The sequence below is a fragment of the Aulostomus chinensis genome, chromosome 7, assembly GCF_037954235.1.
Source record: "Aulostomus chinensis isolate RoL2024-O1b breed Wild chromosome 7, RoL_Achi_v1.0, whole genome shotgun sequence".
In the NCBI taxonomy this organism is placed as follows: Eukaryota; Metazoa; Chordata; class Actinopteri; order Syngnathiformes; family Aulostomidae; genus Aulostomus; species Aulostomus chinensis.
In genome coordinates, this window is record NC_141326.1 from 15,207,755 (window position 1) to 15,279,843 (window position 72,089).

Genomic DNA, 72,089 nt, shown 5'->3' on the forward strand with positions numbered 1-72,089 from the left:
ATAGGGATAAACCAGTATTACATCTTAATTTGGTAGTCAGACTCCATAAAACACAAACATTATAGCCATTGTTTGAGACATCCCTTAACATTATGCAATCCCTAGCTTGTCGCCCAAACCTTAAAGGAACATGTCAACTTTTTGGGGTGTACACTTGTTGTCAATCAATTTTAGAGCCAGTCAAGCACATACAGTAAATGCCCCTCTCTCCACTCTTTGTAAGTTACGGAGCTGCAGAACTTCACTGCTGATTACTAATTAGTTTGGCAGCAATGAGCGCTAGAGGTGATATACTGAAAAAAAAAAAAAAGTCTCAAAAAGTCATCAAATATGCCATTCTGTAACACAAGCTATGCCTTCAATATGAGGACAAGGGTTGTGCTGCTATTTTGGAGTCAGATACATACCAGGAAGTACTCTAGACTGAGTGTAGTGATTTGACACAGCGCCTCAAAAGCCAGTATGTAACTTATGACTACAAGAGTGACTTCCCACTTTGTTAGAGAGGATGAGGAGGATTACTGATAGAAAAACATTAAGATCCTTATCCTGATCTATCTGAATATACACATATGAAATCTACAACAAATATTAAGCAAAACCTTTGTTGCTTGAGCAAAAACTGTTTTGGGGACAAGTGTATTTGACTTTGTAGATGGTATGCACACTGCACCCTACCACTAGCCTTTATTACAGCTAAGCTAACGAGTACTCAGCCATATAGCGATGGTGTGGAGCTCTAATGGACACAAAGAGGAGGGAAGGGTCTTCATTTGGCTCTAAAAATTCGGGTCGCTATAGTTCCCAAAAACTTTGCATGTTCCTTTAATGATTATGAGTCCAACCTCTGCCATAACAGATGAGATCAGATGGCTGCAGGATGGTTCTCTCGCCCACAAGGTGGAAGGCACACCACAACATTTTTACTTATGCAGGTGTGGGCACTGAAGGATGATACTTTTTTTTTTTGGTGCCCGCTGTATTGGTACCAACAAGCTCCAAATGTGTTCAAATGAATCGGCGCCAACTTGCCGTACTAAACCTCATCAGGTTGCGCTACGACCTCTCATGTTATTTCTCTAAGGGTGGGGTGAGTGCTGTCGCACGCGCACACACACACACACACACACACACACACACACACACACGCCACAGCAGACAACAGTCAGCGGTCAGGGTGAGTTGATAAAACTGCACTCCTTATGCAATAAAGCCTTAATAGTAAAAAGTCAACAGCAAATATCAAACCACCTGTTCATATTTCTACCTGCTTTGCCTGCTGTCATGTTTACCCAGTATCATGTGTGATTGATAAGCAAACAGCGAATTGAAACATGGCTGATCAATACTCGTACCTCAATATTTCATGAAAATTACTGTAAATATGATTGTCACCATCTATTTGGCTAAAATCCATTCAAGCAGCTTGACAGTGCCTAATTCATAACCTGATAGTTAAATGGAATTCCATTTTGTTTAATTTAATTCATCTGTAATCAATCACAGTATTTGAACTATCCTGCTGAAAAAGATACTTAGAAAATAAATTGATTATATCTTCCATATGATTTACCTCCCTGAGATCACGCCCCAGCTGTCGAGGCAGAGAGGGCCAGTCGGCAAGGCTAGCAGCAAGCATGCTACCCGCAGTCAGCTTTATATCTGCAAACTATCCCAAAATTCCCTCATAGCTCAGAAGTCTCATGCCGTGATTAAACATGAGATTTTCCATAGATCGTTTTAGGAGAAACCAAAATCTCATTTAGCTAGCACCCCCTGCTAGCACTAATTTCCCGAATCCGGTTGACAGAGCACAAAGAAACTCCTTCCAGGCATAATGTGGCTGTTGTTTTTTTTTATAGCTGCTATCACTACAAATCTTTTCATAACATCAATTCTGACACTTAACTTCGCTGCTGGGGTGCCGCCATTGTTGCTATTTAAAGAAGAAGAAGCTTAACAGATTCAAATAAACACAACATAGAGGACAACAGGAAGACTATTATTTGCCTTGGTGTGTGCAACAAACACAATCATACATTTAGACACGTACAATCATAAATACCTTAGGAGATAGATTATGACTAACAGTGATTAAATAGATATCTTGTAAAGTCTAAAGTGGCTACTTATAAAATACTTTGTTGACACGTTCAGTTGTCAAAGTGTTTAATATCAGCAGGCAGATCCAGAAAGGCTGTTTTTTTTCTAGATCGGTGAAAAGAATTTGTTTAAAACGATAAGCAGATGAAACAAATAGGGGGCTGCATGGCTCAGAGGTAGCCTGGCCATCTAGCAACCAAAGGGTTGCTGGTTTGATCCTCACTTCCCCCAGTGACCATGTCCAAGTGTCCTTGAGCAAGATACTGAACCCCTAATTGCTCCTGATGGCCCTGTGATGGACTGGTGACCCGTCCAGGGTGAACCCCGCCTCTCACCCAATGTCAGCTGGGATAGGCTCCACCCCCTGTGACCCTTAACAGATAAGAGGTATAGAAAATGGATGAATGGATGGATGAAACAAATTAAGAAGAATGCTGAGATTCCTGTCATGAACCAAACAATATCATTTCCAACACTGCGTTATGTGAGGACATATATGATCAGCAACAGATGCTGACAATTGACTCCACAGTTGTTTCCAGAGTAAATGAACCAGCGTAAGCAAACAATTTACTGTTTACATGATGCTGCCATTTCCTTTAAATCCTGTAAAAAGTGAAATGATTCCTGAGGGCCATCACTGTATTTTTGACTCCCTCCCCCTGAGTTAACTGCACCATTGCATTCCGATTGGTTTATTGGAATTCCAACCAGGTCAAATGATCTGCAATTAATGACTTTGAATTCTGATGTCGACTTTACTGTTCGTGAACACTCACCACGAGTACCGAGGAGGAAGTTTGTCGTGACCTTGGTGGTCCAAAACGAGAGCGGGAGGGGGAGGAGCTTGCTTTCACTGGTGGTGTGTTTGAATAAATGAGTCTGTGGTTACTCTGGTAAGACCGACTGCACATGTGACCTCAACCATTCACTCAAATACTGGTTACTGCGCTTTATTAAGGGGTCATTTATTAGTGATGACATCACGACCTCGCATATAATATTGGCACTGTCTTCCTCTTACCAAGTCCATGCCTGGACTTCTACAGAGAACAGGAGCATCAAGTTGTTTTTTGTTTTTTTGGTCTTTTTTTTTTAGGAAATCTTTGAAACTTCTTTGAAATCCACCTACAGTGAGACATGGGATTATAATCTCAATTCCAAACCTTGGCAAGGAGCCCGGAATTGTAGGAAACGGAAGGCCAATCAGTCTTCAGACTCCTCCCAACCTACTTTTTCACGGTCTTCAAAAAAATTGCCAATAAACAATCTGGTTTCTTAAATCTTGTTTCTCAATAAAAAAAAAATTAAGCCCCAAATTTTGTAGTACGGATTCTAAAATATTAAGATGTGTAGAATTATATGTTATAGTAATCTAATCCAAACATTAATTTGTCATCAGAGAACAGTGTAACATTTACAGATAATGAACATCATGCTGAGCTCCAGGCATATTCCTTCCCACATATTCTTCCACACCACAGATATGGATCTTTTCTCAGTGCGGTCACAGCGAAGCCTTCAACAAGACGGCGGACGAGAAATGTTCTCACGCACAGAATCGCGAGGCTCCTGGTTGTCAGCAAATCTTGTGCTGTTCATTATTTCATATTATTTTCAGGACAAGACATTTTGTTTTCACCTCAAATTGCAACACCATCAACACAATAGCACACTGCATAACCACTCTCAATCACCTCGCAGAAGCTTCCAGAAGACCTGGGAGATTTCTGGTGGTGACTTACTGAGCAGAGTGAGAAGGTGGAAGAGGGCAAGGGAGACCCAACACGAAGAGAGGGAAGAAGGAGGTTAAGAACATCTAAAAGATCTTCAGTTTTACTTCCAGGTGAGCGTCAGTCGTGATCGCACCATGGTACCATTATTCTGTCTTTACCTGCTATTGCGATGCCTTTGCCTTCGTCTTCCAGCTTCGGTCAACTCCTGTTTAACACGCCGACAGTGATGAACTGGAGGGAGAAGCGCAGTGGCTCCTCACTCACGTCTTCTCTAGTCCTTGTCTCCTAAAACAGGTGGGACTTTCTCCTGCACAGATAAAGCAGAACATTTTTTAAATTTTCCTCAGCTCTATCCTGTTTATCAATGAGTGAAATGATTTTCGTCCTCTGGAGGACAAAAGTTTTATGAAGGAAACTTCAGGAGCATTGTTGAGATCAAACAGGCCCTCAACTTTGAGAGGAATCAACCCTTTGCGGTACAAAGAGTTCACGCCATTGATGATGGAATTCCTTCATGTGGTCTCTATCTTAAATATTCATTTTCTCAAAGGAGAGCAAAGCTTTCCACTCTCCAGTCACTGCAAGAAAAATGAATTTATTGTTCATTCAATGTTTTCTTTGCAAATAATAGTTTTATTTTTAAATTAAAAATCTTTTATTTTTCAACTTTTTGGGCTTGCCAGTAAAGAGGGGTACTATTTACATCTGTATTTATTGTTTAATTATTAACAATTAATTCTAATAATAATTATTATTATGTGATCAAACTAAACAGGTTTGTTTTTAAAACATTCAAAATTACAATCATAAAATAATTGTTAGCAAAATTTTCCACACAACGATTTTTATGTCAAATCGAAAGCCAAGTTTGCAAATCAGACTGTTTTGTTAAGGAGTCAAAACATTTTTCTTGATGGAAGTACTTTGGTTGTAAATCTAATAAATGTAAACCTGGTGGGCGGGGCCTCAGCTTAGGCGTTTGTGTTCATGACTTCCGGGATGAAGCCTTTATAAAAAAAAAAGTTATTAACATTTAAAAAACAAAGAATACTAACAAAATTAAATACTACGCAATGAAAATGCATTAACTTCACCGAGGTTTGTGTCGTGTTTTTTTGTTTTTTCCCGTCCGTCCTCTATGTTGTCGCGTTACTTGACGTTGCGCGCGCAGCCAAGCGACCAGACGGTCAGGAGCTGTGACCTGAGTTCCAAGAGCCGAGGCCCCAGTGTGTGGCTCGTGTGGTGAAGTTGTCAGCGTGAACCCCAGGAACATTTTGACAAAACATTCAGGGCAAAAAGAAAAAAAAATGACGCCCCGAAGCAGCAGTTCATGTCCACTGTTCAGACTCGTGCTCCACCAGTTGCTCCATAGCAGTTGATTTGGCGAGATCACATCAGTGAAGCGAAGGAACTGACGTCATGAACCCGTACCTGCCGGACCAGTCACAACGCCCTCAACTCCTGTGTTGTCCTGATGATGGAACACAAGCTTCTTCTTCGCTGCTCACCTCCACAGAATAACCAGAACCAGCGTCTCCTTTGACTGACGGTAAGTCAGTGGGTGAGCGTCACCGGCGTTAGCAGTCCTGTTCATGTTTGAGCGGTGCGCGGCAGGCGCCATGTTGTCCCCGCCGCAGCAGGCGTTGAACGCCTATTGCCTCCCATCTGGAGGAGCGAGTCAGGTGTGCAGAGTGGGTGCTGTTGGACTAGAAAAACAACTTGATACATTTAGGAAACCCATCATGGTTTGAATTAAAAATGGGACGCTAAAAGGCCTGGAATACTTGTCACACAGTCTGGTGTTTGTTGTTCACAACCACGCTCCAAACCTTACCACTGATACAGACTTTCCTGTGTTGGTGTCTGACACCCCCCAAAAAAAAGGAAAAGAAAAGATTTTTCATGAATTTATATGTTTTATGTGGTGCCACCACATAATTTAAATAAATTACACACCACAACCACGCAATGCAGTATTAGGAGGCTTGGGTTATTTCACCTGTTTTCTGCGAGTTGTTGACCACTGATGGCCAGTTAGAGATTTAACGGGAGCTGACACTACAACACCTTCTCTTGACCGTCCACATTTTTTAAAAAAAATATGGAAGGTGTCGTTATACCTTAGTATGCTGCTTTCCTGACAACACTTTCCACTGAAGTGAGTTGACAGTAAAGCTGTTGAGAGATGGAGAGCTAAGCCAAGTGTTTCTGTTGGTAGGTGTCCTTGCATACTAAAGGGAAGAAGCTCTAGATAAATGTTGTTCTCCACGCAGCTCCGTTCTCTCATATATCTCCCTTAGACCACAGCCAGCCATGACTGCACCAGACAAGGCCAAGCTCAGAACCCGTGTGTCTCCGTGTGTGTGTCCTCCATGTGACTGCTTATGAGAATGGATGGGACGGGTGTGTTTTCCGCTTTTAAGTGTTTCTGGGTAACGGATAACTCATGAAAGCTTTTGAAAGATTTGCCGGCGTGTTGTGTGTGGTGAGGGCATCAGCAAGCAAGGACGTTGGCAGATATTTTCTTCTGAGGTGCATTCTGCATGCTTGCAGATTGTCTAAGGGTGTGTTTTTATGTGTCTGTCTGTGCTGAGTGTTATTTAACCTGCAGACGCAGTACTTGAAATGTCTGCTTTTCACACAGAAAACTTCTAACATCCCACATAAGCGCCACAAGAGCTTACACTGCAGACATTGTTTTTTTTTTTTTTAAATGCAGATGTTTATTTATAGTGTTATTTATCTTCATATCACAGATGAATCCTTTTGTGTTGTTGCTTCTGTTGTTGTCCCTGTGTTTCTGGTCAGAAACGATTGTGACAGCAGGATGCAGTGAGACTAAACATGAAATATGTATCTTACTTATCTCATATTTTTTTCCCTTTATCACACTTGTCTTCTCTCATTTCAAACAAAATTTCACCCGTCTGCTTGTTCCTGTATTTATCTGATGGAAAACTAAGAGAAGTGATTCTTTTGGACACATTTGTTTCACATTATTTTATATTAGCCCACTCACTTTATTCCAGTAGGTGACAGTTTTCAAACTACTTGTGAAGACTCGATGATGTATTAACCATCAATACAGTCATATCCTCTCATGCAAAATTGAATGAATCTATTATCTGTAAGAGCAGCATAGATACTCTCTTGGATTATGGCATGTATCCTGCACCACAATGAGCTAATATATGTCTGAGCAATTCAGACTGTGTATGTGTAGGTGTGTGTGTGTGTGTGTGTGTGTGTGTGCGTGCGCGCAGGGGTCCTACTGCAGTCGCCTATTAAATTTAAACACCGTTTTTATGACAGGCTTTGTTAAAAACAGACACAGGCAGGGCCACAATTTACCCCTTCCACTTAGCACTCTATCACGCTATCCCTGTATTTCCCCGCACTCATCCCTCTCTCCTCATAAATCTATCTCTCGTTCTCTCCACTCTAAAGTCCATTATAGCCTCCTGCCTGCAGCTTTCTCTGTTTGTTATCTGTCCCTCTCACATTATCTCAGCCTCTCCCTTAGACTCTCCTCTCTCTCTCTTCATTATATTGGTTAAATCAGATCTGATGTTCTTTCTCCATCACTGTTTTAGGTTCTTCATCTCTCTCTCTCTCTCTCTCTCTCTCTCTCTCTCTCTCTCCCTCTTTCCTCACTTCTCATTACTTGTGTTTCCTGCTACCTCTCATGGTCTAGCCACTTCTCCTGCCCACTTATTTTTATGCCTTTTCAGACATGCTAGGTAGATCTTTGCGTTCTCTATATTCCAAACTCTTTTTACTTTTCCCTCCTGCTACCTATAACCCCTTCCTTGTCCCCCCCCCCTTTCCTGATTCTCCTCCCTTGTGCTGCATGCACTTTATCACTTTTGGCAGCGGAAAACTTAAAAAAAGATGAGGATTTATGCAAATGCGAGGCTGAAAAATGAGTGTTCACCTCCATCGCAATGTGCAGAGGAAAGTAGCGAAGTTCCTCATTACAATATTTCTCTTTGTTGTGGATCGGTGGGATAATAATTAAGAATGATTTGTGATGCTGGAACGAAGCTTAGCCTCTTCTTCTCCAAGGAATTTCTCCTAATATATTAGTTATTCTACATGTAGACAGACATGGAGTGAAGGTCATAACTAGCAAGTGATTTGACAAATTATGTTCATGGCAGCACAATGAGCTTTGACATTGACTGTTGTTTGTTGTCTCATCACTCACATCATTAATATATTTTGTTGATGAAAATGTCCTGCTTTTAAGCTTTTTTTATACAAATTTAGACCGGAAATATGTAGAAATATCTGTCATATCCGAGTGCTTTATCAGAGGTGTTGAACTCTAACAAAGAGGGGCCACTGATTGTCCAGTCTTGTCACAATAGGGGCTTCTTCAAGTATTCTGAACCCCCCCCCCCCCAGCCCAAAAAAAACCCATCACCAGAGACATTTTGCATCCCGATGAACAATAGAACTAAGAACAAACACAATAAGAGAATTTCACAGTAAGATGAAGAACAAACACCAGAAGCTTATGTTAGCATGGAACTAAGAACAAACACCAGAAGCTAGTGTTAATGTAGAACTAAGAACAAAGAACAGAAGCTAGTGTTAATGTAGAACTAAGAATAAAGAACAGAAGCTAGTGTTAATGTAGAACTAAGAACAAAGAACAGAAGCTAGTGTTAATGTAGAACTAAGAATAAAGAACAGAAGCTAGTGTTAATGTAGAACTAAGAACAAAGAACAGAAGCTAGTGTTAATGTAGAACTAAGAATAAAGAACAGAAGCTAGTGTTAATGTAGAACTAAGAACAAAGAACAGAAGCTAGTGTTAATGTAGAACTAAGAATAAAGAACAGAAGCTAGTGTTAATGTAGAACTAAGAATAAAGAACAGAAGCTCGTGTTAATGTAGAACTAAGAATAAAGAACAGAAGCTAGTGTTAATGTAGAACTAAGAACAAAGAACAGAAGCTAGTGTTAATGTAGAACTAAGAATAAAGAACAGAAGCTAGTGTTAATGTAGAACTAAGAATAAAGAACAGAAGCTAGTGTTAATGTAGAACTAAGAATAAAGAACAGAAGCTAGTGTTAATGTAGAACTAAGAATAAAGAACAGAAGCTAGTGTTAATGTAGAACTAAGAACAAAGAACAGAAGCTAGTGTTAATGTAGAACTAAGAATAAAGAACAGAAGCTAGTGTTAATGTAGAACTAAGAATAAAGAACAGAAGCTAGTGTTAATGTAGAACTAAGAATAAAGAACAGAAGCTAGTGTTAATGTAGAACTAAGAATAAAGAACAGAAGCTAGTGTTAATGTAGAACTAAGAATAAAGAACAGAAGCTAGTGTTAATGTAGAACTAAGAATAAAGAACAGAAGCTCGTGTTAATGTAGAACTAAGAATAAAGAACAGAAGCTAGTGTTAATGTAGAACTAAGAATAAAGAACAGAAGCTAGTGTTAATGTAGAACTAAGAACAAAGAACAGAAGCTAGTGTTAATGTAGAACTAAGAATAAAGAACAGAAGCTCGTGTTAATGTAGAACTAAGAACAAAGAACAGAAGCTAGTGTTAATGTAGAACTAAGAATAAAGAACAGAAGCTAGTGTTAATGTAGAACTAAGAACAAAGAACAGAAGCTAGTGTTAATGTAGAACTAAGAATAAAGAACAGAAGCTAGTGTTAATGTAGAACTAAGAACAAAGAACAGAAGCTAGTGTTAATGTAGAACTAAGAACAAAGAACAGAAGCTAGTGTTAATGTAGAACTAAGAATAAAGAACAGAAGCTAGTGTTAATGTAGAACTAAGAATAAAGAACAGAAGCTAGTGTTAATGTAGAACTAAGAATAAAGAACAGAAGCTAGTGTTAATGTAGAACTAAGAATAAAGAACAGAAGCTAGTGTTAATGTAGAACTAAGAACAAAGAACAGAAGCTCGTGTTAATGTAGAACTAAGAACAAAGAACAGAAGCTAGTGTTAATGTAGAACTAAGAACAAAGAACAGAAGCTAGTGTTAATGTAGAACTAAGAATAAAGAACAGAAGCTAGTGTTAATGTAGAACTAAGAATAAAGAACAGAAGCTAGTGTTAATGTAGAACTAAGAATAAAGAACAGAAGCTAGTGTTAATGTAGAACTAAGAATAAAGAACAGAAGCTAGTGTTAATGTAGAACTAAGAATAAAGAACAGAAGCTAGTGTTAATGTAGAACTAAGAATAAAGAACAGAAGCTAGTGTTAATGTAGAACTAAGAATAAAGAACAGAAGCTAGTGTTAATGTAGAACTAAGAATAAAGAACAGAAGCTAGTGTTAATGTAGAACTAAGAATAAAGAACAGAAGCTAGTGTTAATGTAGAACTAAGAATAAAGAACAGAAGCTAGTGTTAATGTAAAACTAAGAATAAAGAACAGAAGCTAGTGTTAATGTAGAACTAAGAATAAAGAACAGAAGCTCGTGTTAGCTTGGAACTATGTAACACAGAGGCTTATAGGTTGTTTGCAGTGAGTGATTTGCCTGCTGAAGTGATCTTTTATTTAGAAAATCTTTTATTAAGAAATTGAATACTACTACTACTATTACTACTGCAACTACCATTACTGCTACTGATAAGAGTAATAGTGATAATGATATATAAATGTAAGAAGTTGTGCACCAATTTTCATTTTAATTTGATAGCATGTGGAAACCCGAATGAGATTTTGCGATGGGCCATATGTGGCCCCTGAACCAAGAGTTTGAGACCCCTGCTCCTTATTGGTGTGAACGTCTCCTCTCGACAGCAGCTTTTCAGGCCCTCAGCAGGACGGAGGGACAATCAGACGGGTGGATTATCTCTGTGGGTTAGCTGTCATCCCTCTGTTTGCTCTCTGTGACTTCTGAAATGGATGCAGCACTGCTGACAGGCCAAGTATCAAATTGCCAAGGGGTTAAAGCTGCAGAGGTCAGAACGAGGATGTGTTCTCTTTACACACAGATCTTTCCACAGTATATTTGCACAGACTCTTATATTGGCGGCAAATGGAAGGAGAAATCTAAATCAATGAGTGGGAAAGGATATTCATGGCAGATTGTTTCAAGGTAGAGTGGCTCACAAACTAGTTGATAGAGATGTGAATCATGTGCTTTGAGCGCCGCTGTTAGATAATGAGCTTGATGAGCATCTATTTGGATGGATGCTTTAGCCCTCTTTACTGCTATATTCAAAAGGAAAACGGAAGAAATGAGTGCATGGTATTCAGCCCTTCAGTACAGTTTTACAGCCTTGAAGGAGGCGCACCATTACTCTTTTCCCACTCAACATACCTGTGTACATGTGTATTTTTCTCATCAGTGTAGAAACCTGGTAAACAAACAGTATAGTAGAAGCACTGACCAGTGACAGTGTTTGGATGGTTACGACTTTGTATCTTTGGCTCCGGTCTGTTTTGTAAAATTCGTCACCAACTGAACAGCGGTAGAGAACATGTCGTCATTGTGCTGGGTGCAGGCGCAAATAACAGCATTCACACTGGTTTTGTGTTTACACCAGTGTCATATTGCAAATAGAGATGAGGGGGGGGGGTCCTCCCTTCCATCCTTCCTCTCATCATTCCTTCCTTGAGCCCTTGATGTAGTGAGAAGCTTGGTGTTATTAACTTATTTGCAATTATTTTAGCTAACGGCTGAAGAAATCTCCACCGGATGTTTGCACATTGTTAAAAAAGCTTACAGTCTATGATGACACCTGTCCAGTCAGGGTTGATTAACGTATACGTGACTTTGTTCTGGTCACTATATTTAAAGTCACAATTGTTTAAGTCAGGACAAGATGGTCGCTTGAAAGGTCAGTTGGGGTCTTCTTTGGGTTTTAAATGGAAGTGTCACCACTAGAGCTGGGTATCACCACTGACCTCCCGATACGATTTCGATACACTAGGACCAATAACGTTGCACTGCACACTAAATCACACGAGACTAAAGGGGCAAACAAAAACAAAAAAATAAACAGGTCAAATCTAATGCATGTTAAAAGATCGATACTGGGATTTATGTATCGATAATCTTTCCTACAAATGTATTTCAAGAAAATATCGGTATATAGACATTTTCAACCCACCTCTCGTGGGTTAACACACAGTGTTATTCATATGTGGGGGTATGGCAGATGTAGCTGTAATTTCTGCAATTAGTCTTTTGAGTAGTGGTGATAAAATATTCCAGAAAGGTCTATAGTATTCAGCCGGGAGTCCATCTGGTCCAGGTGATTTATTATTTGGCATTTTATTCAGGGTTTTACTGAGTTCTTGTGTGTGGTCAGGGGTGTATCTAAAATATCTGCTTGCTCTTTTGGAGTTCTTAGTAAGTCCAGGGTTTCTGCATCTATCTCTGATTCAACTAGTGTTCTAGTTTTGATTCACTTAATTATGATTTGTTTAGTAATTGGTAAAATAATCAAAGATGGGATTCTCATTGGTCGTTGCAGTGGTCAGCACTGTCGCCTCACAGCAAGAAGGGTCTGGGTTTGAGTCCTGCCTCAATCACAGGATCTTTCTGTGTGAGTCTGCATGTTCTCCCTGTTCCTGTGTGGGTTCTCTCTGGTACTCCAGCTTCCTCCCACAGTCCAAAGACATCAAGAGAGGACGAGGCTGATTGATACTCTAAACTGACCGTAGGTGTGACTGTGAGTGTGAATGGTTGTCTGTCTCTATGTGTTGGCCCTGTGATGGACTGGTGACCTGTCCAGGGTGAACCCCGCCTCTCGCCTGAAGGCTGCTGGGATAGGCTCCCGCTGCCCTATGACCCTTAACAGGAAGAAAATGGGTGGATGGATGGATGGATGGGATTGTCATTGTCAAACTATCCCACAACACATCATTCATTTTGTCGTTTCAGCTGACCTGAGCGATCAGGGGTGCTTGATCCACTAATTTTATGTTGAATAACATACTAAGAAGAAAATGTAATGAAATAAGGGGATTATAGTTATTTGACCATAACCACTAGTGAGTGTAATAGTCAGAAACATGCATTAATCATGATAATAACATCCCTCTGGATCTAAATAGATGTAGTGGACAAATAGAATACTATATTGTTGTGTACTGATGAAAATATTAAATCTTAAGTGCCTGAGTTCACCTTCCTTGTATGAAACTGCCTCTTATCCTTTTATTTTATATTATTAATTGATCATTTTAACCCCCTTGAATGCTTTGCACATCCAATGTTACCTGCGTGTTGTGCTTTTTTCTTTTACGTTACATCTGATATGTTCTCTTTGCTTATAGTCATCAAATTTCATGGTTACAGGTCCACAATCTTTGTCTGATCTCGTGCTGATGCAAATGAACACTGAGGAACATGAGGTTTGGCAGGGATGAGTTGAAGAATTTCAGGTCAGATGTCAGGTGACATATATTTTCAGTCAGTTTCCGGTCCCATGTTGTTAAACGGGTGACAACAGCAGTTGATGAGTGATTCAAAATCCATCAAAATCCCTCTAAAGTTAAGTTTCAGTCAGAGTAGCCTACAAATTTAGAATAACCAATGTTTAACTTGTAACCAGAAACACACACACACACCACGCTATTGGTTAAAAATTTGAATAAGACATAACTGAACAAAAAAGGTGAAAATTTGATGTGAAGGTGGCATTTTGTCCTTTCTGAGCCACCGTGGGGCTCAATGGAAGAATGCCCCGCCCCCTATTTAAAACAATACCCAAACTAATATTTCTAATATTTTTTTTCCTTTTAATTTGCCGCCTGTCTTTATTTTCCTCTTAGCTTGCAGCTTATAGCTCCACTTCTAAACATTTTATAGATTTTTATCTTTTTATCTTTTTGTTTTTTTGTATAATCAAATACCTTAAATGATGAAAAAGTGAAACTGGAGGCCACACAAACAAACATATAGAGAGATGTGTGTCTAGCCGCATTAATTAAGAAAAGAGAATGACCTGGAGTGTAGGGGCACCGGTGGCGAGGGACAGACAGACAGGACAGCACAGACAGGAGGGAAAAATAATAGCCAATTTAGCCTTGTCGTATTAAATCTACACCTTGGCATTTTGAATTTTGCCTGGTTATTTTTCTTCACCAGACGCTTGTCATATTGTTTGGAGGAAGAATTTCACTTCCACCCAAAATGGCTTGTTAGCTTCAGTACAATACCACTTGAAACCAAAGGAGCACAGTAAGCGATCCTGTTAAAATCCTTTAAAAAAAGAGAAAAAGATAGAGAAGCTAGAGGAGGAACAGGGAACAGAGGGGAGGAGGAGGAGAAGCAGATGAAGAGGGGAGGAGGGTCACTGAGTATGTCCTCACTCTGTTTTTATTCTGCTCCCGCTCGCTGTCCACCGTGGTGTAAGAGGATAATGAGGAGAGAGGAAAGAAGGCATGGGAGGATGAGGATGAAGAAAGGAAGGATGCCAGACAATTTAAGGGAGGGGGGGGGGGGGTTGGAGGGACAGAGAATGAGGTGGATCTGGGGGCAGATTGCATATAAAATTTGAGAAAGTGTGTGAAGAAAAAAACCCCATATATTAACAGGTCAAAGAGAGGGCAGGAGAAGGCTTGCAACGCGAAGTTCTATGTCTGTAAGATACATCTTGTGCTTATTTGCGCCTGCTTGTATTGAATATGTGTTGGACGTGTCTGTACAAAATATCTATGTTGGAATATATTTATATGTGTGTGTGTGTGTGTGTGTGTGGTTCACCTTTTTTTCTGTAACCTAGCATTTCAGTTAAGCCTGAAAGCAGTCCTTTGTTTGCCATACTGTTGAGAGGAGAGAAAGACGAAGTGAAGTATATTACTCTATTCAAACCTTCAGTGGGAGTGAAAGGGAAAGATTCAATGTTGTCTGTGTCTGCCTCACATGAAGGACAAGCTCTTTTCATTGGTGTTTTGAGGACACACACACACACACACACACACACACACACACACACACACACTTCTTCCTCCAGTCATAATGATAAATGTGGAGCTGGGCCTTCTCTCTGTGGTAAATCTGCATGCTGCAGCTAAACTAATAATGCAGTGTAGCAAACTCTGTTCAACTGAAATAACTGCTGGAATTTAATTTGTAAAACTGCATTTTCAGAGTATGAACACTTTTACAATTTAACTCGTGCTCCAACACTGATCATTAGCTGTGTAACCACGCAGTAGAGTGTCAGCCCACCCGATACAACAGTGCTTCATACTGTAGGAGGCATCGCTCCTGATGCTGCTGCTGCACTAGAGTAAACTCATTATATCTGTGAAATTAATAAAAATGGAGTCATATGCTGTTTTATTGGTTCAATTTCCCTATATTCTGTACTTAATATTCTTGTTTTCCTTATCAGATACAGTTTGTGATTTTGCATGTATTTTGCTACTATGGGTTACCCTAATCCTCAAACATTGTGCTAAAATGAGAACCTGGACATGGTGAACTCCTTGGTTGGCTTTTTGTCTGGGTTGTCTTGAACTAATTCTACTGAGCAGTAGGGTTGGGTATCGTTTGGATTTGACCGTTTCCCATTCTCCATATCGATTCCTGTTCTAAACGATTCTCAATTCCGATTCTTTGAGATGGAAGTCAACAGGTCACATCAGGAGAATTTGTTGTTTGTTTGAAAAAGCCTTAACACGGGCCAATTTATTTATTCACATTGCTAGTTTTAGTCAAAAAACAAAGATCTTCAGCCCGGATGGGCGGAGTAATACATGCCCCGAAAACAAACTAGCACTCGGAACCAAAAAAAAGAATCGAAATTCAAAAAGCTGCTTAACGGTTCTGGAACCGGACATTAGGAACGTTCTCGGTACTCAACTCTACTGAACAGCTTATGTTTGAGTAAATGTGGTGGAAAAATTATTAAGATGGACACACTGTTTGTTCCGAGAGGCTCCAAGTTGAGGTGAGATGTAGAAACAACACTCAAACAAAACTGTTGTTGAGTCTGAGCAATTCTTTCATCTTGATAGAGGGAAAACTGTTCAGCGCACAACGAGCATGTGCTGAAGAAGAATCCACAGAGAACAGACTCACTTGAACTTTTATACCATCTTTGTTGCCCCACAGATTAACACCCGCCTACCCTTAAGGGTTACTTTTATGGTTGTATGAACATAAAACCTGCTGTCATATGCAAGAGGAAGTCGAAGTGAGACTCTTGTCAGCGTGCACACCTGCTATGCATGAAATTCAGAGAAACAAGAAAATAGAGCTCATCGCCTCAATGCTGAAACAGGATGTCTGCCATGAGATGCTTGTCAGACGTGCGGCGGTCTCAAACTTAAGGTCACATAACCACAAAGTTCAAACACAGTGCAAACATAAGAAAACGCAGTGTGATATTAAAAATTTCCACTGCAGTAGACAAACACAGTGTTTTATCAGTATCTTACACTTTTGGTTTGGTGCATTTGACAAGTGTAAAAGAACGTCCTGTAGCCATCTAAAAGAGATACAGAGCAGAGGCCTTGTCCAAAGGGAAGTGAAAACAATCTCATTTCTGCAAACACAACATCGTCTCAAGAAATGTGTGTCCACACAAAACCACTGAAAATGCTGAAGTCTGTTTGCCAGGCCTGTAGCTGGTGCTGTAATGCTGCCTCAGAAATACACCAGAAACAGAGAAGAAGACATGGAGCGTGTGTGAAAAAAATCACGGGATGTAAACAAATAATGTAATCCGCCATTATTGCTGTTGTTGGCAGAGGTAGCGCATGAGCGCCAAGGGAGAGGTGGGGCTACGGCGTCATCTCAGAAAAGATGCACGTGGCAGGTTTGGTGGAGTTGGACCCAAATGCAGGGATGGAAGGCTGGCGGTCTTGAAGCAAATTCAGACTGAACTGGTTAACCAAATACAAAAACTCAGGTGGGCAAATGGCCAGGGAGACAAACTGATCTTAAATACAACTCTACAAATGACAAAAGAAGAAACGGGTGAGAACAAGAGGGCACGGAAGGAGCTGATAGGGTGAGACACAATAGGAGCTGAGCTGTGACAGACAAGGACTGATTTACCCAGGAACCAGCCAAAGACAGGAAGTGTAAAGCACACACGGGCACAGTAGGGAAGAACTTCAAAATAAAACAGGAATTGACACTAGCAAACTAAAACACAATGCAAGACACAAACTACAAACACACAAAAAGTAAATAATCCAAAACTTAAGTCCAACGGTAAATAACCACAAATATTTGTGGTCTAGATGGACCTTAACAACCTGTTTCTTGTTGTGTGGTTTTAGAGTTTGTATTAAAGTGCAGCTTGACGTGTCAGTGGTTGTCTGTTTTGTCTCCCCGCCTGTCGGTTTGCCAGATTGTCTGCTTTCCTGTGTTTTTGTATTTAGTTCACCAGTTCCCATTATCTTTTGTTTATTTTTGTAAATAAATGCTGAGTTTTCTTCAAGACTGTCTGCCTTCCGTCTCTGCGTTTGGGTCACCGAACTTGACCAGAGTGAACTGAAACACACAGTGAAACACCAACAAGAAACTCCGTCTCAGATTGTGGAAAAAAAAAAGGGGCATCAGATGTTGACAGAAATTTCAGAAATGTAGTAAGAGAAAATGAGACGAAGACGTATTTAGTTTCCTCATCCATTCAATCCGTATCAAAGCTCATGCTAAAGCACATTGACTGCTGGTTAGCTGTCAGAAGTGCATTCATGCCCATCAGTCGTTTCTTTGAACAAATGTCTTTGACACCTTAGCTCAGTAGAACACGTGTCCTTCTCTCAAGAGGAAGTTCTTTTTTATTCGGTGTGAAAAGCTGTTCCAGTTAAATCCACTAAATATTCTCTGGAAAAGACAGAAGCTGCTTAAACTGCACTTGGACCTTTTTTTTTTTGGCAAAACTGTTTCCATCAACCTTTTCTGACGGGAAACTGCGGAATAAAACCTTGATGAAAACATGGCAGCTGTTTTTATTTTTCTCATGCCGGACCTTTTGGATTCTCCTGCATGAAATTTAAAGTAAAATCTTGCAACGTTTTATTTTAACTTGTACCAATTAAGTCAAGTTTATTTATAGATTACATTTCGTACTGCAGATTCAGACTCCGGAGTCTGCAGTGTCTTTTGATTCACTTTGGAATACATATTAACAGGATTTTATTTATTTTTTTTAGATTTGATGATAATTTGGCGGATAAAATGCAACCCCGTCCACAGCAGTTAAACACTGAGTGGTAGAGCTCTCGCTGCTGTCTGCTCCTCTGCACAGGAGACACGCTGACCCACATCTACTGAACGTCAGACCCTCATTACCTCATAAAACCCCGCTCCAATAAAGCCTCCACAACCTAAAAGTTTACAAAGACAAAGACAGGGCTGTAGCAGATCTTACAATTTGAGTACCTGCATGTTTTGGAAGCATCAAAACCCATCAGAGGCAAATCTGCTCCTCTAATGTACTTTCAGCTTCGGCCAAACGCCCGTGTTCATGCACCTTGAATGAGTGTGCGCAGGAAGTTCTCAGAGAAACAAGCCAGAACCAAATGAAGCCGTGCAGCTGGTCAACATTTTTATTTTAGGGAAACACGAGCCCTTTCTCTTGACAGTGTTGTGGGCCGAATCAGAATTGATGCTCTCTTTCAGGCTGGATTTTCACAGTTTTCAGGGGCTTTATTACCCCGTAGTTCTCTGAGTGACAAGGTATAACCGCTGTCACTTTATATGTGTTTATTTTCATCCATCTTCATTCTTTGAAGGTGTCTGTATTACTACTTGTCACATTCTATTTTTATTTGTCTCAGGGTGGGATTGTGTTGATATGGCAGGATAGACGTGTAGGGAGATAAATATATTCGTATCAGCTGTTTAATAGGGATGGAAGGTGCTTTACTGACATGCTGAACTTTCTTTTAGTTGTTTTATCTGAAGAAAATTTCCCACACCGGTTTCCATCACCAATTTGAAATATCACATTGGAAAAGGAGGATGGGAAAGACGAATAAAAACCAAAAGTCCTCTAATTCGCCAAACACTCACTCAAGGTTTTTTGACGCACGGACAAGAGTTAATATACAAATTAGAAGATAGAAACGATGAGCAAGTTCTGATGTTGCGACCCCTGAATTCATGTAATGGTTGTACTTCTGGTTTCACTGTGACACATGACAACATTGCTGGTAACAACAACGACAGATACACGTGGGCCAACGAGGAGCCCAAAATAGTCCTCCGTCTCCTCGGTGACGCAGTGTGCAGAATTATGTGTATGTCAACATCTTCATTTTATCACCTCCATGTTGGGGAAACTTGCCTTTTACTGCCATCCTTTGACAAAACTAGTTTATCAGCTCCGACCACTTGATGAAAAACGCTCCTAACCTCCCATTTTCTTTTTTGTGAACTTTCAAAAGCTTTTTTTTTTTTTTTCCACATTGATGGAGATGGAAACCAGGCTTAATGATTTGACATGACGATGAGACTGTGGGGCCTAGCTCAGTCTATTTAACTGAAGTCAGCAGGGCTCCGAGTCTAAAGGCTGGACAGCCAACATAAATGGAAAAAGTGGGTTTAATTTGGAATGCAAGGGAACGTTAATGGTGATGAAACCATGAGAGAAAGAGAGAGGAGGCAAAAAACAGCGAAAGTGAGGTGGTGAGTGGTTTTAGGGAGAAAATTGAAGACCATAATGATCCCACAATTAACCCTTTTGCTCCTCTTGAGAACTGAGAGCAAACAACCACAAGCTTTTGAAGAAGCCTGTGCAGTCAGAACTGGTGGAGCTAATCCACGGTGTGCGCAGTAGAACAACGTGATGGAGTTTGTGGTCGGTAACTAGGAGGGACCAGAGAGAAATAATAGTGGTTTTGTTTTGTCCATGTGCAAAGTGCACTGTAATTATGTGTAAACCGCAGAAGCAGGTTGCTGCTGGAAGCATCATTAATACTTCACTGTGGAGCCGAAGATCTCATTTATCGGAGGTATGGAGGAGTTTCTATAGAACAGACCTGCCTCTCTTCCACATTCTCACATGAATGACCCGCTTTTAATATTCCTGATAACAATGCTTAGTGATTAAAAACCTGCATGATCCCCACAGAAGAATGCTTCAGCAGGTTTGGTCAAAGGTTAGGGACACATACCAGCAGCAGCTGAAGAGGATGCAGTGAATACTTTTGAAGTGCTTGTAACCAACAAGTTAACTCTCACTTCACTCTCAGTCTCATATGTTTGATTCTTATTTTAAAAATAAAAAAATCTTTTACTGCTGTTTCTGACACAACACTATATTCAGAGTTGTCACCTCCTGATAGGTGAGGAACCTGCATGAAGCTTATATTCTCACTTTATTTTTACGCCCTTTACTTCTTGGTAGGTCAGAAATGACAAATCACCCGGTAAAAATTGTAACGCATTTACAGATGACACGATTTAGCAAGGCATAGATGATCAAATCTCTGGTGAAATTGAGCATTAAACTCCACATTCATTATTGCGATCAGAACCGCTTTCGTGTTAAGCAAATTGTTTTACGCTGGCTTCTCAAATCTTACAATACCGTGAGCCCTGATGGTGATTTTAAACTTCCCCCATCCCGGGATGTTGTCATCCTATAAGCTGCCTTCAAAAAGACCAGCATAACAACAGCAGGAACAGTGTGCACCTACAGCTCCTGCAGTGCTTGTACTAGTGGAGCGATCCAGAGTCACACCTCCCCTCATGGAGTGATAATGAGGAAAATGAAATGTGCGATCAAGTTTTAAGCAAAGGCTGATAGAGGGTTTTTATAATGGCAGTGAAAACGAATATGTAGTTTGTTTGTTTTGGTTTTTTTTTTTTTGTATTCAGCTCGGTCTTTGTATCCGTCACGATGTTCTCACAAGGCTTTTTTTTTTCTCCTCCTCTGTGCGTTTAATACAACAGGTCTTCAGGCTGCAACTTCGGTGTCCTCCTTGAACGATGCTGATGCTGTTGAACGATGCTGTCTAAAATGGGGGAAAAAAGAGGGAAACTCAGAGGGGGGGGCGCACCAGCATGTCGGGGTGTCAGTACTACTACTACTACTACTACTATCATGCCAGGGGGCGATCAAGATCAGGACAAAGTCTTGCTGTCATCTTAAACGCTTCGTCCGTCGCAGTTGCTCTGCTGGGATGAGACGTTTTCACGCTGCAACACTCACACAGCACCAAACCTTTGAATCTGTTACGTAAAACCCTTCCATAACTCAGATGATGGAGAGGCTTTCCAGCTGCTACTGGCCTTGAGCAGAGTGTTGCATCTTCTTGACGTGCAGCTGTTGTGACCTTCAGTTCCGCCATTGCCATGTTTCCATTTTTCTCTGTTTCTCAAGAACCGGCCATCCAAATCACTTCAATCCCGATGCTGCACTTCCTCACATACCCAAACAACACACCCACCCAGATTGTCAAGAAGAGTGAAGAACACACTAATATGCACACTTAAGAGAGGTTCTTTTCTTTATAGTTGGATTTAGAGCCTAATGTATGTTTTGCAGTACAGAAACAGCCCAGTCTCTGCAGGCTGGTCAGCTAATTAAACGACTGCTTGGCCTCAGAGGCAGTTAATGCTGTTCAATTATGAATCAGAGAGACGGGGTGAAGAGAGCGGCACAATCAATGGGAGAGAGCGTTGTACGGAGGGGCGGCGCAAAGATGGGATAAAAGGGATAAAAGCAAGGCAGGGTGAAAGAACTGAGGGAGGAGAGCAAATAAAGGATGATGAGTAAGAAGAAATTAAAGGAGAGGGGAAGTTTGAAAACAAAAAATAAGGGAAGAGAGTAGAATCGAAGACCGAAACTATTCTATTGAAACAAACACGGGTGGCGGTCCACACTTGATGTGGCTTCAGTGTCTTGACGCTTTGAACTACACAGTTGAGTGTCTAATTTAGTGTCAGTCTGGCTGTAGCAGAGCCTTTGGCGACATGGCACCCAGTGGTTATTTTGGCCCTCCTGACAGCCGGAGGCTTCTTTCTTTATCCTTCTGTATTTGTCACTGTCGTATCTTTGTCAAGATATTGGTCTTCAGCCGTTTCTCTTGGTGTTGTTTTCCATGGAGAGAAATTTGACTCCAAATGTGTATCATATCTGGTACAAATAAAAGGTTTACTGTGGTTTTCTCCATTCCATGTGTGAAATAATTTAACAAATGCATCCAGATTCCTTCTTTTAAAGATAATTTTCACTTTTAGAAAGGTTCCTCTTGTACAATGATGTCTAAAAATACTTGTGACAGTCTGTTACTTATGAAATATTTATGTAAGAGGTGTGAGGATGGATGGTCTGATATGAGTGGATCAGGTTTGTAGATGTACCTAACACATCACTAACATATGCATTTCTGAGGATGAGCCACCTTGGCGTTCTCTTGTCTCTGCTGCTGGTATCAGCTTTATTTGCCACCACCACCCATCAGTAGTTTATTTAAATCATCATATATTTAAATTTATGGGCTACTGTGGACTGTATAGGTTGTTTTTCCTGTATAGCTCTTTGAAATTCCATAAGAAAGCCCACATGACCCAGTTTTCTACCAGCATGAATTTTTGGGTCTGTCTGGAGAGCTGGAGACCCACAGAGTGTCAAAACTCCTCCTTGCAATTGTAACTGAACCTTTAAAAAAGCTGTGAAGTTCTGTGTGTGTGTGTGTGTGTGTGTGTGTGTGTGTGGGGGGGGGGTGTTAGTGGCCATTACGGGAGGTGTAACAGAGCAGTATCATGCTGGTTAAAACAATCATAATACTGCGTGTTTCTTTTTGTAAATAATAGTCTGACGAAAAAAACCCAAACAAAAAAGTATCACAAAGGACTCAAAATATTACTCGCCAAATGGCCCCATAAATAAAGTGATGGTTAGCTTAGATGGGCGCCCCCTCAACAGCAAATCTTTGTGGTGTTTTTGCACTAATGTGATCAGCCATGTGTGCACTAATCAGTATTTCTGCTAACAACATGAACAGGAATGTAGTCATTTTGTCCCAGGGGACATATTTGTGTTCCCACTACGAAAAGAATGTGGCCGCGCGTGGAGGAGACCACCTCCTCTATCCATCAATCAGAATGTCTGTGAGGCCTTTTGATATCAATTTTCAACTCCCGCTAATGTTTTCATGTCTTAAGCTGTTTTGTGTTTAAACTAACGAACAAAAAAAAAAACCCTGTAAATTTTAAAAGTGGTCGTTAGTATGTGTTTCATAGCCTCTTTTCTAGGGCTGTAATCTCCCAGTGGACTGGTCGATTTATTAGTCGATACGTTCTGGCTCGACCAAAATTCTGATTGGTCCATTTTTTTTGCCACATTAATTTCAGCTCCACTACAAACAAGACGTATCACCTAAAAACGGTAAGCTAACTTGTCCACCTTAAGTTGCCCCGTCAGTTTTGAATATATGAACATATCAGAATTGATATTTCAACGTTTTAGTCGAATAATTGTTTTGTTTTAATTGTATAAATTCTTACAGTGGACTTGCCTTTAGTGTTTGAGAGTAAAGTTTTAAGTTAAGTCTATTTGTGTCTCAGTCGCGATGCTGAGCTCCTCTGTTCAGTCTCGCTCGGTGCGCAGGACAAATGATGGTGTCGGTCAATTATTATAACGTGACAAAAACAATTGTCTAAATATTCCTCAACAGGTTTTGTGCTGATAGTTGACACAGTATAGTTTTAATATATAAGGCTTCAGTCGACCAAGAGTTTCTTTGGTTGATTACACCCCTATTGTTAACACAGTTGCTTTTAGAGGACTGAGGCTCAGCAGCTTCATTAGCTCATGGTGCCACTGGTTCAATGCTGGTCAGCAGAGTTACTCCTGGGTGGTAAGGCTAGTTAGCTTAGTTTGCTGAGTGGATAAGAGTGGACCCAACGTTGGGCTGAAAACAGAACGGTGCATCACGCTGCTGAAGGTGTGCTCTTTCTACAGTTTGTCTTTGAATAAATACCCATCAGCTCTGGGTAGATTTACCACAGATCAGTTTCTGATTGGGTCTAAAATTATGACTTTTTATACAAACAATACATCACAAATCCTTCAAGACGTAAAATGCCATCCAGAGATCCAAATCTATGTTTAACAAAATTAAATTGGTGGGTTTTTTTTCCTGTAGAAAAGCAGGTTGCTGAGTCTCAGTTTGCTCTTCTGCCTGACTTAATCTTTTCCCACAATCACATAATAAAAATGGAATAGAACTCTATGAAATATAGAACACAGTGAAGCAGCTGTGGATCTTGTGGTTAACTGAGAGTTGTTGTTTTTTTTTTAAAATCCCTCTGTAGAATCCAGTCATATGTGCACATTGCTGCATAATATATAGTATAGACACATTCACACACGTTGTGGACACACACATACACGAGCTGATATACACACAAAAATTAAATCAGTGTAGCGCTTGGCACTTGTGCTTCCCAGGGCCCCAACCTGCTGGCTGATTCAATTTTCGGGGCAGATCTGCCAACAATGACCGCAACATTCACCTTTAGATGGAGAGAGAGAGGGGGAGAGAGAGAGGGGGGGGGGTAGGCGGGGTTGGGAGAGGCAAAGAAAGGGTGAGAGAAAAGGTGACTGTTACGGTGTACTTTTAGAGTTAGAGACGGTGTGTGAGTGATGGGAAGTGCAGCTGAATGAGATTCTGCCAACGTCACTCCAGAGACTGAAGTGTGAGGAGGGAAGGCAGACAGAGACACTAAAGCTTCCTTCACTTCTTGATTGTAGTTTTCAAGGAAAACAAAGTTAAAACGTGCAATGCGAGCAGGTAGTTGTCATCTACGCTACTTTTCAGAATAGTTTTCTCGTGATCCGTTGTGACATCCTGTCAGCCAATAAACAGCAGCTTGAATATTAGACTCCAAGTGTTCGCACCACTGACCAGCAAAAACAGGATTCATGTCAACACCACTATATTTTTCCTGCTACTTACTGGGTGCATTATTCACACAGTGAGCTGTATCTGCTAGTTATGCTCACACAGACGGTCAGTGGAACAAAAAGGCAGTATTTCACACACTCTGGCGTTAAGATGTCCTATATCCTGCCTGTTTCATCTCAAAGATGTTTGGTGGATTGTCTGTTTAGCTGTGTGCAAAGATGTGTTCCATGTAACCATAGAAACCTGACCTCGCTAACACATTACCGATTACCAAGTTAAAGCGACATCTCCTTGACTCTTCACATCGGTACTGAACTGCTCCTGAGAAGGAGACTGAGCCAGCGATGCGCTGGCATGGGCAGCCCATCTCAACAAGGAGCAGAGATGTAATATGTGCTGCTGTGCAAAGCAGCACAAATGAATGGAGAGCACTTGAGAGATGGTTAAACCCACCCACCACTGTCTGGAGCCACGCAAATCCGTCATACTTGGTTGTAGACGCGTGATTCAAAGTTTAAACAAGTGAAAAGACTTGGTAGTTTATATGTCCAGTCATTTTGATATCTATTCCAGCTTTATGACATTACAGTGTACTCTGTTTAAAGAGCGAGCGGCGCAGCCGTTGATACTTTCCTCTTGTTCATCAGTCGAAGGTTAAAGAGAGAAGAGAACAAGAAGAGAGCGACCCACCATAGATGGTTGTTGCAGCCATAATGATATATCTTTATGGACTATCGGATGTTGTAATAATGCACAATGTAAACACAACCAGCAGCGTGTTGTTTCACTTTAACAAAGAACATCGGCTGATGAGGCATCATGGTGATCCAGGAAATATTTACTTACACACCACTGATGACACACACAATCTTGGTGGATGGGAGGCGTGTTGTGATGGTCCATCAGGTGACTACAAAAACATCTAGGCAGGTGCTAATGAAGGTGCTGCAGGAGGATCGTGTTGGGTCATCCTCCAATGTTTCAGGCTGTGTGATGTTGAAGGACATTATAAATACGCCGCGTCTTGTATGATTGTGTTTCTAAATCAAGCCACATTATATGTACTTGTAAAAATCTGTAGCTGCATATGTATTTCAACTAATGTTCATTTATATTTGTTGTCCCTTTCAAGACTAAAATAAAGGTTAAAAAAAAAAAAGACTCCGGCTTGAAATGGCTCAAATTGCTTCTGCTTTAACAGCTTCATGGGAAATTCCTGAGAGGGAGATTTGGGGTTTTTAATGATGCAGTGTTTTGTTTTTTTCTCTTGCATCCTGCACTTTAGTGCATAACTAATTTAAGCTATGTATAGTTTAGATATGGCCTTTGATAATTATGACTCTGCAGTTAGTCACACATCATACTGTATGTAACTGAGATGAACAGACTTTAGACGTACATACAGTCCTTGTTGCACTGAAGGCTGCTATGAATTCCTGGCGTCTAAGGAGCCCAAGTGTTGAATCATCCGCAGGATGACATCACATTTGATGACTTATACTGCGTTTGACTGCTGAGCTTATTTTCCTTCCCTGTTCTATTTGGCTCATTCTATTGTGAAGGGTCTTCTACTGAAAGAAAATAGCGTCAATTTCTAAAACATGAAGCAGAGAAGAAAAAGAAGAAATGGCATGGAACAAAAACACCTCATTTCATTTTTATGTCGCCACGTTATGTGACCTTGAACCTTTGACCACCAAAATGTTTTCGGTCTATTTCTGAGACCTAGTGGATGTTGGTGCCAGTTCTGAAGAAATTCCTTGAAGGTTTTCCTTAGATAGGTGAAGAACGCACACCCAGGTTGCTACGAGTGCGTGTGTGTGTGTGTGTGTGTGTGTGTGTGTGTGTGTGTGTGTGTTCCATCTTGTGTGATAATTTAGTAAATTTCTTCATAGTCATATGGAGCCACACACACCAATCACACACACTGACGGAGGTTGCGCAGGAAAAGGGGGGCGGGGCACTTTGGAATACGTAGATGATGCAGAGATGTGAGGAATCTGATCAGGAAAGAAGATGAGACAGGACCGAGAGAGAAGAGACAAGAGAACAAAGCAGGAAATTCTTTTAATTGAAGTCTTTCTGCAAAAAATGACCCGAATGCTGCAATGACTCTGCCCTGCGAGACATCATGAACACACGCACTGACTTATGTAACAGCATAATATCCTTGTCTGCACACAAATAGGTTGTGTAGCAAATACATGTCTGCTAAATCACATTTCCAGCTTTTGTTCTCTCAGAATTCAACAAAGGCAAAAGCTATATTTAGCAACTTAGAGGCATTATCGCTCACGTTTCAGTGTTTCCCAGTAAAAGGCTCCCACAAAACAAGCAAAACACAGCCAATCTTGCCAAACTCTCGCATAAACAATTTCTCCTCTTCTCTTTTGAGCTTTGCATGTGTGGACCTATTTTTCTGCCAGCTACTTTGACCCCCCCCCCCAAAAAAACCCAAAACAAAACCTGAGTTGTGGTTCAAGCTCTGTCCAATTTAATTCTGGAAGATGGAACGAGGGAATTTTTTCCTCAAGGCTAAATCAGCAAAACAGGATGACACTTAATTGGCCAAACATATAATGAGCAAATATCTGAGAGGATTTGGAGGCAGCAGGTATGATTCCGCTTTAATGTCTTATCTTAACATAACCAGATTCTGGGTGAAATATTGAATGAATGCTCTGACACTAAAGAGTTGGCGGAAGTCGTAACAGCAGAGAGGCCACATCTGTGTGGAAGTGGAAGGGCAGAAGCTGTTGTCATTGCTGTTGTGTTTATGGAACAGCAGAAACTGTGCAGACCGTGTAAATTCAGCCTTCAAGGCGGTATTGTTTCAGTGCAGACAAGCCAAGCCTCACGATGGCAGGGTGCTGTGGAGGTATTACAGAATGTCTGCAATCGTGGCTTCAGACTCCAGGACTTTGCGCACTGAGTCCGTTTTTGTTGTTTCTTTCATTCAAATGTGTATTAAAAATCTGTAATCCCCTTCCCCCCCCAAAAAAAGTTAACCACAGAAACCTTGCATCATGAGTCCAATTAGTGAGCAGTGAGGATGATTGTAGTGATTCTGTTGAGAGTTTCACCTGTTGACAAAACAACTGCAGATTTATCCCGATCACTTCCAGGTGTGTCTCAGGGTGTCAGCGGTCAACGTTGCTCTGCAGTAATGCGCCAATAACCTATCCTTGAATGAAGCAGCTGTTCTGTGTGGTCTTTGTCATACAGGGTTTTGTTTCGGGAGAAATGAAAAAGTGCAGTGCTATTTCAGTTTGGTTTGTGTGGAGGCTACGGTAGCTCTGAGTAGTCAAACAACGTGTAAAATCCTGAAAATCAAATCTGTTGTAAAAAATACTGAGTGCTGCCCCCGCTACCCAACCCTGGATAAGCAGAAGAAGATGGATGGATGGAAAAAATAATGACGGGTGGAAGCTTCAGAGTCGGTTTGTAAGTACGGTGGACATTACATGAGGTTGTATTTTTCTTTAATGTGCGGCAATTTTGTACAAAAGAAAAACAGATGCAGTGTGCATAAGGCTTCAGTTCTCGACCTCCTTGCGTGACGTGCAGGTGTTTCTGGACACAGCCTCCTCATTTTGATCTCTGGCTGCTGAAACAGCTTTTGTGTCAGGCAGGACAACATTAACTATAGTCAAGTACAAATAAATGAGTCAAAATGGTTGTAAGTGTCCAATGTCTTCGTCAGGGCTCCTGATTATGTGGGTTTTGTATGAATTATGGTGCATTGTTTTCAGTAAGTATGAGTAGAAATGGTAAATTCACCGTTGGCTTCTATAGTTAGCCGTGCTAGCTGAAGTCCTTTAAGGGATGTTAACTATTGATACACAGACCCTTAACCAACTTTTCACTTCATAAAAAAGGTTAATGATATTAATCAGGAGCAGCACTCATCCGCAGTATTGTCTCGCCGTTTTCGGGTTTAAGAATAAGAAAAAACAAATAGACATATCAGCTTCAGTTGTTTCTGTTGCCCCCATTCGGCTAAAAGAAATCCATTATTAAAAAAAAGCGTTCATTGTACACCAAAGCTAATGTAGAAGGTTTGTAGCACCTGTATAATCCTCTATGTTCCTGTCACACCAGCTTGACTGCTGTGGTACTTATTACCACCTAAGTCAATATGATGGGACTTTACTTTTACGGTGGCAGAAATAACAAACACGAGTATTTTCCAGAACTCTTCTTGTTAGCATTGCGTGATGAACGGGTTGGCACCTCACTTGACGGCCTCCAACATCAGTGTGTGTTAAGACAAAAATGTTTACAACAAAGTCCAATTACCAATTAAGAGTTGAAACCCTGACAAGTTTCTATCTTTATGATATACAAAATAACTTGTAAGAATCTTTGCTCATGGGCATCATTTGTGGATGAAACAGTGGTAGACGTGTGAGTGAAACTGCTTTAAAGACGACAGGAAGGCAGCAGGAATCAGGAAGGCGTGCGACAGAACAAAAGATTCATTGTTATCGAGACAGACAGTGAAGCAGGCAGAGAGGAAGGTGCAAAAACAGAGGAGGTCACATATGCTCACTTCCATAGACATAAGCCCTGATTAAATTGAGTGTGTAGTAGCTGGCTGCTCTTCAGGTGCGTCTGTGCGTGCGCAGGCGAGAGTGTGAGTCCTGTAATATTGTCTCCAGTCCCATGGGCTGTAGCTGTGCAAACTCAATCAACTCCCACTCACCTCTGTGGCCCTCCCTGTACTGTCAGGCCACGACAAGACAGTGGCCCACCTTCTCCTCTGGCCTGAGAGATAGGGAGAGAGACACGGAGAGAGAGAGGGAGAGTGAGAGGGAGAGAGGTGTGTGTGAAAGAGAAAGTGCCTGAGTGTGGGCTATGTAAGAGAGAGACTGTAGGAGATATGCTCTGTGTTTGTGTGTGTGTGTGTGTGTGTGTGTGTGTGTGAGAGAGAGAGAGAGACTGCTTGTCTGTGTGTGGGCACTTGCCCTTGAAAGAATCAAAAGCCTCTGCAGATTGAAAGCATCAGTATGCCAGACAGAGGTTTTCACGTGTGTTGGGTTACACGTGTAGGCACAAATGTGTGTGTGTGTGTGTGTGTGTGTGTGTGTGTGGGGGGGGGGGGGTTCATGCAATATGTGTGCATGTAGCATTTTCTTATTCCTACACAAATTTCGTGATTGACTGACAACTGATTGAGTGTTGTAACTCATCTTCTTATGTATTTTTATCCTCTGGATAGGTGATGTATGCACACGCACGCACACACACACACACACACACACACACACACACACACACACACACACGTCACTGTCACCAACCTGTTGCTCTGCTTATGTATACACACACACACACACACACACACACACACACACACACACACACACACACACACACAAACACGAGTGCCAATCAGCAGCTTCTGCAATGACAAGTTGTTTGTGTTGGACTGGCAACATGCGAGGACGGGCAGTACCAGTAGAGACAACACCAATCAATCAACTAATCAATCATAATTGCCTTGTTTGCATATTTTCTGCATATTCGCAATCATCATTCATCTATGCAAATGTGCAGCAGGCTCTAGGGTCCAGGGAGAGAGAGGTCAGGATTGAACCTGGACCTGTTAGTTGGTGAGAGATCAAATTAGAGCTTTATTTAGATTTATGCAAATGTTAACACAGTAATGATATACAGCAGCCACAGCGCCCTTCTGTGTCAGTGAAGACATTAATGCGTCTACGAAAGGAGCAATGAGACGCGCTGCCGTTCTGCTCACATACCAGGTAGAAAATATAATACTAGCCACCAGCCTCACTGGTAGTACAGGACTGAGATATTAGCGTAGCTTCTCATTTTAGACATTGAATTTTGAGATCTTTACAAAATCAGCTGGATTTATTGACTGGTCCTCATGTGTAAGCAAAAAAAAATTCATCAATTCATTTTCTACTGCTTATCCTTTTAAGGGTCATGGGGGGGGGGGGGGGCTGGAGTCTATCCCAGCAGCAGAACATGCAGACTCACACAGAAAGATCCTGTGCTGGAGCCGGGACTGGAGCCCAGAACCTTCTTGCGAACATGCTAACCACTGCACCACTGTGCCGCCTCAAAAAAATATGATTATTATTAATGATTAAAAAATTCAATTGGTGTTTTCAATGTGTGTTCTACCATGTGGCACCAATGCGATGTATTCTTTTCCTGAGCTTTGCTCCACAATATTGTCACATACTGCTTGTTTTAGCCACCTGTGTATGAGATTTGATCATTAAAAACATCATATAAGTGTCACCTGCTCACTTTGGACACGATTCTACACACACACACACACACAGACACACACACACACACACACACAACTGTCTACATAGACAGAAACATAACACATGTAGCATTTTTAGTGGTCCCAACTAAATACTTCCATCAGTATGTAGTTTCCAGTGTACTGCAAGAGCCATCCATGATGGTGATCATGTAATATACTTTTACCTCTCTGTAGGAAGTCATGCCTTTGGTGTCTGCTAGCTGGAAGGTGCAAAAACCACGAGGCAAATATTGACTAAACATGGTGGAGAAGGTGCAGTAGAGGCCAAGGAGCGAGCTATGAAATCATGGGAAAGGTTTGTCACTGGTGGTAAATGCTTGAAGAAGTTCTTCAAGCTGAATTTAGGTCACAGACATATCTCCCCCTAGTGGTCACAGGAAGTTAGACTTACACAACTGACATCATTTGAGTCAAATCATCACTGCTTCATGTGAAGTGCAGCAAGATCATATATAGTCAGCATGTGTTCATTAGTGCCACCTAGTGGGCACAGGTAGCAACATCAGTAGCACAGTGCACACGTCTCCTGTACTTGTAACTTTAACTTGGGCCCAAGAATGCTAGTGCCTGAAATTTCACCTCAGCAGACGTAGCACTCTTTTTAGTTTAATATTTAATTGTTTTTTTTCTCAAAAGGATGAAGTGTTTTTCCCATTATACATAAAGACAATCTGTTCAGATCCAGATCACCTCGGGGTCTATATGTTTGTAACCGATTGTCTTGTTTCTATAGCACTTGAGGATGTGACGAAAGTAGCGATGGATCCGGGTAAAACTGCCACCGCTACGCAACAGGCTCATGTCTCTGAAATGGCAACTGTCATGTGATGTTCCCAGGATGCAGGGATGAGTAAGCGCGGTTCATGGAAGGACAACAGGTAAACCTCTGACAGGGTCGCGGCTGCCAAAGGCTCAGTGATACATGTGGAGGGCAATGCTACACCATCATATCACGCATCATTGTAATGCTGCTATGACGTGTCAGAACACTGGTATTTGTGTGTGAAAGTGCTAAGGCTTGTTTACATGTATATGTGTTCATTTATGGGTGTGAGTGCACTCATGTAGTTGCATGCATGCATGAACAGTAGTGTATATTCCCTTTGGCATGAGAGTGTGTCTCTGTTAGCTCCAGCAGTACTGTCCAAGACATGCTGAAAGGTTATTGGCTTCAAAACAGTTCAATATGTCAAATAAACACTCGGATCTGTGAGCAGCTGGAGACCAGAGTGATGGGAAGGAGAGAAGGACAGAGATGAAAAGGGATGAGCGCGAAGGACGGACTGAACGGAGGCAAAGAGCCACTGGATGAGGGCGTCTGGGGGAGGGAAAAGAGAAGAAAAGAGGGGGATAATTTGAGAGAACCTGAAAAACAAGAATACATTAGACACAGATGGAGCTGGTTTAATGCTTATTTAACGGAAAAATTCACACCTTTTGTAAAGTGAATAAACAACTGCTTTCAACAACTGATATTTGCCCAAGTTGACATTGTTGAACCGTGTCCAAAGTTGCGTGGGGACAGCGCAAAGATATCTCCTGACATCTCTCTGTTGAGTCAGACAACGGAGGAACAGCTGATCGCCCGTTGCTCCACACTCTCAACAGCCGATGTGTTTAATCAGTACAGGAACATGCGAGCTCGTCACACGCTTCATGCTCAGAACTCCTCAAAAATAATCATTATTGAGATGATCAATAGCCATGTTGAGGTGTGGAGTGTCAAGAGGCCCACCATAACACAGGATTAATTCATTACTTCCTCAAGGTTGCGTGACATTCATTACAGTCGTAACAATAAAATAGAAACTGTTAAACGGAGATTGGAATCAGTAAAAAAACACCAGTCTTGTGTTCAAAAGTCTTAACCCCTCTTGTAGCTAATGTGACATTCACGGTTGCAATCAGGCCCTGAAATGCACCAGCTCAGTTTGATACCGAGGGCCGAACAAAGGTTTGGGTCAGGCTTTGAAATTTTTTCAGACAGGCTTCATTTTTTTCCTGTCCCCCCCCCCCCTTTTTTTTTAAAAACATGAACCAAACACAAATAAAGCTGCCATGACGAGCAGTTGTCATAGTCACGAAGGTTGAGCACAAACTGGTAAATACTTTAATTGTGAAATGTAATTCACAAAATAATCAAGGTGTGTTGGTAGTGCTACTCAGTGTGTGTGTGTGTGTGTTTGTGAGAATCTCTCTGCTGTCTGTTAACCGTCACACCATCTGCTTTTCTGCATTACAAATGACAGATTAAAGACAGAATCAACATCAGGATTAACACTTTCACATAAGTGGCAGGGAGTTTAATCTTCAACACCGACATTTTATAAAGACACACACTGAATCAAACTGTTTCCAATGCCAGACCAACTGATGGGCAGATACCAGTTTGGTTTGTGTGAGTGTGCTGTAAAACCCCTGCTTTCTACAATCTTTAATTGTCTATTTAAATGAAGTATGTTGGATATTAAGCAACAAAACAGTGACAGAAACATAATCATCATTGAAAAGAAATGCATTAGATGGCATTGTGTGCACCTTGCATGAGAGAAAGAGACTGAGCCCACACACACACACACACACACACACACACACACACACACACACACACACACACAGCTGCACGCTGACACTAGCATCTCTAGTCAACAAATACAGATCCATGGAGAAGTGACCTTGGCTTTAATAGAGACAAACAATGTAAAGAGGCAGTAAGAATGTAGATGTTGAATGTTTTCAGTGCTTACAATTGAGCTTTCAGTGGACTTTCAGGTCGGTATTTTTCTTTTCCCTGTTGCAGAAAATGTTTCTTCATGTTGTTCAAAGTCAGTACCAAACTATCACGCACGTCAAAGTTTGCAAATGCCTCCAACAGCAGCTGCGTGAATTGGATAATAAAAAAGTAAACTTGAATAATTGGTGTATGTTTTGTATGTGAGTGTTTGCATGTGTGTTTCTTTTATGATGAGATGAGAGAAGCTCCTTATGGTATTACAGTTAAAGTGTCACACATCTCCACTTGTCTTTTGCTCATTTATTGCCTTGAGCTACTACATGCGTTGCCACGAAACTATTACTGCTCTTAATGCGCGTTGATGTCCTGCTATGAAACTCTCTGCTGATGTCACTGGTGGTGGCCAGAGGATTGACCCTAATGATTTGTGATCTTCTGACTTTTCATCAGGTGACACCAGCAGCTTAAACTTTTCAACTTTTTCTTTTTCAGTGAAATAGCTTGACATTGACCCGGATCGGTACAAAATGTTAGTTCATGGCTTTGGAGATTCCCTGACATTCCCTTCAGTGAGCTTAGTGAAAATATCTGGATTGTTGTGAAAGGAATAGTTTTAAACCCGAACCCTGCTTTTATCCACTGGGTCATTTGAGTGTTTTAATTCTACCAAAACTATTAACATTACCTGAACTTTTTGTGTTCAGCACCGATTATCTTTGCGCTCGTATGTGACACATCAGTGCGAAAACATCTCAAATGTAGAGGACTGCATGTACTAGCGTGGCTGTTTCCTTGTTAAATTACTGTAAGCATCACACAAGTATCGCGTTTTGTAAATGGATTTACATGAAGCTTTTACGCAAACAAAAGTGACACTGAGAGAGTTTCAAATTGTCCGACAGTTATTCAGCCCTGTGCTGTTGAGGTATATTCATTATTTCTGTTGTAATATTGGTTTTGAAGGTGAGGTGATACAAATGTCCGTTAATAAAAAGCCAGAGTAGATAAGCGGCGTCTTTCCTCTGCCAAACTTTGGAATTGCGCACAGAAGTGGCATAGAATAAAATTAAATCTATATACTGTACATTCCCACTGTGTGTGTGTGCGTGCGCGCGTGTGTGTGTGTGTGTGTGTGTGTGTGGACGGAGAGTCGGCAACTGGAGTGGTGGGATTGTGATGTGAAAGGTTTCACAGAGACGTTCTTAATCCAAAATTTCAGGTTGTCCAGGAGTACTTTTGACCTCACCTGTCTAGTGTTTCACGGCGAGACGCTCTGTTGCATCAGTTCTGATTTGACTGTTCAGACTGATGCGACTTCATCAGATCTGTATCTGATTTTGGACTGTATGAAAGTATCTCGATCAGATTTCGTGGCATTTGTGCTCTTTAAAGCATAATGACAAAAAAAAAAAATCTGAGTAAAGAAATAAATCAGATTTGGGCCATGTTCGCCTGCAGTGTGACTGCAGCTTAAATTGGAGGGAAATAATGAAATATATTGATTTAGCAATATATTCATTTGAAAAAGTCATTAGGGTACTTGTGATTAAACAAATTTGATTGAAAATCATCAAAAAATATATCTACAGGCCTGCAACATCCAGTAAACATACAAAATCTACTTGATAAAAGAAAACATAATACCAGAATCATTCTTAAAACCAGTGCACAGCCATTTGCTCTCATACAGAATCAAATCAGTGCACAGTGACGTCAGAGTCGTGTTGAAGAGCACATGCAGATGTACTGACAAGAGGAAAAGGTGAGTTGACTGGACGGAGTGTTGATAGACTGATGCTGAGTGACCATCTGCTCCAGTTTTTCCCCTCTTCACCCTCGTTTGTCACTGAAAGCATCTCTCTCTCTCTCTCTCTCTCTCTCTCGCGCGCACTGATCACAATTAATGTTGAAAAGAAAAGTGTACGATAGACTTCACCCACATTCTCATGTATCCAGGATAACCAAGGCTCATATCTGTTTTTGTTTGTTTCCTTCAACATCATCATCATCCTAGACAATATTTGATTATAATTTGTGACACCATAAGAGATCCACTGTGGCCATGTGGATATCATGGTAACACCTACAACACTTGAAATAGTATTCAGTGATGGACGGTGCAGTTAATCGTGGGAAAGAAGTATCAAGTATAGAGGTAACTCCATACCCGAAGTAAACCTGAGGTTTTCACTACTAGCTGGAAAGTTCATTCTTATCCCAAAAACTTCTCATGCAATGAAAACGTGCAATGAATACATTCTGGTGTGAAACCAAACTTAAATAGGCTATTGCTGGCAATAGATTGGAATCAAATGAATAAACCTCCTTTGTGCATGTAGCACCTCTCTACCATGTTGGATATAATTTGGTGTAGTCTTTTTTTCTGCATAGTTTTTGCAGAATCCCGCAAAAAACCAGACTGACAGGCAAAAGTGGTGACCTCCTTGACCAAGGTAACGACAAGGCCTTGCACCCCGAGTGCATCGTCCTTTGGCTCTCTGAAAGTGAGACTTAATTAAATACAAATCAGTAGAGGAAAAAGATGTCCTGACAGTGCTCTGATCCGTGTGAATGCATGCGCGTGCGTGCTTGCGTGTGTGTGTGATAGCACAGATGTGTGTCTGTGTTCAGGCTGTAAGCCTGTGGCTCAGTGTGACAGTGATCATGTCTCCTTGTTCTACGCTGGTTTCTGTCAAGTCACATTAACTTCCCTAATACGGCATTTATCAGCTCTGGCACACTAGGTCACTGATTCCCAATTAGTTGGAAAATGCTCAGCTGATTTGACTTTGTCCCTGAAGTTGTGACTCATCTAATGGGAAGGGTAAAGTTGAGTTTAATGAAGCAAATCAATTGAGAAAACAAGCAGAGTTTTCTATGATGGCTTCATCATCTGTGCTGTGACTAAAACAAAGACCAATAAAAATAAGAGTTAATAGTATTCAGGGACCGTAAGCTGCATGCAGGTGACACTTTTATGAGGGAATTTAACAGTTTCACAGCAAAGAGGTAGTTTACACACACTTGCCCCAAGTCACGCATTTATCAGTCATGTAATTTTTGGTAAATGCTTTATTTCCAGACTGAAATTATTCTCATTCTCTGGAAGCTTTCTGATGCAACAGACCTCAGTATGACCTCATTTCAGCCTACTGTACACAGAAACGTGGTGGTGCAGTGGTCAGCACTGTCGCCTCACAGCAAGAAGGTTCTGGGTTCCAGTCCCAACTCGAGCAAGGGATCTTTCTGTGTGAGTCTCCATGTTCTCCCTGTTCCTTTGTAGGTTCTCTCTGGTACTCCAGCTTCTTCCCACAGTCCAAAGACATCAAGAGGGAAGAGGCTGATTGATACTCTAAACCAGGGGTGTCCAAACTGGTCCAGTAAAGGGCCGGTGTGGCTGCAGGTTTTCATTCCAACCAAGCAAAAGCAACACCTGATCCAACAAATGAGCTGTGTGGACACAGCTTGGTTGATTTAAGTAGAATCTGGTGTTACTTTTGCTCGGGTGGAATGAAAACCTGCAGCCACACCGGCCCTTTACTGGACCAGTTTGGACACCCCTGCTCTAAACTGACCGTAGGTATGGATGTGAGTGTGAATGGTTGTCTGTCTCTATGTGTTGGCCCTGTGATGGACTGGTGACCCGTCCAGGGTGAACCCCGTCTCTCGCCTGAAGGCTGCTGGGATAGGCTGCATTAGAAAATGGATGGATGTACACAGAAACAGGAAGTAAAATAAATAGAAACTTCAAATACAGAACTAGTTAAAGATTGATGTCTGCACATCATATTTTCAGCTGGCTCAAATAATATGTCTGTCTGTATCAAATTACACTGATGTGATGTGTGGTACAAATAGTAAGCCAGTGCCTTTCTCCGGACGTCTGCTTTTCTGGAAAAAAAACAAATAAAATTGCAGAATGGTTCTTAATGGCTGAAAGCCAAAAGAGAACAAGAGAATGAGAACAGGAGGTAATATCACATGCTTGAAGAGAAGGAGGATGACCAGGCAGACAAAAATGAAGATCATCCAGGAGCTGACAGGACTGAGCTACAATAAGAGGAAAATAGCAAGGGTAGTGATATTGACAGATAACTGGGGGGAGGATAAACAGAGAGGACTTTTAATGAGACAAATATAAAGTCATTGAGAAGGGAGGATTATTCAAACCTGTAAACAATCAGGAGAAACTACACACAGAATAGAATCTTGAAGAGATTATATTATATTATATACATAGAGGAAGACAGATGGACAGGTAGAGGAAGAGTGAGAGGGCGAGGCAGAGGAGAAAGGAGAGGATGAGACTGCCAGAAATGTCATACTTGACATTTACCTTCCATATTCTTCAGTAAACAGAAAGAGGAAGGATGAACAGGCGAGATACAGAGAAGGAGAAGACATAGAATAAGTATGGGATTTTTTATTATGTGGCTATATAAATATTGAACAGATTTAAATTCCCCCCCCCACCCCCCCCCACGGATGGTGGTGTGTGTCTTCCTCAAGCTCCAGTCCTCTACCAGAAGTACTGGGCAATTACCTGCCTCTGCACCACATGGAAGCTCATGTCAGGCATCATAGCGGCTAACATGAATTGGCACCTGGCCCAATACTTGAGCGGGGCCCTGTAAGGAATTGGTTGCAACACCAGGGAAGCCAAATACCAGGTACCTGTCGATAGAGCAGTCACCCAGGACTGCAAGACCATGCAGACCAACCTGTGCACCACTGACTGACTACAAGAAAGCCTACGACTCCGTGCCACGCACACTGATACTGTATTACTGGGAAATGTACAGCATCATCAGGACACTAAAGAGCCTTCATCAAGAACTCAGTGGGTCTATGGGGGACAACTTTGGAGGTTAGCATCAGGTGTGGTGTAAGATAAAGCATCAACACTTCCTCCACATGAATGACATAAATCTCTAAACAAGGAACTAGTGAGACATCGACTCACTGATCCACATCACCAGGATCTACAGCAACGACATTGGGACGTCATTTGGACTAGATAAGTGTGGTCAGATGGTATCGGAGAGAGGAAAGATGATCAGAACAGAAGGGTTTGAGGTACCAGAGGGAAGCATTGCTGATGTTCAGGATGGCTGCAAGTACCTTTGGATCCCACAGACAAATGAAAACCACGAAGAGGCTGTGAGGAAGTCAGCCATAGCTGGCAGAGTAAGGCAGGTCCTGAGAAGTCAGCTCCATGGGAAGAACAAGGTCCGAGCCATCAACACATACACATGCTGACGGTCATCACATACCCCGCTGGTGTCACAAGCTGGCCAAAGGAGGAGATAGAGACCACTGCTATCAAGACAAGGAAGCTCCTCACAATGCAGGGAGGGTTTCATCCCAAGTCCAGCCCCCTGAGACTAAGTGGTGTGAGGGAGGCAGTGGAGTGAGGGTCCAAGACAAAACAACCAAGTTTCAGGACTACTTCAGGAAGATGGCCCCCAAAGACGAACTGCTAAGTGAATACTTCAGGCAGCTGAAATTTGATAATGGGACTTCCAGATCCAGACTTACAAACTGCTGATGGTTTACCAACTGATTTCGTGCTGATAGACAAACAGCAGAAGACGGTATTTGTCATAGATGTTGCGATCTCAAGCAACAGGAACAAGAAGAGAAGGAACACAAGAGGCTTAATAAATACCAAGGGCTAAAAGCGCAGCTAGAGCAGATGCTGGGAATAAAGGCAACAGTGGTGCCTGTAGTCATGGGAGCGGTGAGGGCTGTGGCCCCCCAACTGGGAGAGGGAGAGTAGCTCCAGAATATTCCAGGTACAATGTCTGAGGTCTCTGTCCAGAAGAAAGTAGTCCTTGGAACAGCTAAGACACCGCACAGAAGCCTCAAACCCCGAGGCCTCTGATGGAGGACCTGAGCTTGAGGAAGACACATACCACCTCCCCCAGAGAGGTGTGTGTGTGTGTCACTAGACCACTTGAAAGACATTCTTGTAATAACATTGAACTCAGAAACTGCCTATAAACAGCAACACATACTATGTTAAGGTGGACTTGACCTGCTCATCTGTTTTTATACGGTGAATAACGACAAAGTTACAAAATAAAGTAATGGAAAAATGGCAGAAAAGTGAACTCGCTGCACATAAAGATGAAGAGTGTAACTCTGTAGCTGCACCTCACTCTGTATAAATGTGTGTCTGTGTTGTGTACCCTCCAAAGAGAGGTGACTAGTCACTGATTCAGCAGAAATGCCCAGCGTGGGATGAACTCTCTCAGCGGTCATACACAAACACACACAAACACAGAGAGAACTTTACGCTGGCACTCTCCCACCAAGCTACAGCACCATCTACCACACTCTTCATCCAATGATCATGTGTCTCTTTTTTGTCCTGCAACGACAACGAACTTGAAAACTCTTCTTAACTATTTTATTTTTTACTTCTTACCGAATGTAGTACTTATCTGTGCTGGTAATGTAGGTATCTGCACATTATACACAAAAAACTGAGTACATTCCAGTCTAAGTGTGTGTGGTGTCTCCTTCAATAACAACAAGCCAATCAGAGGCAGAATAGAGCTGTGGGTGAGTACCCTGTCATGTTAAGATCCATGCTGGTAGCAGGTGTTATCACCCATAGGTTTAGCCTGCACCCTGCCTCCCCAGTGTGAGACTGTGACTGTCTACACACTAGCGTGTGTTTCCGATGGCGACTGCACTTCAGATATGAGGTGGGCGTGTCATGAACCAGCAGAGACATCTCAAAATGTTCCGATTGTTATCATGCATGCTGCTGCGTGTGTATTTGCTCGAGTCAAATCGATGCATGCAGACTTGCGTGCATTAATTAATCAGATTTGTCCTAGTTTTGATGGCCGGGAGCAATGTGAAATACTGTAATGTACCACAGTTTTACACTTCAAAGAGTTCTACTGTATATTATCATCTGCAGGTTTGAAAATCCTTCATGCATCCTGAACGTATGTGCTGCAAAGTACACCGGTGCACAAAAATACTGATGAACTCCAACTGAGGAACGCACTTTAGTGGGAAACAACATGTTCCTAGAGACGTTTTTATCTGGAGGCTGATCTCACAGAAAATACATGTCAATTACAGTTGGCTTTCATTCGGTTTTGTTTCTGGAACACAAATGCTTCAGGACAGAAAACACATCAGGCAGACAGACACAGGGCTGCACCTGTCTCCTCAGTAAAGATTAAAAGGTAAAAAGTCCCTTCAATACTCCAATATTTCTTCTTTTTTTTTTTTACTGTATATTTTCCTCCTCTTCTCTCTGTTTTGTCCTACCTGTTTCTCTTTTCTCTAACCTCCACAGGTGGCCCCGACAGCTGGCCAGAGAAGTAAACTACTCAGATCAAAACAAGCACCTGGAACAGAAAAGACAAAACACAACAACAGCAAAAACAAATGAGAGACAAGTGCTAGAACTGTGGATTCCGAGGGCTATTTTTGGAAAACTGCCATATAAGGCAACAACGGCAATAAACCATGTTATAATTATAAAATGCTGACAGTGTTTATTGTAACGCCGCCATTTGTGGAGGCTGCATCTCACAGCTGTCTCACAGCTGTAGACTGACCTCCCGCCATCCTTCACGTGGTGACTTTGGCTTCTCCGGTTGTCTCCTTGTTCTGCTGTCTTGCAGTAGAGCGAGTGGAATCTGGCCAGCCTGCATGGAAATATTTGTTATAAAGCAAATAATACAAAAACAAACAAACAAGCAAATGTGGCAGAGGGGGGCTCCCTGTGCTAGCCTTACCAGAGAATAAACCGCAGCTGTCTGGGGGAAGATGTTGCTGTATGAAGAGTGTGTGAGCAGTGTGTGTGTTTCAGGTTGTTCTCGCTATTTTTAAATCATTTTCAGGATATATGATGTCTTGTGTTGATATACAAAGCCAAATGCATGGTTATTTATCAACCCTTTTTTTTCTGAGAGCCATTTTTTCAGATGTGTTTGCAAATGTACTATTGTGTGTGTGTGTGTGTGTGTGGTTGTGGTTGTGTGGTTGTGAGGGCGGGGCAGAGGTTAATTTAGCCCAGCGGTGAAGAGCCCTTGATAAAGAGCAGCCTGATCCCTGTTTAATTACCTCCCTTCTACATTTCATCGGCACACACTGGGTCATAGGTATATGTCTGTGTGCGTGTCGTGAATGTAGGATTTAGGCTTTCAGAAGGGACACACACACAAGTGCGATTGAGTGAACACTTGTCTGACATTTCTCCATGTATATTTGTGTCCTATATGCAAGGGAAGGTTTTACCTTCTGAGCTTTGACATTTGATTTGCTGTGTATGTGTGAACGTGAGAGACGAGCGTGATGAGAGAACCTGAGGCGCGGGAGAAAAAGATAGTCAGCAGGTGGGGAGAGTATGAATGTGCGTGTTCAGGAAACAGAGTTTGAGAAAGGACATGGGGAGAAGAGAGGAGATGGAAAGGTTCCAGGAAAGAAGGTGGGAGAGCAGAGGAGGAAGTGAGTAATGGAGGGGGTATCCCTGCAGCGCTAACACACAGAGACAACTGTGATTAAATACTAATTAAACATGTTGGATGTCTGAACCTGCTCTCACTTTAACTCCACACTGATGCTTCTACTTACTGATTGATGATGAATTACGTAAGGAGGATAATTGTGTGCGCGCTTAATTATATGATTTAAATTAATTCAGTGACAAAAATATATGTACACGCTCACTACAAAGCTCGGCGTGTGCACCTCAACAGTTCTGTAAACACTCACACAAACACACACACACACACACATAATATGCATGTAAATGCAACTCACAAATCCACGCAGACACACACGTCGGCCCTCTATGACACAGTCTCTGAGTGTGTCGCTGACGGCAGGACGAAAATAACGCTAATTTAATTAGGCCTAATAAAACAGCTGAGTGCAGCAATCAGAGGCCCCTCACTGGGATGGGAAATGCTACCAGAATTAAATGACTACACAGGCATGTGTATTAAAAAGCTGATAACATAATTACATACACACAACAGCCCATCTTGTCACCGCTAAACAATGCCGGCAGAATACTAATGATCGTCCCATTTGTGCCTTTTTGTTCCATGCTCTCGCTTTCTTTTGTTGATAATGCTGATAATGATAAATAAAGGAGCTAAAAGGAATTATTATTCACTGACACCACTCCAGTCCTGTCAATTTTCAAATTCTACAGTTAAAAAAAAAACAAACCAACAAAAAACAAACAAAACAGATGTAAGTTGAAATTTGATCACTGTTTAGCCAAATTAGCAATTACCCTGACAAAGGGAATAATGAGGCATAATTACACAAATACCATAAATGGCCTGTAGAATAGTCATTCTCTGAAGGCTGTTGGTGTCATCTTTGGGGTCAGTTCGACTCCATTCAGTCTTGATTATTGACGTCATTTTGGCTTTGCAGTCTGTTTTCTTCTATCAGGTGAACACGTTGTACGTCTCAATGGCTTTACACATTTTGATCATGTAGTCAATTAAATTGTTGTCGTATAAAATAGAAAGATATATTTGCAGAGCCATACCTACTGTATGAGGCCAACTGATAGTTGGCGGCACAAATTTGTGTGTGTCCTCCTTAGATTCTCTTTCTATAGAAAAAGAGTTCGAAGCAAAGACTGAGGTTCTGTCACTGTGCTTTGACAGTGAAAGTGATGGAGAGGAGAATGTGTCAGATTCAGGCAGATTCTTTTAAAGAGGACCATGCTTATGAAGCATCTTCCTGTAATGTCTCGACCCTCCGGTTTTCTCCCAAACCACCAGCAGACATCATATCTTTCCAAAAATAGAAAGTTATTACGGTCCCCCTCCCCACTCGAGCAAAAGGGTAGACTTATGTAGTGCTGCAAATAAGATGATTCCAGTCCCCAACAGATACTCTGTCTGCCATGTCCGAGATATCAAATCGGCATCTCAGGTTATACTGTATATTCAGGATGAAAAACTGCTAGCACACGAGAATACATGTATTTTTTGAGAGGAGAGCTCCAACAGGGAACTTGGGTTGTGCCTTCAGCCCCCGAGCAAGCTGCAAATGCCTGGCAACTGGCTTCCATCGGTGATAGGGACTTATAAATAATAAAAATAAAAATAAATGAACAGGATACTGATAGTTTGTCACAATTTGAAAATTACAGGTAATTTTGGTTTGATATATTTTAAAATAATGCACATTTTTAGAAGCAAAAAAAGATCATTACACTAAAGGCAAATCGCATGACAGAACAAGATCCTTTTCTAACAACTTTATTACTTTGGTAGCTTTAGTACAACTTAAAAATAATCTTAGAAATATTTACAGAAATACCGTGGTTAAGTAATAAACTAAGACTTAACATATGGCATAAACTTACAATTTTGTATCACACATTATGTAAAAAAAAATGTAGTTAATACCTGCAATGATTAAATTACAACCGCGACAGCTACGTCTTAACTAGAGAATCGTTTACTTCAATTGTGTCAATTTACAGCTTAGAAATTAAGTCTGAATGAGCTATTATCATTTTTCTTTTGCAAAACAATAACTGCCAGCATTTTGTTCAAGCACCACAAGACTACAGGAGTCATCTACACGTTTATCGCTACCTTCAAATGGGGTCGTGTTCATGGGGAGATAGCTTTTGACCCGCATAGTCACAATGTCCTAAGTCTTCTTCTTCTTCTGTTGCATTTGATGAGGTTTTCAGAAATGGCAGAGCACACAGACTTCAGTTTATATGTAAAATGTAATTTTAACATTTTCACAGACAAATCACAACAGGTTATTAGCCCTCAAATTTGCTCCGTTTATGTTGCAAGCTTAAACTGACGTCTGCTGTGTCTCCCACCTCTTCCTGCAAGTTGGAGTGCAGATCAATCCAAAAATCTTGTGGCAAACTTGCACCCATTCATCCATTTTCTATACCACCTATCCGTTAAGGGTTGTTGTGGGGGGGGGGGGGGGGGCACTGTACATCGAGTAACTAAATGGCCATTCATATTCTCATGTAAAAAAAAATTCAAAACTTACCAAAGTGACATATTTACAACACGTGACAAAAATTTAGCTTGAATAAAGGAAAACCCCGACCAAAGTTATGGTATGAAGACGTAACATTATGTTATATACAAGCTTGACTGAAGACACATGAGTTTGACTTGTAAACTACCAGAGGAACCTAACAAAACCAAAACTTTGAAGTTGCCTTTTACAGGTCCGAAAATACAGTTGAAGCAGAGTCGCATTTCTGGCACAACTTCACCAACTTTCAAGGCGTGTGGAGAATGAAAGAAAAATTGAAAAAGGTCAACAAGCTCCATCAGCACTTGTAGTGTATCTAACAACTTTATTAGACAGATGCATTTCAGCTTCAAGATGACCCTGATGAAGGCCACAGGCCAAAAAGCGTCGGTCTGATAAAGTTGTTCAATATACTACAAGTGTTGACGGAGCTTTTTGACCTCTTCGTGTCTAAAAATACAATGAACAAACTCTTCCTCAGTGCTCACCGGGTTTTAAGAAAAACAAATATAGGCCAACAGTGATATAGTCATGCTAGAGACTTGAAATATTTCAGAGCAACAACAAATTGGTTGTTCCTGTGTTACTGGCCTGTTTTTACGGGGACATGAGATTTTAATCACATAGCAAAGTCTGGAGTCCATGTCCCAACTGTGGAAAGCAGCTTGCAGAGAAACTCCAGACAGTCGTCACCACCATTCTTCAGTAGTTTCTCTTCACGGTTGTACATGATGGACTCCTTTAGCATCTCCTGCTTGAGGAGTTCCTCGAGTACTCACACTCCTCTTCCCGAGGGCAGACACAAGAAGGTGTTTTTCCCAATAAAAGCAGACTGTGGCCCAGAACAGTGATGGGCAAAAATCTTCTGCATCCTCTGACTCTTTCTGCTGTCTGGCAAAGATTCCATCATTGTCCCGGTCTCTCTCAAAGTCTCTGGCTGCATTTGAGCAGAAAAATACAACTAGAGGTGACTGATATTGACAATAACAGATTGTGAAGGATTTTAATACATCCACCATCTGTTGCAGAGATGGTTTGATTGGGCAACGGTGCACCTTCCATCAACTGCTGTTCTATGCCCATAAAGGTGATGCATCCATCAAGTTCCTTTCTCTGCTAAATCACACTATTTATCCCCGCTCACTATTGCTATTGCTCACTGATTCACCACCAAGCTGCAGCGGCCAGGAATAAAAAAAAAAAATCAAAACACAAAACATAGCTTTGCCTCTGTGTTAGAGAAGTAGCAAACATTTTAAGGTCAAGCTGTGTGTGTCATGAAAGAAATTGTGAACATTTCTCCCATGAATGTGAAAGTTGTTCCTGAAATCCACATTTCAGCATATATTGATGTGCGTTTGAAATCAGGACTCATTCCAAACATGCCTGGAGGAACTATATTGCTTGCAATTTATACTCATGTGCTATCAGGATGCCTAAATCTAAAAACAACGCTTTCATTTGTCTGGCTTTTACTTCACTTGTTCATAAACTGTTGATTTAGAGATTTATGCAAAATCATAAAGTACCGCCCTGCGACAGACTGGCGACCTGTCCAGGGTGAACCCCGCCTCTTGCCCAATGTCAGCTGGGATAGGCTCCACCCCCATCCCCCAAACACACACACACACACACACACACACACACACACACACCCTTAAAGGATACGTGGTATAGAAAATGATCAGGTGGATAGATGAATAATGAAGTATTTTGCCAAATAATGTCGATCTTTCAGGAGGTTTTTTGTTAGCGTGTTAACATTTTTAGACACCAGTGACTTCCTATTTGGCTGGAGAACACATTTATCCAGCTAAAAACTGTAGTTACAGCTGGACTGATTCTGAGCTTGAAGCATATTCAACCTTTTTGACTATTTATCTGCTACAGAACACACTTCCTGTTTTTTAAAAGCCGCATTGAAACCGAAATAAAATAAAATGAAATAACGTCAGTCTGAGGAGCTCATTTTGACAGTGATAGCCGACTTTAACCCACCACCACTTTCTTCTCCGTCTCTTCACTTGCTCCGTTTACAGAGGATGTTTCCAGATGAACCTGCACGATGGAAACAATGTAACACTGTAAAAGAGATCAGGCAGCCTGAGATGAATACTTTGTGTAGGCAGGTGATGACGTTAAATTCACCGTCTTCTCTCTCTCTCTCTCTCTCTCTCTCTCTCTCTCTCTCTCTCTCTCTCTCTCTCTCTCTCTCTCTCTCTTCGTCACACACACACACAACAGTTCGAGCAGTTACACATATTAAGACATTCCACTGACTTCCATTAAGGTTGACATCCTAAACCAAGCCCCAATCCTAATCCTAACAATGAATGCCTAACCTAATATTATTTTACAGCGTAACTCCAATTTTAATTGAAATAATCTCAGCCCATCATTGTTACCTACAAGTGCACTTTTAGTGGACATGAAGCCCATTGGATTGTCGTGTGCTCTGGGGCTCCAGGCAGCTCTGCCTTTTTTCATACTGGAGCGATTTAGGGTCCAGGTTGGAAAAAAAAAAGCAATACTTTCACAAAAAGGATATTTCAAGTATTAAAGTATTTCTTTCAAGTACTCACAAATATATTTTGTGAGCTCACGCAGACATTTTTTTCAATTCTGACAATTCTTTGTGACTCCAGAATGTAGAAAGACCAAGCCATGTAAACATGAAGCGAATAGCACCCGATGACAGCAACCTATAAAAATGCTACCACGAACCACATTCCCGGAACTGTTGTTGATAGTGTATGACCATTGAGCATCATTAGCTTCAGGCTAAATGTACGTGGCTGCCTCTTCCTGTGACAAAATTGCCTGCTGCTTAGAGATGCTGGCTGCTGAAGAAAATGATTTTCAGTCACTTTTTTTGCTCTCCCTGATCCCTTTGCGAGTATACAGATGGACGTGAGGCTGCATGGAACGAGCGCAAATAGTTATGTTGATGAAAAAAGAGTAAATATGTTGTATGAGATGTGCCTGTGGAAAAACTATTGGAAGCGCTTTGTTTTAATCTTTTAAGGTGAGTTTTTTTTTTCCACAGTCCAGTTCCATTAATTCTGAATTTACATCATTTCGCATATCTCACTGAAATAAGACATTTTGGAGGAGGACTTCATTGTTTCATAAGAGATGGATTTAGTTTAGGAGTGCCACTTACATTCTCATGGAAAAGATTTCTTGATGAATATCAGACCCCTGTTTATCTGCAGACCGTTAAGAACAAAAGCAGGAGTCAGATCAGTGCGGTGCCTGATGAGGAGAGCTATTATGTTGTGCCAATGTGTTCTACCCTGATTTGACAGTGATGATATACAATATAAAATAGTATTGCCTTTCACGATCCAGAGTGACTAATATTTTGGAATTATGAGGGTTTTTTTTCTCATCACACCCTGTTTTTCTCCTTCCTTCTCTCTTCTCCCATCAGTTGTGCTCCATCACTGTCTCACTCGCTTTTCTCTTCTGCCTCGTTTCACTGTCCTTGAGCTGAAAATGGAGAGGTAGGCGGCAGTGAAGAGAGACAGATATTGGTTTGACACTCTGTAACATCTTTTTGTTAGGACCAAACTCATTCAGATTTATAAGTGTGTGTGTGTGTTTGTATGTGTACGTGTGTGTGTGTGTGTTTTAATGGAAAAACTCAGTGAGCTGACTCAAGGTTGGGGCTGCTTACGAAACCTGTGCACTATCTGGCAGATTTCAATGAACATAAATGAACATGTGCGAAACAGAGGGGAGTGATACAAAAAAAAAAAACAGAAATGATGTGGCGGTTGCCAGGCGATTTCAGTAACCTTGATCAGTTCATGCAGCTTTTACTACAAGGAACCAAAGCGGTAGTTTGCAATGGTTCTTCGAATGACTGGACAGTTGTCAAATCATGTGGTACCTGTTGATTTTCATGTTGTAGCCAATCATTTCTAAACAACCAAAATGTGAAATGGGATTATAAAAATGGAGTCCCTCTCCTCATCGCAGCAGATCAAAGCAGTAGTTTCATCCCTTTTAGGCGGTGAAACCAACTAATGGTGAACCTTCTACGGTGTTCTGAGAAACTGTTTACGTGCATTTTACATCAGAACCTCCTGATTTATTTTATGCATCCTTCATTAAGATAGACAGATATTTCTGTTGGCACAGAGCGTGGAAGGATAACACAGAACATACCTTACGATGGTGCACACCACTGAAAGCTGGAAATCTCTTGTACAGCAGGCCAGCCCAAGCACTAAGCTCCTACATGTGCAGCAGATCCTTTAATCTACCGTTATTATGTGGCCCCTGCAGGCTTTTATAATGACAAGACTTTAAAAATGTGTAAAGATAAATAAAAGAAAGATGAGTGCAATGAGTTTAAACAGGATTAAAAGAGAAACCCTGATGTAGCAGAGGTAATGTGAGATTTATGGGTTGTTGTCGTCCCGTTATACATTAAAGTAAATCACATCAATGTGTATTCATCATGATCCAATACTAACGGGATCAATACACGCAGGGAAGCTGACGATGTCTGTGGGAATGTATGCTAAAGGGGAGTGTTGAGCATTTTGTCTAAAACAAAAATCATTCGACAAGCAGCTGGACGCAAGACAGACGGAGGAGGTGTAGCAGGTAAAATAAAAGATCCTCTCCACCTGGTGATTAAGATTTTATGTGTATTCAAGTTATGGAGCTCTAAGCAATTTATTTTCTAAAAAAAATACAAATTTCTAAGTTTCGCATCACTGACTAATAAATTTAATTCTGAGAGCGATAAATTGAAAACTCCCGTATCAAATCGCCCTTTTTGTTTTCACTTTCAACTGGTCATTTTAGTACAGGAACTCAGGTGTGGCTTCACTGTCACTGATGTGGGTACATCAGAGCTGCCAAGTTCCAGAAAATCCCAGGAGTGAGACCTCTGGTCAGTGCACCCTTGTAACGCCAATTTAAACGGATTTTGTGGAATTTGAGCAAATCTCAACTTTGGCAAATGAGCGTGTGAAATTGCAAGTGTGGCGTGAAAAGAGGCTTAATTGCGTGACTCTCAGTCTCAAAGCGTGAGACTTGGCAGCTCTGGGTACATGGTTCTTTGCTGCATCAGCACTTTTGTTAGCTAGCTTATCAACAGTACTTCAAGACTCCAGACCCAGCAGCTCAACGCTTTCCTTATGATCTGGGGTGATACTACTTCCTTTCTCCTGCAGGGTGATGGCGAAAGGGACTACAGTTTTTACCAAGTTTGGTCAAATATAGGATAGCATACATGAAAAATCCTGCAGGTCATCTTGGGCGCGTTTCTAATGGCTCACTTTGGCTCGGGTTGGGTGGGGTGGGGTCGGTACGGCTCAATGTGTTTCCACTACCACTGGGTACCACGTCAGCGTGGATGGACTCACTGGTTGAGAGTTCCCCGGCGTAATTTGTGTGCAAACAACAGCAGCAACAATGGACGACATGGAGGCAGTGTTTTGCCTGTCGCTTGGTCTGTGGTTTTTGCTTAAACTAAAGGTAAGGGACGACTGACAGGCAAGGCTTCAAGTGGTGAAACAGAACACCCAAGAAAAGCATAAAAGACTTTATCAAGCGATCGACCAGTATTCCACCAAGGCCAAGATGATACAAAGTAGACGACGTAAGCGGGTAAATTACTCAATCAGCGCTCCGTTACGTGTTTACATCACATTTTAGTCCCCATTTGGCTTGCTTGGCACCCCAGCGGAGCAGGGACCAAAGTGATAATGGTTAGTACCGCGTTGGGGCCAGTGGAAACCGACCCAACCCAAGCCGAAGTGAGCTAGTGGAAACGCACCCTTAGGCTCTTGCCAGGAAAAGATGAGGTTCGACTTAACAGATGTCACTTTTGCTCACTCCCCCCATTCTACTGGGGTTAACAAATGATATGTTAAAGATAAGCCATGATTGTGGCGGACCACAGGTTATTATTGTAGTTTTATGTCGGTTTTACTGCAGTTACTTCTATTTATTGTTGCATGAGGAGGGAAAAATGGCTTCTCACACTTGTTACTCGGCCCCTGAGGTTTGATTTTAGAAGCTTCAAGGACAGTGCTCCATTTTTTACACCTTGCTGGTATGATTTTCTGTTTTCAAAAAGGTGATAAAAAACACTTCACGCCCCCCAAATTTCTTTAGTTGCGGTGTATCTCTCTCCACATTCTTCACCTCCTTTTACATTCTCACGTTAACTCTGGTTTGTTCCTTAAACTATTTCTGTGTAACCATGCACTTCTATTTATTCACAGTTGTACTCCCAAAGACTGACGAGACATTAGAAGAGCATCTCAGACAAAAGAAAGAAGCAAGTACATCTATAGCACGACCTAAAAGACATGCATATATACATTACATAGGCCGTGACAATTCACTGATACGGCTCGCTGAGTACATTAATACAGCCGGTGTGTTTCAGTTGGGGCTGAAATGGGTTGGTGGCTAAAAATGAGAGGAGTGGGAGTAGTAGCTTCACTTTTAGCTTCAACGACCTGCCATTGTTACTCTCACTTTGGCATTTATCAAATGAATATATGACAAGAAAGAGGTTGTATGATCGTTTCCATCAAAGGGACAAACCTACAGGAGACTGCACGGCACAGCTGGAGTCATCTCTTTCCTCAGTAACTGTACTTCTGGATGGATTATGCTTCTCCTTGTCCGAAACTTAAGAGGCAAGACTTCTAGAATGTGCGAGATCATGTGCACAACTGTCAGGGTGCACCCATGATCAGATCCTGTCAAACGAGACAAGGGACTTTTTCAAGATGAAGTTAAATTGTTTTGAAGGATTTTGAACTGGCTTTCTACCGTGGTGAGTGAGGTTTTGCTTCACGCTTCTCTGTGGATGCTAACCGTGGATGCTTGGGTCTGTTACCCAACCTAACCCAACCCAGTCATCTGGAAAACTGGGGCCCAACCTGTACTGTTTTCTGAAAGGGGATAAGTGCTAAAGAGACGCTAAGACATAAAAAGGCAAACATGGTTGTTTTCAATATGGCACAAACAGCTAAATTTCCATTGCAGTTTTCATCAGTACAACAGAATTTGTAATCAGCCCCTTCTGGTGTATCGCTTCTCAGTTTTATGAATGAAACTCTGCTCTCTGGACTGTACAACTTGTTCTTTTTTTATTTTTCAGCTGCTGGCAGATTGCTCTTCTAGCCATGTGGGCTCTGCTTGAACACACCATATCTTCAGTGTACATTGCAACAGAATTACATCTGAAATGGATACTGCTATGTTAATGCATCTGCTCCAGTGATTCACTAGGTGACATGCCTAGGTATTCAGTCTCACTGGGTGAAATGCGACCGCCTAATACGTACGTGCAGGCTTTGTCTGTATGTACAGTAGCCCTGAACAATGTTTATTTTTAACTCTAGAAATATATTTTCAGCCAATCACCGTGATTCACACATCTTTTCTTCTAAAGTTACTCAAGTCACTCTCATTTTCTTTTCTACACTTTCTCTCTGTCGTAGCAGTTTCCCATTGGTTTACCCCCTGTTCACCAATCTTTCTTTTTAAATGAACATCCCCAAATCCCACTTTCTCTCTTACATCTCTCTTTCTCTTTGCCCTCTATCCATTCTCCCCCTGCCCCTCTTCTCTCCATGTCTGCGTTCTCCCAGTTGGTTATTAATGGTTTTAATTTACAGGGAGGAAAGACCTTGGTGCCCACAGAGGCGTCCCCTCTGCCCCCAGTGTGTATTTGTGTCTGTGAAAGAGAGGAAACAAAGAGAGACCCCTTGTCACGTCCCTGTGTAACTAAGCAGCAATAACGCTTTGTCTTCTTTAAGTGTGCTGCTCCTTCAAGGTATCCTACATCTTTCTCACTTCATCCTCACCTCCAACTTTCTCTTTTCCTTGTGTTTCTTTCTCCCTTCTTTGTACCATCCTTCTTCTCAGACATGTTGACATTCACTCCATGTTGTGACCACTAGCGCTGGAGGAGGGGGTTGTGCTCCCTGTGGTGTGTTGGCTGGTTCGCGGACAAGGTTGCTTGTTATTATTTGTGGTACCACAACACTGTAGTTTAATCTCATGTGCAAGAACAACGAATGTCATCTATTTACATTGGTTGACAGTACCTGACTGGTTTAGTGACCACTGGGAACTGAATAATGAGTCAGTTGACAGAGTTGAAAGTTTGCAACTGTTGCAAGCTGGGTAAGCAACCAGTTGCAACTTCGATGAGGAAAAACCAGTCATGGTCATGAGTGAAGCTTCTGTCTCGTCCCAGGAGATGCTAAAGTTGGTGAGCAGGAGACCCCAAAAGGATCAACCAAAGGATTTTCAGAAGGCTGTGTTCAACTCGGAATTTTGACTCTGTATTTGCTGCTCAATATGATAGTTCAACTACTTGTTACTCTGAAAACAAATAATTTCACTTATATCCACCGCGGGGACATGAGCTGACAGTGAAATTCAGGTTGATTTGGAGATGTGGGGCTGTTGGTGATAGCATGCTGACTGTAACTAGCATGCCTCGCTTCTTTTAGGGTGTTTGCAGCTGGTCACTGATGGTCCATGCCTAAGAAATGGTTTACTTGGGCACATTCAGTTGAAATTTGCCACTGCCTCAAATGTCTATGTGGTGGTAAAATGAGAGACATTGTCAGAGATGTGAGGTCCTGTGAGTGGGGGCAACTAACTTTAAATGCTTCACCTCTCAACAGCAGTATGTATGGCCACAAGAGCTTAATGTTGGAAGATTGTACGTTCTGTCTTGAAATATATAAAAAAAAAATCATTCTTGCATAAAGAATGCTTCACACGTACTTAAATGGTAGAACCACACCAATACAGGCAGTATTCCTCTCCTCTTTTCCAGAAAGAGTCACAAATTCACCTTCCAGAGGAGCGAATGAACAGATCGTTCCTCAGCCAAACTCGTGTGAGGAAACATTTTAAAGTATGAGCTCGACTTGAAGAATCTCTGTCTACTGAGAGGTTTCAGGGGGCGGGGCAGCATGTATCTGGCAATTTGTACAAGTAACTGTTAAGCCTCAAAAATGGCAATGGGCAGGATTCATCCCATGGCTCTCAGTCCCTCATGCTTGTACCCCCAACTCAATACACAGTGGTTAAGCAGTGGCGTCCAGTGAGAGAAAGTGGGCAGCAGTTCAAATAAGACGTGTGGAGTCCTTTTAACAACAGCTAAGGGTGACACTGACAGGCAGCTACAGCAAGTTCAAACTGTCAAGATTGGGCAGGCAGCAAGATCATTCTCGGCCATGGGGCATGGCAGAGAGAAACTCCAAAAACATAAAGCAATTTAGAGCCATTTCGCTATTCATCTCCAAAGGCAGTTGGTCTTTGCAGTTGACAGCCAATTACATTGACAGAGGTGTAGAAAGGAGGGATCTCTGGAACACCTGGCAGCTTGGAGCATACACAGAGGTTTACACAGACATACCAACTGTCACAACATCAGTTCTTGGCAGCAGGTGGATCTTACAAGGCCTTGAGTAGCTAATAACATGGATAGGGGTGAACTTTGAACCCTCAAATCCAAGGTTGCATATGCTGAATAAAGGAAAAGTTGTAGGCACATCTGAGATTCTCTGAGGACACAGGCTGACATCCACAAGAAGGTTAAAGACCTGGTTTACGCAACTTGACAAATATGTGTTGTAGTCATTCCAAGACTTGGATATAATGTCATATTCTGCCCCAGTCAAATGTGTGGAAGTGCTGGGGAAGACCTGCAGCTACCCTGGCCTTTCAAGGTGCTCACAGTGATGCTCATTGTAGGACCATCTGTGCTTTGAAACACCCATCGGCAGGTCCACCTGAAGGAACCACATCGGAGTCCTGGTCCAAGATGACACCTTACCAAACTGAGTAAAGCTTACCGTCCTGTGTGCTCGTAGAGGGTCACTTAAACGTCTCCTGAGCAGCTGTCCCCAAGAGTTGGCCAACAACTATGCCCACTGGAACCTTGCCCAACAAGACAATCATCACAATCAAAAACATCTAAGTAAGACAACCATCCCATTCCCTGACAGGAACATGCCTACTTCACAAAAAATTGACAGGTGACAGTGGATTTTCAAAGTTCTGATGATGCATCAAACATAGGGGACACCACTTCAGATAAATTTGAGATTTTAGACTGCTTCCCCCTCTCCATGATGCTGCTAAAGATGCTGCTGCCTTGTGTAGTCTGATTCATCGTAGAGTGTGATGCAGTGTACCGGGACGCAACATTTATGGAAAACCGTAAAACTTCAAGTAGGGAATCAGAGAATTGTCAAGAAGAATTGGTAACATCAGAGGTGTACAATTCCAATGGAATTGATTAGAACCAGTTACCAATTCCCATCTCTATGCAGCGGTATGGAGGACTGGCGTGATCAGCGTCGTAGCCAAACGTGGTGCTGCCTCAATGGGTCTAAATTCGGGATACACTTTAAACTCCATCACCCTGTTGAGTTGCCCATTTAAAGGAAGCTGAAAAAAGGAAAGCAGCTAAGAACCAAGACCCAGCCAACAGCCTCTCCTGTCCTTCATTGCTGCGTTCAACTGCTTTTGTTCAATAAGTAAAAGGTATGTCAGACACAGCTGGGTATACAGTAACTCATTTGCAGTAGAAATTTATTTGTACCTCTTAATCATAGGAGAGCACTTTATTTATTTATCTATTTATTTATTTAGACAGTTGTTCCAGTAAGAAAAGATACAGCAACCTAAAGATAATTTCGGGCAGAAGGTAAGACTAATAGTTTCTGTAATTATGAAACATAAAAATTTCTTTTAAAGAAAAGATGTTTTTTATGTTTTTATATTCTGTCAAGTATATTTCTTTGACAGAAAATTGGTTTTGGCATGTCACACTAACAAAAAATCCGACTGCCACAAAAAATGCAATCGGTGCAGCTTTTAATTTATATGTAGTTTCTTTGAGCCATTAATTTCTGTTCCTAGATTGTTTACTCTCCCATCACCATCTCTATTTCTTTCTATTATTTCCTTCTGTCTACATCCGCACCATTCCAGGTAGCTTCTCTTTCGACCCAATTACTTCAGGCTTCCTTCATGTTAGATGGTCGTACAGATTTTGAGATCTTTGTCTCTTTTTTCCTTTTCCCTCTCTAATTCTCCCTCAGTAACACACGCACACATACACGCTCACGCACACACACACACACCTACCTCCAGAAATCCTCTTGTCTGACAGGGAACTCATGCACAAACGCACACTAGAGGGGCATATCAAGCAGCCGTGCTCACCATTAATATTTTACTAATATGACAGTTGGGTATGATGTGATTTGATGTGTGTACACATTTGTGTGTATGTGTGATGTGCACCCATCACTTTTAATGAGGGCAGACAAAGCATATGGAGAAAGGCAGGGAGGCGAGGCATTTTCTAGTGCCTTTTATTTTCCCTTAAAGTGCAAATGTGTGTGTGTGTGTGTGTGTGTGTGTGTGTGTGTGTGTGTGTGTGTCTGCACAATTTATTTTCTGCTGTGTTATATGTCTGTGTGGATGGTCCAAAATATATTTATGATTGTGTGTTGATTCAGAAGTAATAGAATTGGGTAAAACTGAAATAACACTAGTGAGAATCGTGCAAATGTGTATGACAGTGAGAGAGAGGGACGGAGGAGAGTGTGTGTGTGCGTGTGCGTGTGCAAAGCAGGTCCTTGCACAGTTCGCATGGTGTCAAAAAGAAAGATGGGTAATGTCATGCATTTCATAAGAGTTAACTTTGAACTTTTTGTAAATCTCATCTAACCAGACTCGCGCTACAAGAATATACAAGATTATTCAAAGCAACAGCCTGTGGGGAGTTGTTGTTGGTGGTGGGGGGGAACAGCTACGCCTGCACTTGTTGGGGCTTAAATGGTTGCTCAAGGGCATCAGTGCATCAATGAGGAGGAGGAGGAGGATAATATATGTAATTCAGGCTCTGTTGAGTAATCTTGCCAAAATCAAAGCAGTCCTCGAGTCAGAGGCTGTTATATTTTTTTATAATGCTGGCTTGTTATTCTAATATTTTAGAACTAGATGTAAACAAACATGGCCTAATAATTTCCTGTGTTTTGATGGTATCATACTGGGGAGGCTAAATGTTCCTAAACCCATCCTCAGCTGATAGAGTGACTGGTTATTGATTTTATAGTTTTTGATCAGTTGAAAAATGGAAGGTCATCAAATATCCTGACTTTCACTTTCTTTTTTTAACTCCATGCTTGATTGGGCAAATGAGTCACTCAGTTTACTTGACCAATTTGGAAATCCTTCCAGGCCTGTACATGCATGTCATGTCCAATATCGATACCAACAAGTCCTCCAACCTCTTGACTTGTTTTTAGCATAGTGTGTTTACTTGGTTAGGTTTAAGAAAAGATCGTTGTTTGGGTTGATTGAAACAGGAAACCAACACTGACCACTGAGAACACAAGTCTTCACCTGCTGCTGTAGATATTCACATATCCATCCTCGTACAATATTCCATCCAACTTTTTCCTTGGTCATAATTACCCTGGCCGTGATAAAAGATTGTCGACATGACCAGATCATCATGTTCATGTCACCAGTAGAGAAGATCTCTGTGAATTCAATGAACGTCATCAAGCCTGTGTGTGCAGAGCTGCGGTTTGTGTGGTTGAAGATGTCAAAAGTGATGGTGGAACTTTTTGTGCACTCATCATGTAACATTCCTCCGAAGGGATTATCGGCAAAGGCCTTCCTCGACCTTTGGCCTACTGTTATATAAGAGTGTGATGTCATCCAATGGCTGAGAAGTTAGGGAGACTGGAGAGGGAAGCACAACGTACACCACTTCCTTGAAGAACTGAAAGTAAAAGAGACTGTGAAGTTGGTGCAGATGTCTCAGTTGCATTATTTTGATCACATTCTAACACGTCAACAAAAGATCGTAGGATTCACTGGGTTGAGCTGGTAGCAACCAGACCAGGTGATTTATGGTGGTCACATCTGATGGGGACTTCTGTACCGACAGTTTCAGTTGCACCTTAGAGAGCTTCTCTGGTTCCTTGAAACAGTTTTAGGTTTCATTTTCACATCTATACATAAAGAAGTTGGGTGGTAGACTGAGTGAGTACTTAATCTTATTTAAGCATATGAGTGAGACACATTTGTGATGACTTCTCATCAATATGTGTCATTGTATCATCTTTATTTACTTAAAACCCTGCATTTGTTTAAAGCAAGCATGGTTGTCCATTTCCATGTTCATAAGTCTAAACACTTGGAATATCCCTATTTATACACGCTGTGTTTTGGCAGTGCTGAAAATTTCAGTTAATGGTCTCCAAAGAGTTGTATAGTATTTTCAAATGTAGATTTTGAAATGAAGCGTGGCCTATTTTTGCACAGCCTTCCAAATTGGACTACAGTATGCCCCTGAGCCCCGCCAATGTTATGCTGCTTCAAGAATTACCAGTTCTGGCAAGGAAATGTATTCTTTTTAACTGGATCATGGAAAACCCCCAATAGTCACTCAGTAGTATCAGGAAAGTTTAAGAACTCTTTTGATGGAGACAGACAATTTTTGAAGAAAAGTGTATTTGATGACTTTTGTCCTTCTCTATTGACCTACTGCTAGCATTCTTTGCAGCTGAGCTAACTATCAGGTAGCTGTCCAGTGGGGGTCTGGAGCTTCGTGATGCACACACAGAGGAGAGAAGGGTTTCTATCTGCTTGTCTGGCTCTAAAAATGATGGACAGTAAGTGTATCGAGTTCCTTTAAGTCCGACAGATGTAAAAACAACTGATCCCATTAACCATGTCTGACAAAGACCTCTGTCATGTTAAACTGCAAATAAGGTATGGATAAATGGGGTTTGACTCAAGTCTCAACATTCAGATAACTCACTGTTAATGGTTTGTTATTTGCTAATGAGTCATATTCATGGTGGTGGGTTGTAGCAAAACTGACTGTAAAATCTACTGATCCCAGAAAACCATTGCGAGTTTCTCTACTTAGTCTAGAATGTACCAATAAAGCACTGCGCATTTTTGTAATATAACTTCAAGAGGAGGAATGATGCACCAGAACAGGGCCTGTGATCGCAGCCATGTACTCCATTACTGTTCCATTTTACTTACGATCCCTCGTGACCTGTTGTAAGTGAAAGACTGACTCACGAGCCGATGCCTGGACCCACCGCGTTTGCCATACAGAAGCAAAAGTCTGATCAGAGAGGACACCCTACGGTCTATACCTGCTGACCTCTCCAATGCTGTGTGCAGTGCACTGCACAAGGGGTTGACCTTCGGTACCGCGCATCTTCTCATCCACACGGACAAACATATGAGCTTTCGTCAATAGAAAATAAAATTTTGCATGGGGTTCCGCTAGTCTGGTCTACCGGATGATTTGAAATTGTAAGAATTCATGCTTCTATTCTGAATGCAACATGTTGCAACAGTTGCTGAAACTGAACTTATCCAAGTTTAAATGGGGAATAAAGGATTAGAACATCTTCCTCGAGTGTTTTAAAATGTGTATCCTGTCAAATGGGCCAGGAGAGTCATTATACAGGCTAGTTTTGCTTTTTTGTTGGAGCAAAGAGGTCATACAGTGACTTGGATTTTGTTTCATATATTTAAATGTGGCCACTCTCAATGAAAACATCACTGTGGGCTGAAAGGGTTTGAGAGGAGGGCAGAATAGAGCATGAAATACGCATGCTCAACCATGCAAATCTCAGTAGATTAGCAGTTAAAATAAAATCCCTTTCTTTTAAAGTTATACCGCTGGTTGATATTTTAATGGATATGTCAGTGGAGTTCAGTGATGGGATATGAAGGCAGATGAAAACAGTGAGAGAGTAAAAAGAAGTAAAGAGAGAATATTAGATATGGTGGACAAGTAAAGAGAATAACAGAATAACAGAGAGAAAGTGTGTGTGTGTGTGTGTGTGTGTGTGTGTGTGTGTGTGTGTGTGTGTGTGTGTGTGTGTGCGTGCGTGCGTGCGTGCGTGCGCTCTCACACGCTTGCGCGTGTGTGTGTAAGAGAGAATTAGGATTGGGCAGTCTGAAGGCCAAGCACTGAAACAAAATTAGAGTTGTTGGTTCTGCTAAATGTCAGTGTGTATATATATATGTGTGTGTGTGTGTGTGTGTGTGTGTGTGTGTGTTCGCATCTCCTTCTGTAGACATGCAAGCCCTAAACTCCACTTTGCCCTACATACACTCTCTCTCTCTCTCTCACTCACTCACTCACTCACTCACTCACACACACAAAATCATCCAACTCATTACAAGGAGGACATGACATTTTTTGCCTCTCATGTAGGTTTGGGTGACAGAATCCTAAATCTTTCCTTGGGATCAGAATTCATTTACCATTAAAAGTTGTACTATTTTGTTTTGAATTGAGGAGTAACCTACACTGGCAATGTAGGACAGCACAGCGACTTCTTATATCCACATACACAACATATGTGGTGAGAACACACATCCTGGTAGAGAATTTCACATATCATCAGAATATCTTCTTTTAGTTTCAGAACACGCGTGATTCTTCACAGTGACACTCAAAGTTGAACCCTTTTGGATTGGGACAGAGTCTGAACCGTCCTTCAGGCGTTCAGGGTCATGGCGGCATGCGTAACCAGCCACCCACACATAACGTGGTGATGAACCATCTCATACACGGATGCTGCTTGTACATAAACACATATGCATCCTCATCTGCAGTGCTGCTGGTGTTGCCTGGTAGCTGTCTGCTGCTTAATGGCTATGCTAATGTCACTAAGCTGATTGGCCAGTCAGGTCATTTGGCTGTTTATTATGACAACCGCCAGGCAAGATGACTGCCTGCCGTATGACTCACTTCCTGTCTCATCTATCTATCTATCTATGAGTTTACAGTTTAATAGTTATTTTTGTACATGGCTGTTTTAAAGCGATACATCGCCAAAGTTTAAATACTGGAGCGCTCAGTATTTAACCAGGTCTCTGAACATCTGCGGAACAACAACCTACTTGACTCTTTTCAGTCCGGCTTCAGGTGTGACCACTCCACTGAGACTGCACTCCTGTCAGTCACTGAGTCACTGAGACGAGCTCGAGCTGCTGGTCAGTGCTCTGTCCAACTTCTGCTGGACCTGTCTGCTGCCTTCGACACAGTGAACCATCACATTCTCCTCTCCACACTCTCTGAGCTCGGCATATCTGGTTCTGCCTTGTTGTGGTTCAAGTCCTACCTCACAGGCAGATCCTTCAGAGTGTCATGGTGAGGAAAGGTGTCTAGGACACATGGACTATCGACTGGGGTTCCTCAGGGGTCAGTGCTTGGTCCCCTTCTCTTCTCTCTGTACACAACTCGAGCCTACTTGTGCCCCACAAACTCAGCCAGAAACCTGGGTGTCATGATTGATGACCAGCTGACCTTAAAGGTTCATGTGGCCTCAGTTTCTCGGTCTTGCCGTTATGCCCTCTACAACATCAGGAAGATCAGACCCTTCCTGACCCAACAGACCACACAGCTTCTGGTTCAGGCTCTTGTCATCTCACGCATTGACTATTGCAACTCTCTTCTGGCAGGCCTCCCTGCATGCTCATTCAAGCCTCTGCAGATGATCCAGAATGCAGCAGCACGTCTGGTCTTCAACCAGCCCAAAAGGGCACATGTCACCTCACTGCTGGTTTCTCTTCACTGGCTTCCAGTGGCAGCCAGGATCAAATTCAAGGCACTTCTCTTGGCTTACAAAACAATCACAAGAACGGCTCCAGCCTACCTGGAATCCCTGATCCAGGTCTACTCTCCTTCTCGCCCACTACGCTCTGCATGCGAAAGACGCCTGGTGCTTCCAGCCCAGCACTGCTCCAAATCCCTAGCCAGACTCTTCTCTTCCGTTGTTCCCAAATGGTGGAACGAACTACCGAACTCTGTGCGTTCTGCTAAGTCCCTTTCTACTTTTAAGAGACAATTGAAGACTCAATTGTTCAGAGAACACCTAGGCACTTAACCTGACTCTTCTCCTCTTTGTCCTGTGGGGAAGAATAAGTCAGAGGGTCCAAGACCCAGCACTTAGTGATTATGTAGCACTAACTGTGTTGTGTGATGTTGTATGTTTGTCCGAAAAAAAAAAAAAAAAAGGGAGGGGGGGGGGGGCAACACTTCTTCTGCCATTAGATGGCAGTACCTGTGACCAAATCACAGCTGAAGCACTTTTCCGCTTCCTATGGGTTTTTCCTTAAGTCTGAATTCTTGCTTGTGTTGTACGTCGCTTTGGACAAAAGCGTCTGCTAAATGAAATTGTAGAATTGTAGAAAGTTTATTTTGCCTTTCAAGTGATCACCAATTGGCATGTTGGGTCCATGAAGATGTTTTTTCATCACTGCATCACGACTGTGTGACTCCAGAATGCAGAAAGAGCCAGCCACATATATTTTAGCTTGAAGCTACTGGCGCCCCATAGCCACCAAATACAAACAACAGCAAAACTGTCCAAATATGTTGATTTTAAGCTTTTAAATGCATTGTCTGCTATAATCCATGCCTTTTTTATCCGGCTAGATCCTCCATTGGCACGATTGTTGATGGTTCTTTTCAAAAAAGACATTTACATCAAAATCCCAGGATTTTTTCTGAATACATCATGTAAAAATAAGAACAATTTCATATCTCCCTCACATCTCTTCACCTTATTCTGTAGCTTGCTTTCTCTTCTCTCTCTCTCTTTGTTATATTTTGGTATGGGCGAGGAAGGAGAGAAAGAAAGAAAGAAAACAAATGAAAAAAGGGGTTAAGTGAAAGGGGAGTGGTTCCTTGCAAGTTTGCAAGGACGAAATAAACTGCAGCAACAGCTCAGGAGAGATAAAGATGGATGAACATACAGAACAACAGTGAGCTAATCTCTCTCTCACACACACATACACACACATTGTGCTCATAGATACATGATTCAAGTTGCATTGACAAGAGCTTCTGGGAAATATGTTATTATCTTACATTTCTCTGAAGTTTGAGAAATACTTCAGGAAATCTATTAGTTCTCACAAGAAATTACTATATACACACACAACTGTGTGCAAAGGCAGCACAGTCACATGACTGGAGCTGCAGAAAAGTCTGCCAATCATATGACCAGGAGACCACTTTGGGATTTATTCTATCACACCCGTCAGTGGTAACACATCTTTCTTGGACACGACCCCATGAACCAGTCCCTCAGATTCGCCACTAGCTCATCCATCAATCTCACATTGTGAATATTATCAGAGGGAAGATGCGCTTAATTCTCCTCGTCATCATCAGTCTCTGTTGTCTGGACCCAGCTCTCTTCCCTCGTCACGTTGTTCCTCTGCATCCTCTCTGGATCCTTCTCATAATTGCTTATTGCTTCAGTGTGAACAGCTGGTCCCTGATGTAAACAATGTGACGAATCGCAAGTACAATATTTTCTTTGAGTCGGTAACAGTCTGCTGGACCACACAAAAGCAAATGAGAGGGGAGCTCTTTGTACAGGGGGAAAGTTGAACCTTAGCCACATGCGTATCACATTCAGATGATACATAACTGGTTGAAAACGATTTACGGGGGTCACCATTCAAACTCACTTCTCTTTGTGCTTTATTTGTATGAAAAATACACTCAGCTCTTCTTCACAAGGAAAAAGTCAGATGACCTCATTACACATTTATGGTCAGACCTGCCTCTTACCCAGTGTCAGGTGGGATAGGCTGCAGCCCCCTGTGACCCTTGACGGACAAGTGGTATAGAAAATGGATGGATGGTTCATCTTAAGGCCTCTATCATCTCATACAAAAGCAACTCGTATAAGAGATCATATTCATGTACTATTATTCTGGACCAACTTGTCCTCTTCTATTAATTTCTTTGTCGTGCCAGGAATAAGAGGAAAGGGAAGGAGCATGTGGTTCTCGTAGAGTGCATTTGAATGAATCCAGATGGCAGGGTATTCCTGGAAAACTCCTGCATTTTTCTGTCCTCACATCTCTGAGGTCAAAGCATTAGTCAAGTTGATTCATGTTATCCATCTCTCATTTGAAGATTGATGAGAAAGAAGAAAATAACAGATTATAAACTCAGAAACATTTTAAACAGTGTGCATGTCTCCTTAATAAAGACATTTATACTCCACAACAAACACCTTCCATAAAACTGCGTGTAACTAAATGTTGAAAAGCACTGAATTGAATTTCATCCCCCTCAAAGGAATTCTGGTATGTTCCAATCTTTCATTCTTAAGGTCACTTGTAGAGGCATGTTTTTCACTCTCATCCTTCAAGAACAAATGTTTCTTTTTTGAAAAGGCGAGAAAAATCAGACAGCCCCAAAAAAAAAAAAACCCAAACTAACAACAAAAAAAAGACGAGAAAAAATATGCAGTGGGCCAGAGAACGTAGTTTTGCTGAGACAACAATGTTTCACCTTTCTCAGACCTTGACCTGAGCAAAACAGGAAGGGGGATGACGAAAGGAACGGAGGGGAAGTAATGGAGATGAGATGTTGAGGCATCGACAGTGGGTCAGCATTTTTATTGCCATATCTTTTTTCAAATATGTCTTTTATGCTAATGAATTTCTCCTGCTTTTGTTTTTTTTGCATCCAGACAAAGGGAAAATATGAAGAGAGGTTCTTGCATCAATGCTCGCCGCCCGACTTGTTCAGTTGAGCATTTCTAAAGGAATGAGTGAACATCAGAATCTCTCTGTTTAAAAACTATGAGGAGGGATCCAGAAGCAGGTTAAAAGTGGATATGAAGTGAATATTTAATGAGTGAATAGAAAATGGTGGTGAATGGAGAGAAGCGGGTAATGGCCGCAAGCAGGGAAAGCAGAGCTGAGGCAAGGGTGGACGGGAGAAACGCGGGAAGATTCCTGGGTGAGGAGGGTAGCGGGAAGGAGCAAGCTGGAGGCCGTTATCTTCTCTCATCACGAGTAGAGGCAGAGATGATATGGGACCTGAGATGTGTGTTTTACCTGCTCCACTGGCTTAGTTTTGGCGATAGACAGCCTACAAACCGTGTGTTCGGAGGACTTTAGAAAAGGATCCTCATTGTTCTTTTGTTTGTGACATCGCCCATGTTTTCCCACACACATGATCAGCTGCCTTGAGTGTTTTTTTATATATATATATTATTTTAATGTGGAAAAAAATGATCATAAAAACAGACCAGAGTCATGAGAGTGCTTTACAGTGATGATTACTGACAACAACAGCAATCATCGCTATGCTTACGTTATGCATCGTGGATGAATTTAGTGTATTTAGGGGCCGTGCACCTGCAGGTTTGTCTAGATTTTCATAGTTACAACCTCGTAAAAGTGGATCAGAGATTTGTTTGTACCTTAAACTCCTGGATTCACAAAACCTGCTATGCAAAAGAAATTCACGTCTACCGTCTATCGTTCATGCAACAATCATGCACTAGATTTTTTTTTAAATAGGAGGTTTGTAGGGGTGTTATCATACTCTGTCGTTTACTTTCTTGTGGTGACAGAGACACAAACCTTTGCATCAGATGACACTCTATTTTCATTTGAAATCTTGTCTTTCTCGCACTATCGTATGCTTTGACAGAGACGAGGGAGGGGAAGCAGGTATAGTGAAGAGAATCAGAATTGGAGGTGACACAGTGTAATGAGAGTTACCCAACCTCAGTGCCAAAACCATGGCAACCCATCAGTGTTACCTTGAACTACAAGAAGAGTGCCATGGGTGCCATTGTAGATGAAGCAGTGAAGACACACTATATTCATTCCACGAAGCAAAGACTCTCAAATATGGACTGTAGGTAACCATTGAACTATAGTCACAGCATTTTGAATGTTTTAAAGGTTTTGCCTTCTTTTTCTGCTACAACGTCACACGGAACTTAAGTATTCATTCCACTGTGCTGATTTTTAGAAATACACCCATATAAAGCTAACAATGCAACAAAGTGCATGCACTTGTGTTGTGTGTCCCTATGGAGACTATTAGAGACACTGGCATTGGGAATCTGCATACTTTATAAAGTAACTTTATTAGTCTTAAGTTCCACAAACAAGTAATTTTGTCATTCACATTTTTTACGCGTACCCCGGCCCTCCGCCTCTCACTCCAGCACAGGAGAGAGTCCCCTCTCAAGGACTTGGGTTCCGGACCCCGGAGCTATGTGTTGAGGTGAGGCTGACTATATCTAGCCGGGAATGCTCAACTTCTTCCACCAGCTCCGGCTCCTTCCCTGCCAGAGGGGTAACATTCCATGTCCAAAAAGCCAGCTTCCATGCCTGGGGATCAGACAGCCAAGGCCCCCCCGCCTTAGTCTGCTGCCCAAACCATATAGCACCGGACCTGTCCAGTTATCTTGAGAGTGGTGGGTCCACGGAGGGATGAGTCCATGTATCCCTTTAGGGCTGAGCCCAGCCGGACCCCATGGACTAAGGCCCGACCACCAGGCGCTCGCCATCGGACCGCTATCCTGGGCCTAGCTCCAGGGCAGTACCCCAGTGCCCCTCCTGGCTGGGTACACAAACTCATTTTTTTAACTTCCATGAAGGGTCTGTTAAACCGTTCTTTGTCTGACCCTTCGCCTAGGACCAGTATGCCTTGGGTGACCCTACCAGGGGCAAAATGCCCCAAACAGCATAGCTCCTAGAGTCATTAGGGCACTCAAACATGTGACAGTTCCAGGTGGAGGAAGGTTCCTCGACCATTCACACTCACAGTCACACCTACAGTCAATTTAGAGTATCAATCAGCCTCGTCCCCTCTTGATGTCTTTGGACTGTGGGAGGAAGCTGGAGTACCAGAGAGAACCCACACAGGAACAGGGAGAACATGCAGACTCACACAGAGAGATCCTGTGCTGGAGCCGGGACTCAAACCTGGAACCTTCTTGCTGTGAGGTGACGGTGCTAACCACTGCAACATTGTGCCGCCCATCACAAGTCACATTTTCCGAAACACAAGTTTCAAAACTTCTCTTTAGACATTTTTTTCCTGTTTGTTGTGCCTTAAAATGAAGAGATGAAATATCACATTTTCTTTCGTGTAAATTTAGTTTCGAGAAGCTGAGTTATCAGCAAATTGTTTGTGTGGTCTGTGAATTTCATTGCAACATGATTCACTGTCAAACGTATCAGTGGTTTGCAGGAAAGTAAAATGATGGTTTCTTGAAGCAACTGGGTCAGTTCTAGATTTATGTGTCTACTGCAACAAAACAAACACGCTGTTGTGCCGCCTTTGTCCATAACCACTGAGGAAAACCTTACAGCATAACATTCGTACAAAACAGTTGCCCCGTTATTTCAGGGTAACAACATGGTCAAGGACTGTAGAACACAGCTATTTTATTAAGTATTTACTTACTGGTGTTCCACCATCAAACAGTCAACATACAATATACTAGTATTTGAAATGAAACCTCGTCATTCTGAAAGCCCCTTGCCCTGCACCACAGCCTTAGCCCTGACTGACATGAAGGAGAATTATAACACTGTTTACTGTGTGTGTTCCCCAGCGGAGACATGGGAAGAACTGGGGTCACAGGGAGCACTTAACACTGACAGAGACAGAGAGAGGGAAGAAGAGCAGAGGTGTTGGGTGTGTGTTGTACTGCAGTGTTGGTTTAATGTATTTGTCAAGGCCAAAGATTATTTAATCATTAGTACTGCTGTGATGATACCTCAGCCTGCTGGGAGGAAGGTGTTAAACTCTGGGCTTCAAGGGTTGGCACCTAGACGTGTTTGATTTTCCCTGGTAATTAACGGACCACACCTGGAGCTTTTCTCTCTGCTGCACACTTTTGCTTCTTTCAAGCAACTTGTGAGACTGTTGATGAGACAGAAAGTCAGGTGTACAATATTCCAGGCAATGAGGTGGATATTGTTGCTGGGCAACTGACAAGCCGAATGTAATCTTGGTTCATCTTTCAAGGTAATTGTTGTTGTTATTTTCAAAGTTGTCAACACACATCTTAACTTGTGCTATCATAGGTGCAGTATATTTGCAATTTCTTCTGTGTAATTTTCACGCGAAGGGTTTTCAGCGCATAGCCAGATAAACAAGCATAAAACACATACCTGAAATGAGAGGGCACTAATGTGTTTTAACATTTATCCATTTTTAATTTTAATTTTTTACTTTATAGGACATCTAGCTACAGTTATATTTTTAATTAAGTGTTTTAATGATGCACTGAAGCACTTTACATCAAGGCCAATGGGTATATTGGTAAATTCTGCTATGTTGTTTTCAAGCTGTGGTCAGGGATGCAAGATCTAAGATTTTTGCTCTTTTTTTTTTTTTTTTAATGTGAATATGTTTGAGATGCAACAAATGAATAAAACCCGAATCCTGAGTGTGGCATTAGAAACCCCAAACTTTCAATTATACTCCTTCCCCATTCAACAGTGTTAAAGTGTGTGTTGTAAGAAATGGAACAACCTTTCAATAAATATGTCCAAAAAAATTAGTCCCTCATCTGAAGTATCACTGACCTCAAACTTACTTTGAAAATAAAAATGTTTTTTCATTTTGTTGCAGAATGAAATTTGAAAAAAGCAAATTGATGTGGTGAAGCATGATCAAGTTTTTCTGATTGATTGCAAAGACCAAAAGCAAGCTGAGGGGGGGGGGGGGGGGGTTGTAAGCAAAGATATCTGCCTCAGTCTTGGCACAAAATTATTCTTCATGCAAATGATGTGTTGTTATTCCTCCTGGCCACTCTTCCCACTCACCTATACCTTTGCCAGTTCGTCAATATCTAATCCACTAGTTAAGTATTAAAATACAGTTTCTACAACTAACTCAATCATCTAATGATACAATTAGCAGTCAATGGTAATTAATCTCTGCGCCCAAACAGAACTATCTGTCAAGTTCCCCCCAAAAACTTGTAATTCTCGGCAGATCAGACACCTCAGTTTCTCTGCTAGAGTCCAAAGAGGAATACTTGTGCAGGAGTAGATAGGCAGACCTTAAATGAGAGCAATAACAAAACCTAAAACTCAGAGAATTACAGAAATGAAACAAAATGGTTTATCAAGAGTAACCGCACAGAGTCAATGCACATATAATTAGCTGGCTTGACTTTGTCCAAGATTTGGCCCAGATATGACGACTTGGGTCAGATGTAGGCATTTAAGTTGGACCTATGGCAAAGTTTAGGCAGCCACGCCCACCCTTATTCAATGCTGCTATTTAAGCTTTTCCCACTAAATTGGTGCAGGTTTGTAAAAGCAAAGGCCAATTATAGATAAAAAATGAGAGGCTGCAAGCTGGACATTTTCTACACTGCTGCTCTTTGCCAATGAACAAGTTAGTTTGAGTCACAATTTAGCAAATCCTTAATGTGCCAAAATATTTTTTTTATTGGCACACAGCGTATTTTTCACTGGCACACAGCATATGTGAGTAAAATGCTGCTTGCTGTTGTAAAGGAGAGCAACACTAAAAACAGAGTTGGACAAAACACAGAGCAGTGTCCAGAACTGAGAGGACTGGTGTCATTTTAGTCTACGTGATCCTTTAAATCGGTTTGCCTACATATGATGTATTAGCCACACATTGCAGCTAAAAACTCTTGTCATTAACAAATAAAAACTTCAATCTGGAACATATTTGTCAAAAAGAAAATGGAATTGCCATTGCAGTATGTTTCAATTTAATGTGTGGCTCTTTACCGGGACATTCAAGTGAATGGAGGCAGGATGAGGTATTTTAATCCAAAATGTGAAAAGGAACCAACCTCTATGAAGCTAATCTTCCAAGCACAAACAGGCAGGGCATGAAACAGAGGAATGCAGACGACGAAAACAAACCACCGTAGAAGACAAACTCAACGAATGACACAAAAAGAAACCTGTATGAGATCATGTGGGCAGAGAAGGATCTGACTGGGTAAGAGACTCAAGGAGGAGGGCTGTGACTGACGGGGACTGATGGGACACAGGCAATGACACGCAAAAAGGAGGGAAAACAGACAGCCAGGAAGTAAACAGACAAAATATGGGGGAGATTTTCAAAATAAAACAGGAACTAATTCTCGCCACTGACACTAAAAGAAAAGAAGGAATATAAAACAATGCTAAAACCTGAACACAGGAGTACAGCAGAAATTCCTTTAAAATATCCAAAGTGAAAATCAACTTAAGAGTGGTGAGTAAAAACTCAGCGCTCACTCGTGCTAAATATGTTCAGCTTTGCACACTGGAGCATCTTTTAAGGAAATCTGTTTTCCTCTGAGTTGCTGGCTAAGGACATGAATGTGTATTAGGTTGTGAGTTGTGTCAAAGCCCCTCATTATTTTGCACAGCAGTGTTGTTGCTGAGCTGATCCAGTGTAGACACTGACAGTGCTAGAGCTGCGCTGCAGGTGTGCTAGATGATATAGGCATGGTGAGTTTCCTTCCAGACAAGTCAACACCTGCTGGTGTCATTTACACATTGTTCACGTCAGCTTGGCAAAGGTGTGCAGATCAGTGCCATAAGCTGCAGCTCTTTCAAGCAGATTGCTGAACAGCAAATACTCGCTGCAACTGTTTATTTTTTGCAATGCGCGCTAATGGACCGTCATGTTTACACGTAATACTCTTTGTAATATGTAAGCATCCTTCTATGATACCAACAGTAGTACTGATTATCTTTTTTTTTACTGGCTCCTTGATGAGAAACCATTCCTTTCAGAAGTCTCCAGAAACATCTAAAGAAACTGTTTGGGTGTGAAGTGGCATATCACCGTGTGCTAATGTGGGAAGAGAAAAGCCATTTCCTGACTGTTTAATTTTCATTTACATCGAAATGCTCTGAAAATATCTTTCAGTTATGATAAAGAGAAACGAACTATTGGCGTGATGCAGCTCATGTCCTGCGTGACCTCATGGAAGCCTCATTAGTGCAGTATGTCATTGTATCGAAATATGCAACTCAGACAAACGTTTAATAGCTGCTGTCAATTTTATTTTTTTTTGCATTGAAATCATAGGAACACAATGTTGGCAATAATTTCATTTCTCTTGTAGGCAGCTCACACATTGCACTCTGAGAATGTTTGAATCCAAACTTCCTCAACTGATAGATCAAAGAGGGGAAGAACCGTTCTGGCTCAGTGTGCTGTGTTGTGGTGCCTGTGTGTGTCTAAAACGAGCACCAGTAAAACTGAGCCAATTGCAGAAGTGCGGAGCGTTGGATTGGATTAAAGACTGTGCCACCTTTCCTCCGCAATGTACCAGCCCAATTATTCTTTGTACGGAACAAAATCATGCTGTTCATTGACACATGAAAACATTTCTGATCATTCCATTAAATACGCATCATGATTTTTTTCACATTGTTAATATCTTTATAGTTGCTCCTTTATTTTTCGGACGTAATTTCACGAGTAGCCCCTGCATCATTTTAACCAGATGTGTCGTGGGTGCTGACCTCTGTGTGTTATAGGTGGAGCAGCGCTTTCATCGTATGGCTCTCCATAATAACTGCAGCTTACCTCAGCACAAACGTGTGCTACATGTCCCAGGACAGCCAAGCAGAAACCGATGACACTGCAGGCCAAGCACATGTCAATGTCCCAAGAATCCCTTATGTGGTGTATTCACACAAATGCCCCTTCATCCTGGATGGAACAGGACTTTTAGTCATTCTGTCACTGCGTTTAAACAGTGTTGGAAGTAGATAATTCGCGATCCTGGAAGTTGAAGAGTACACACTCAGGATGCATCGTCATGTCAGGGACGCTGCTCGTTAAATTGTTTTGCTATGCGATGTAGAAGAAGGAGGAATACCGCCACCTATGATTCTGGAGAGGGACATCCATGTATTTCCATTAATGAATACCTTCTTTTTTGGTTCTTGTACACATGGACCATGACAGCTGTCCCATTAAACGGCTGCATGGAGGCGACCGTGCATGGAAACCCATTGAGTAGCTTTTTCAGTCAGCCAGTTGGTTGACAGGTTGGAATACCATTAAATGAATTGCTATGACATTTTGTAAAGTCATGGCACCCACATGATGATGATTATTGATTTTAAACATTTTCTTTAGTGCCACAATGAGATTCGTGTTGCTTTTCAGGACAACATTGCAATATATATATATATATATATATATATATATATATATTTATTTTATTTTTTTTATTATTACAAATTCCAGACATCACCTTACAGGTCAAAATTCAGGTTCATTTAGTAAAGAACAAATATCTGTTTGATGATTTTCCATGACACTTCCATGACTATCCCGCACGCATCCAGTGAAATATCTCGAAGTAATCATCTGGTACAGAGTAGCAATGACTCCTTTGGTATCCCGATGACTACTTTTCCTAGTAAAATGTCTCCACATTATTTGATGGATTGCAGTCAGTTTGGCTGAAGACATTTATCTCCCCTTCACAGTCAATTGTTTGGGATTCTCTTCATTTTTTTTTCTCCATTGCT

At 41.6% G+C, this 72,089-nt stretch overlaps 2 long non-coding RNA genes across 3 annotated transcripts; one reads left to right on the forward strand and one right to left on the reverse strand.

The window, feature by feature from the left end:
* Window positions 1-2,111: 2,111 nt before the first annotated feature.
* On the reverse strand, window positions 2,112-5,477 carry LOC147258708 (uncharacterized). 2 transcript variants are annotated; one of them, XR_015116805.1, is made up of 3 exons: window positions 5,271-5,477; window positions 3,998-4,146; window positions 2,112-2,475 (listed from the first exon to the last, which is right to left on the reverse strand). It is a non-coding gene; the product is annotated as an uncharacterized LOC147258708 (long non-coding RNA). The 2 variants fall into 2 exon arrangements; XR_015116804.1 differs by lacking the exon at window positions 5,271-5,477 and adding an exon at window positions 4,934-5,265.
* Window positions 5,026-41,181, forward strand: LOC147258709 (uncharacterized). The gene is made up of 5 exons (XR_015116803.1): window positions 5,026-5,388; window positions 31,130-31,250; window positions 31,689-31,833; window positions 40,624-40,897; window positions 41,011-41,181. It is a non-coding gene; the product is annotated as an uncharacterized LOC147258709 (long non-coding RNA).
* The last annotated feature ends 30,908 nt before the right edge of the window (window positions 41,182-72,089 follow it).